This window comes from Trichosurus vulpecula, chromosome 1 (genome assembly GCF_011100635.1).
Source record: "Trichosurus vulpecula isolate mTriVul1 chromosome 1, mTriVul1.pri, whole genome shotgun sequence".
NCBI classification, from domain to species: Eukaryota; Metazoa; Chordata; class Mammalia; order Diprotodontia; family Phalangeridae; genus Trichosurus; species Trichosurus vulpecula.
The window spans coordinates 159,186,413-159,258,501 of NC_050573.1; the positions used below are offsets into that span (position 1 = coordinate 159,186,413).

At 38.6% G+C, this 72,089-nt stretch overlaps 1 protein-coding gene across 1 annotated transcript; it reads right to left on the minus strand.

The window, feature by feature from the left end:
- Positions 1-699: 699 nt before the first annotated feature.
- On the minus strand, positions 700-34,793 carry OSGIN2 (oxidative stress induced growth inhibitor family member 2). Its single transcript, XM_036743522.1, has 6 exons — positions 34,712-34,793; positions 19,660-19,814; positions 16,220-16,356; positions 15,671-15,862; positions 10,935-11,026; positions 700-2,469 (listed from the first exon to the last, which is right to left on the minus strand). The coding sequence occupies exons 1-6, from the start codon at positions 34,753-34,755 to the stop codon at positions 1,437-1,439; spliced, it is 1,653 nt and encodes a 550-aa protein (XP_036599417.1). The 5' UTR covers positions 34,756-34,793; the 3' UTR covers positions 700-1,436.
- Between the last annotated feature and the right edge of the window lie 37,296 nt (positions 34,794-72,089).

Consider the following 72,089-nt stretch of genomic DNA (forward strand, 5'->3'; position numbering starts at 1 on the left):
TTGGGTAGCTGTCAAGGAGGTATCTGTTCTAGCAAAACTAGATAGTCTGGGATAGTCCCAGCTCCAAAGTTATGACTCTGTTTTCCTGTAACTATGGCATTTCTAATTATTACACATCAATGAAAATATTAGACCAGGTAACAAATTTAAATGATTAAGACTTAACATATTTTTAAGATCTCTCGGGGGGACAATGGGAGGACTAGGAATGGGTGTTCTATAGTAACAGTTACCTTGGAAATGGAAAAGACTTACATTCTTCCATCTAGCAATTATAATTTCTTGAATACCTCTAGAAGGCCAAAAGCCAAAAATAATTTATAATGAGGCTATTAATAATTGCTCTATCACGCAGGCTTGTTTTGAGAAAGCATTTTTGTCATAAGCTCTTTCTCCCAGCATAACTCAATCACTGTTTTAATGAGACATCAGTGTAGTGGGGAGTACCCTGGACTTCAAGTCAGGAAAACCTAAGTTGAAAGCCTACTATTGACACTAGTTGAGCAACCAAGTTACAACTTCAAAGCTTCAATGTACTCCTTTATAAAAATTTATGTAATATTACCGATTTCACAATATTGTTGTACAGCTCAAATGAAATAATGTATATATAGGACTTTGCAAACCTTAAAGTGCTAAAAAAAAAGCATACTGTATAAATGTGAGCTATTAAAATTATTAACTCTATTCACACAGTAATAAGAGCACTTTTATAAGCAATTTATTATTGTACTTTCAAAGTATTACTGGAAAGCTTTATAGAAGTCTAGCAGAGAACAAACCTCCACAAAACACTTTATTAATTTGTCTTGAAATGGCCAAGTTTGTAGATATATCCCAACGTTAACGGACTGTCAGATTATTATTAGAATCTAAGATTAAGAAGTCTTCATACAGAATTAAACAAAGAATCCTCTTTTGTTTAAAGAACATCTCAATCTAAGTGACAAAATAAGATTTACAAAACTGATGATGCGGCAAAATAAATCAAACCTGTTTTAGGAATTGTTTCCCCACATAATACTCTCCTTGAGATCTGACATTATACAAAGTCAACTTCCTGGCTTAATCAGCTGGTTTTTGTAGTTTCAAGATAACATTTTGAAAATTAAATGTAAGCAACTGAAGAAAAATAATTGAAACCAAGTCTTTTGAAATAACGTCATAGTGCTTCAGTTAAAATAAAGGCCTAAAGCCGGCCAGACAAACTGACAATGTTTTCTATTCATTTGCAAATTATACCTCGTGGTATAAGATAGTTTTAAATGAAGAAAACAAAGTTCTCATAACATTTCAAAGTGATGAGTACAGCTGTGTACCTCCTTGTCAGGCAATATAGCCCTAACAAAATGAGATTGCAAATCACTATTAAAAATGTTGATGGCAAGCTGTCCACATGAATTAGTTATGAATTATTACTTGTAAACACAATAGCTTTATGCTATACCATCACCACCTCCTCTTTCAACAATTAAATGTTGTTTCCTCTTCTGTCTATTAAGAAGACAGCGAACAACACCCAGTGCCCCACCCTTTAAAAACCGTACAAAATTGTCTCCAACCAAAGGCCCCAAAGCAAAAAGGTTAGCTTCTTTAGTACACTCGTATGTGTATGGATCAATTTCCACTGGATTACCTTTACATGTAATTGGCTGGTTTGAATTATGGCCCAAGTCATAGCCTTGTTCCTTCAAAAAGGACAGATTAGGATGGGAGCCTATTAATACCACTGCTGCAGATAACTTGAAGATTTTCTTCAGTCCAGAGACACTCTGAAGAACACATTTCATGTCCATCTTAAATGAAAGCACATGGTGCTCAGGATAACTGGTATAAGCTGATGAAAGATTAGAGTCAACAGAATATGACTGAGTACACATCATATGATAGACTTTATGGTATTCAGGATAAAGCTTTTTGGGAAGTTGTTTGAAAATTAAACTTGGATCAGTGACCCGTTTCCGGAACACATGAATTACAGGAATATTACTGTTGTAAGCACACAGCACAGCATCAGCTGCTGTAAGTCCAGAACCTACAATTAAAACTGGGTCCACTTTGCCATGTAACTTTCCTTTGCTAATGGCAGCTCCAAATTCTGGCATTGAATGAAACACAAAGGGAAAATCTTCCCCTTCAACTTTCAAGTAAGTAGGAGAATCCAGAGTTCCAGTTGCTAGAGCTACATTCTCAGCGAAGAGACAAAAAGGAACATGAGAGCCATCAGCTATTCTTTGATAGCCTCTAATCTCCCAGTTTCTCTTGATAAATGTTGATTTCTCCATTTGTAACTGTTGTGTTGAAATATCATCACCGTCCTGGTCATCATCATCTTGATCTCTGTAAAGTCTTGATACAGAGGTTATATAAGTATTTTCTCGGAAATTCTTCTGAAGACCCATAACTTTCACATAGTGCTTGTAGTAGCAGGCTATCTCCTCTGGCGTAACTCGGTCACTCTTTATGTTCCTTTAAGGGGGAAAAAAAAATCAATCCTTTTGTTACTATAAACAACCTCTCTATATTCAATAGTGCCTAAGCATTCTGCTTCCATATGATGTAACTAATTTTCAATTATTCTTTAGTTAAGCAAATCTTGGGCTAAATTACAATACAGGTACCGGGATTAAGAACCATTTGAATGAGTGGATCCCAAAGTAAGTCTCTCAAAGCAGTCAATGTTTCAATGTTGATTTACAGGAAGGCTTATAGTGGAATACTCCAGGAATCTGCCCTTAGCTCTGTATAATTGAACATTTTTATCAATGATCTAGAGTCCAGAAGTTCCCACAGTGGGTAATACCATGCCCTCGGAGGCGGGGGCAGCGCTATAACAATCCAGGAAGCCTCGAGTACTACTGGGGGCTGTTGATATAAGGGGGCCGTGAAAGCATAAGGAAAGAGAAGAAAATTCTGAAAAACTGTTCATACATGTTTCATCTGTTGCGTTAACAGAGTTAAAGTTGTAGTGATTACATTATTTTCCAAATAAACACACAAAATGCAAGTTATAACTGATCAATGATCAAGTCCACCAACAGGTCTTAAGCAAGTGTTGGCAGACAAGCATGTCGTGCACTGTTGGGGAAGTCCAGCATGCATCAGAAGGAATATGTGTATGTAATGACTTGTTTACAATACTATACTAATACAGTTACATGAGACAATATTGCATCATCAAAATTTCAATGCAAGAAAAAACTCACAAATTTACAATAAATTCTGAAATGTAAGATGAATCATTTAAAAAGTATTTCACATAATTTTTTTTAAATGATGCAAATGTCAAAAAAACTGTTAAAGGGTTAAAGAAAGGAGATTTCCAGGGTGGCGCTGAGTACATTTTTTTTTAAAGGGGCAGCAGGCCAAATAAGTTTGGGAAGCTCTGATCTAGACCAACAAACACTTATTGAGCATTAGGTGACAGTGTAAAACACTGTGGATACAAAGGCAAAAGTAAAACAGTCTGGCCCTCAAGATTACGCCCTCCTGGAATTAACAACATAAACATATAATCTATACAAATGAATACAAGGTCGTTTTTAATAGAAGTACACTGAGAATTAGAGGAAATCAAGGAAGGTTTCATAGGGTACTTCAGCAGGAGACCAAGAATTCTAGAAGCAGAGGGACAGGGAAGAGGGACATTCCAGTGCAAAGGGAGCTTGACTGTTGTGACTGCATCACAGGGTTCAAAGAAGGGTGAAATGTAGAGGGAAAACCAGAAGGTAGGAAGGAACCAGTTGTGAAGAGATTTAAATGTCAAATAGAAAAATCTGTATTTCATCCTAGTGTCAATAAGAAACTACTGGATTTTACTGAGTTGGATGGAGGGGTGTGTGTGTGACATGAACAAATCTGCACTTTAGGAAAAATTGTTCTGGCTGATGTGTAGAAGATACAGTGAAGCTAGGGAGACCAAACAGTAGGCTACCACAGTAAACCAGCCAAGAGATGAGGAAAGCACAGTCTAGAGTGGTGACTGTGGGAGTGGAGAACACCTGATGAAACTGCTAAAAGAATATAAAAAGAGAAGGCCCAGACCCCAAATGTCAGTATACAACCACAGTTAGTGGATGATGAATAAATAAAAGGGACTGAGAAAATATGGTCGAGAGATAGGAGGTGGCCAGGAGAGAAAAGCATCCTAAAAACTTAGAAAAGAGAGAGTGTCCTGGAGGAGGGTAGAGTCAACAGTATCAAATGTTTCAGAGAGGTAAAAAATGACCAGAATCCAGAGGAAGTCATAAAATTTGGTGACTGGGGATCACTGGTAACTTTGAAGGGAGCAATTTCAGTTGAAACATAAAGCTGAAAGTCAAATTCAAGAAGTTATGAAGAGAGTAAGGAGAGGAAATTAAGGCCCGAGTGCAGACAGGAGTTTGGTTTGAGAGAGTGAAGAGAGATAGAGTGAAGAGAGAAGAGTATACAGCCAGCATACAGGGTCTTGATGGGAAACTGAGGTCAGGGAAGAGTTTGGAGGCCATTAAGAACAAGGTTAAAGGTTATAAGACATAGGTGGAAGGACACAAGATTATGATCAGATAAAGGAACTTTGGGGTTCATGAACATGGAAGTGAAACAGTCACAACAGTAATGTCAAGACTATGATCATCTCTGTGTTTAACTAAGTTGGAATAGAAAAGGTCATGCGAGTGGAGTGGACTGAAGACCTAGAAAACTGGAGGGCTTGAGGGAGTATCAATATATATGTTAAAGCCTTCTAGTATAAGGGCAGAAGTCAGATCTGAGAAACTGTGAGTCAGGTTGTGAATTCACTGAAGAAGGAAGAAAAGTATCCTGGGGGGATCAGGAGAATATTGATGCCAAAAATTTAAATAAAATATTAGCAAAGATATTATAGCAATTTATCGTTAGGATAATACACTGTGACCAGGTGAGATTTATACCAGGAATGCAGAGCTGGTTCAATATTAGGAAAACTATTAGCATAATTGACCATATCAACAACAAAAGATGATATGATGGCATGATGAGAGAATCCTTGCTGTCTTGGGGAGGGGGAAGGGAAGGAGAAAAATTGGGAAGTCAAAATCTTACAAAAATGAATGTTGAAAACTATCTTTATGTATAATTGGTAAAAATGCTATTTAGTGCAAAAAAATCGCACTGTGGGCCACATTTTGGACAGCCCTATCCTAATACAATTTTTGCTGCCATGTACCGTTGAGAAAAAGGTATATTCCTTTCTATCCCCATTCAATTTTCTCCAGAGGGCTATCATATCTAACTTTTCTAAAATTCTATTCACCTCCTTAGATTTATCCTTTCACTAATATAATTTTGCTCTCTATTTCTTCCTGTAACTCACTTAACTTCTCTACACCAGTTGGTGCATATATGTTTAGCATTGATATTACTTCACTGTCTATGGTACCTTTTATCAAGATGAAGTTTCCTTCCTTATCTCTTCTAATAAGATCTATTTTTGCTTTTGCTTTGTCTGAGATCAGGATTGCTACCCCTGCTTTTTTTTTTTTTTAACTTCAGAAGAAGCATAATATAGTTTGGTCCAGCCTTTTACCTTTACTCTGTGTGTAACTCTCTGCTCCAAATGTGTTTCTGGTAAACAACACATTGTAGGAGTCTGGATTTTAATCCACTCTTATTTGTTTCCATTTTATGAGAGTTCATCCCATTCAAATTCGCAGCTATGATTACTGTGTATTTCCCTCCATCCTATTTTTCCCCATTTATACTCTTCTCTTTCCCTTCACCCTGTCCCACTTCACCAGTGTCTTGCTTCTAACCACCACCTCCCTCAATCTTCCCTCTCTTCTATCAGCCCTTTTTCTTTCCCCTTTCCCCTCCTACTTCTCTCCTCCCCTCTATCACATACACCCCCTCCCTTTTCTTTCCCCTTTCCCCTCCTACTTCACTATTAGGCAAGATAAATTTCTATACCCAACTGAATACGTATGTTATTCCCTCTTTGAGCCAAATCCAATGAGTAAGTTTCAAACAATGCTCATCCTTCCCTTCTTTCCCTCTACTGTAATACATCTTTTGTGCCTCTTCATGTGATGAAATTTACCCTATTCTGGCTCCTTCTTTCCTCTTCCTACAGTACAATCCTTTTTTTCACCCCTTAATTTTTTTTTGTATCATCACATCAAAGTCAACTTATACCTAAACACTCTATCTATATATACTCCTTTTTACCGTCCTAATAGAGATGCAGCTCTCAAAACTACAAGTATCTTCTCATTTAGGAAGGTAAATAGTTTAATCTTGTTGAATAACATGTTGGGGTGTTTTTATGTTTACCATTTTATGCTTCTTTTGATTACTGCATTTGAAAATCAAATTTTGTGTTCAGGTCTGGTCTTTTCATAAGTAAAGTTTGAAAGTCCCCTGTTTCACTGAATGTCCATTTTTCCTCTGAAAGATTATGCCCAATTTTGCTGGGTAGTCGATTCCTGGTTGCAGTCCAAGCTCCTTTGCCTTCGGAAATATATTCTAAGCCCTCCAATCTTTTAATGTAGAAGCTGCTAAGTCCTGTGTAATCCTGACTGTGGCTCCTTGATATCTGAATTGTTTCTTTCTGGCTGCTTGTACTATTTTCTCTTTGACCTGATAATTCTGGGATTTGGCTACAATAGTCCTTGGAGTTTTCATTTTGGGATCTCTTTTATGAGATGATCAGTGGATTCTGTCAATGACTATTTTATCCTCTAGTTCTAGGACAGCAGGGCAGTTTTCCTTGATATTTCTTGAAAGATGCTGTCCAGGCTCTTTTTTTGATCATGGCTTTCAGTTAATCCAATAATTCTTAAAGTAGCTCTCCTGTATCTATTTTCCAGGTCAGTTGTTTTTCCAATTAGGTACATTTTCTTCTATTTTTTTTCATTTTCTCAATTTTGTTTGACTGGTTCTTGATGTCTCATAGAGTTATTAGCTTCTATTTGCCCAATTCTAATTTTTAAGGAATTATTTTCTTCAGGGAGCTTTTGTATCTCCTTTTCCATTTGGCCAATTCTACTTTTAAAGGACCTGTTTTCTTCAGTAAATTTTTTCCCATTTGGCCAATTGATTTTTTAAGGAGTTGTTTTCTTCAGTCAATTTTTGTGCTTCTTTTTCCAAGCTGCTGATCTTTTTTCATAATTCTCCCACATAACACTCATGTCTTTTCTTAGTTTTCCTCTACCTCTCTTACTTGATTTTTAAAATCCCTTTTGAACTCTTCTAAGAGGACTTTTTTGCCTTGAGACCAATTCATATTCCCCTTTGAGGAGTCACATTTAGGCATTTTGACACTGTTGTTCTCTGGGTTTGTGTTTTTATCTTCCCAGTCACCATATTAGCTTTCTACGGTCAGGGCTCTTTTTTGTTTTTTCCTCATTTTTAGAAGTTGAGCTCTGGTCCTGGGGCACCATCCAAAGCTTTTTAAGCTGGGGGCCAGGAGCCTGGTCACTGCCTCCTGCTCCAGGGCCTAAGGTAGTGGAGTCTTGCCCACTGGGCTGGTATGGCCCTGCTTAATCATGCCTGTTGTGGCAGGGTTCTGGGGCTGGCAATTTGTCTTCTGTGCTGGGGCTGGAGGTCTCACAGCTGGCCTGCTTTGCCACTAGCCTGCTAAGCCAAGACTGAGGGGCCTCAGTTGCTGATCTGTGCTGTGGCTTGTGCTCCTGCTGGCTTGCCTAGACACTTCTGCACTAGGCTATGCTCCCCTTTTACCCAAGTGAGATAGGCCTTTCCTGAAGTCCTTCTATGTTATCTTAAGCTGGAAAACTGTTTCACTCTGTTGGGTTTTGTCGCTCCAGAATCCATTTAAGGACTTGATTTAACACTGTTTCTGAGGGAAACTGGGGAGAGCTCAGGTAAGTTCCTGGTTTCTCTCCACCTCCAACTCACTGATGACCTGTTGCTATCCAAAATTTAACTTTATGTCCTGAAATGTCATTCGTAAATTTTAAGCAAAAGCACCTCAACCTACATACAACATGCTTCTCTCATGAAACAAGAAGTAGATCTTTTATTTACCACAAACATTTAAAGTAAAAGAAATTTTTGATTTTCTACTTTGGAAACATAAACATCTCTAATTTATAATAATAATCTGAAATTTTCATGGCATTTTAAACGTTTGTGTGAAGCACTTTTCATTTAATATTTAACCAGATGCTTGCAACCACCCTGTGAAATGGTTTCTCTCTGTGTGTCTTTTTCTCTCTCTCCTTATATGTATAATTTCCATCCTACAGGTGAAAAAACACTAAAACACAAAACCTTGTGTCTTGACTGCTAGTGTCCAATGTAGAATTCAAACACAGATATCAATAGTGTTTCTTTCTTACCATACCACATAAATTCTTTCATTTCTTAGACACATTATAATGCAACAAGAGTAAATAGCAATAAAAATACCTCAAAATGATTTTATGGCATTAGCCTAATACACTTTTTAAGTAAGAAAAAATTATTTCTAAAATGTTTTCTGATTAAATTTTAAAACCTAGTATTAGGATTTAAAACTAAAATAATTAAGTAAAAAACTTAAAAATCTACTTGCTACCCAGGAAATACTCATTTCCTTAAATTACCTCAGATTTATAAATATGAGGATGAAAACTTCTAAAATTCAATTATAAGCTCTTTGTTCTTACACCTCAGGCAAAGAAGAAAATCAATATACTGTACAATTTCACTGACTTAAAGCTACTTGCATAACAAATTTCTGGATTTTTCATAAGGACAATATTTTCAAAGTTTGTAATGTTATAAATTACCCAGCATTTTGATAAACCATTAAAACTACATCCTTAGATTGAAGGTAAAATAAACTCAATGAAGACAGGGACTAAATATTATTCATGTTTGAATCTAGTACAGTGCTTGTAAGTACTAAACACAAATCCGTTTTCAAACTGGACAAAAGGTATACCTTGAACTATTTTACTTAGATTCAATGTGCTAATATGATGGCAGCACTGGAAACAGCATTTTTGTAGACCCAAATATTAGCTGATTAATTTTCTGTTTTATGGTCTACTGTTTCTACATTTGCAATCTCAAATTACAGTGGTTTCTAGGCATTAGGAATTCACATATACCCAAACATTCGCTATCCCTAAACATTATCCCTAGTGTTTTTCCTCTTATTTCTTCTCTGGTCATAATTTGTTTTTTTCTCCCCCTTCCCAAGTATTGATTCTAACCCTTCACTATTTTAAACTGAAATTTCATCTTTTGAGCATCTCCTTTCGTATTTCCTGTCTAGGTATTTAACTCAGTTAAGGACTCACCGTCATCTGTCCTGAAAAGTCTGCCAGCATTCTCATTTAGCCAATTACATCTCCTCCTTTCCTCAGATCACATTCCTGTTCTACAATTCTCAGTCATAAACTATTTACACACTTCCTTCTTACCCAGAGATACACCCATACTCTCACAGCCAGATACCCACAAACAGTCCGAGTGGATAGAGAGATGAAAGTAGTTAAGGGAAGAGGTGGGATAAGAAGTTAGTGAGGAGCCAGGCAGGTGGAAAATGTAGTATTTTAGGAGAATAAATAACCAGATGAGAAAACTGGAAGGAATGCTACAAAGATATCTTTTCATATGCAAATAACGACAACTGCATCAAGACTCAAAAGAATTTATATAGCTTCCTAAGTGAGATCCAGAAATCGCTCAATAGTTTGGCTTGTCCACCCAGGAAAGACTCTGAATAGTGCCTATTATCTAATATGCAGACAGATGGACAACCCAGAGGTTTGTCCATTAGTTTATGTATCACGGCCAGACACTGTAGATAAACAAAAAATTACCCCATGTTAGTTAAGGAGGAAAAGAATAGGGGAGATAACAATTGAAAAACTATAAAATTCTATCTTTTAAATATTATTTTAAAATTATTTTTTCCAGTAATATATACCTACAAAGCACAGAGTACCAAATTCTCCACCGAATCAAAAATGTGAGTCCCCCAAAGGACAATGAAGAGATGATGGGCATCAGAAGACTAGAGCAATGGTCACTACCCCACATGGAGTTGTGACACATAGTTTAAGAAGTGCTGAAGGGGTCAAGTGGAAGAAGTGTGAGAAGCCCTGGACTAAAGTATATTACTAGTGACAAGCTATATGCGAGAAGCAGAATAAAAGATATCAGGAGGTAGCTGGTGGCACAGCAGATAAAGCCCTAGGCCTGGAGCAAGAAAAAACCTGAATTCAAATCCAGTCTCAGCCACTTACTAGCTGTGTGACCCTGGCATGTCACTTAATCTGTCTGCCTCAGTTTTCTTGACTATAAAATGCAAATAATAGCACCTACCTCCCAGAGTTATTGTAAAGCTCAAATGAGATTAATATTTATAGTGTTTTGCAAACTTCAAGGCACTATATAAACACTAGTTAATATTCTAGATAGAAAAGGCATAGGTCAGTGGGTCAGTGATGAAATGAAAATGAAGAAAACAAATGCTGCATTGCTATCTATGCAATGGATAGAGATCTGCCTTCCCCTCCCACATATGCCCCTCCTGAAGATTTATGGGAAGAAATGGGCAAGGAATAGCATAGAATGAAAAGTAGTTTATGTTCTGAATGACTAGAAGAAGTACCTATAAGAGAGATTATCTAAAGTACTTAAATATATGATGAAGTACTCCTCTAAGAGTATGTACAAAGTTTCATATTAGTTTAGAACTTGCAGGAAGTATTTCTAGGGGAATATAGAAGGATTCTTGAAAGAAATGGTATCCTTGAAGGATAGGCAGAAGTTGGATGGGTGAGAAAAAGCATTCCACATGGAAAAATCTCTGAATAAAGGTTTTGTGACCTCAGGCAAGTCACGTAACAGCTTTGAGTCTCAGCTTCTTCATGTACCAAATTATATGGCTAAACAATATGATTTCAACAGTTGCTTCTAGTTACAAGACACCATGCATTTAGCAACTTCAAATTAATCCTTACCTTCGCTTGGTAGCCACCCAATCTTTAAACTTAAGCCCAGGCAACTCCATCCAGTTTCCAAAGCTGATTGTCAACATGGAACCTTCCATATGCTATTTGAAAAACAAAAAAGAGTCAAAGGTATCATATATTTGAATAACTCCTTTGATTTTCTTTAAACTGATTAAACACTTTGAACTGGTTCTATAAATTTAAAATGTCTAGACTCAAAGTTATTGCAATATTCTATGGAGGTCTACATTTGCTTAATTTGTCAATTTGCCTAATAAATTTTTATTTGCATAGCACCAACATCACAGGACCCATATATGTCCCTAACTCATACTTTTTTTTAAATAACATAATTTTGAACACCCAAATACTCCAGGCAATTTTTTGGTTTTGATCTTAAGCTGTTCCTGATAAATACATAGTTCTTATACTCATTTTAAGAAAAGAAATAAGAAAAATTATTTTTTCCTTTTTAATAGAGGAAGTTTATTAATTGTCTAATACCTTGTGTCCTATATTCATCTATGTTATCTAAAAATTGCAGTAAACAATTATTTCCTGTAATACAATATTCATTCCAAAGGCTGGGCTAATTTGCAGGCAACATTTCCCCTAGGAGCAAGGAAATAGACCATGGCACCATAAATAATGATGGTCCACAGCTAGAAGCAGAAGGAAAGGAGTAAACTGAGCCCTTCATAGTCCCACTCCTACTTGTACCTATCCTGTTTTACTTACACAGAATCATTCTAAAAACAAGAGTACCACACCCACAATTTCTGGGCTGTCTTTGAGGCCATTAGCTCCCTTTGGCAAATCAAGAACTCTGGCTTCTTGCCTCTCAACTCACTCCATCATAGTCAAAACAACTCAGCAGTGGAAGCTCAAATGATGAAACATCGTTCATGGCTCTCTGAAAAATAGCGGAGGGATGGCATATGAAAGCAGTAGTCACAGATGCTGTTTTGGCATAATCTTCTAGACCTAGAAGAACTGAAGCCAGAACCAAGAGGCTGGAGCACTGGACTTGCCAGACAAGGAGCTGCTATAATTTTTAAAGCATTTCACAGAATGAATAGAGCCTTTGATAGCCTGGAGTCAGCCTTTATGCAATGTTTGACATCCCAGTTTGCTGTATAATGTACTTGCTTGAACGTCAGAGATTTTGGGCTACAAACTAAATCCCACCACTGATCCATGAGTTTGTTCAGGAAAATTAAAGCATATCCATACTTTACCGTTGATATGAAGTGGGGCATTTATCTGTATATAAAATAAAATATATGATCAATTATTGCCTCCAGAGTTTTTGGTTCTCAAGAGAAAAAAATGACTACATAAATGTAGTAAAACCTTAGAAATTTCAGGGGCAAGAGGATTCCAGTATGATGATGAAAAGTGCAAGTTCTAAAACAGTTTTAATAATATTTTACTTTGAAGTGCTATATATAAGGCATGCCACCCCTTTAGGAAAGCCTATTGTATAAAAGTCTGAATTTATAAAAATACAAGGCATAGTGATTATTTGAGAAATTTTTCTGTTTAAAAAAGGATTGCTTTAGAAACAAACCTATTGTGATGCATATGAAATACTATTTAAAAACAAACTATGCATACACATTATTCTTCAGGAATACATATTTTTTTTCTAAGTCTGGACATACGATTTCATCAGTACAGGGAAACTTGAGAGTGGTAACTCCCAACACAAATAAAGAGTGATAAATCATCTATAACTTACAATCTTAGAGCGTAATCTGGGTGGCATTAAGAGTTTACTAATGATCTCTTAATTGCCAGCTCTCATTTCTCAATTCTCATCCTTGACTTCTTTGCAGCCTTTGACATTGCTGATCACCCTCCTCCTGATATTTTCTTCTCTTTTGGTTTTTGTGACATCGCTCTCTCTTGATTCTCCTCCTACCTATCCAACATTACTTCTTAGTCTCATTTGTTAAAGCTTCATCCAGGTCATGCCCATTAACTATGGGGATCCTCCAAGGCTCTGCCCCGGCCCTCTTGTCCATTTTACTTGGTGATCTCATAAGCTTCCATGGATATGATTAACATCTCCATGCATATGATTTTCAGATTTATACAGTCCTAAACTCTCTTCTAACCTCTAGTCTCCTATCTCCAACAGGCTAATGAACAGCCTGAACTGGCTGTAGTATGGACATCTTAAACTTAACATGTCCAAAACTGAACTCATTATCCTCCCTGCCCCCAAACCTTTTCCTAACTTCTCTATTATTGTTGAGAATGCTACTATCTATCCAGTCACCCAGGCTTGTAACTTAGATGTCGTCATGAACATCTCATTCTTTCTCACCCCTCATAGCCAATTAATTGCCAAGTCTAGCCAATGCTTTTTTTACTTTTCTCATATTTGGCCCCTGCTCTCCTCTGACACTGCAATATGGTGCAAGCCTTCATCATCTCACTCCTGGACTACTAAAATAGTTGATTTATGCCTCAAGTCTCTCCCCACTCCAGTCCATCTTTCACTCAGCTGTCAAACTGATCTGACCAAGTCACCTTTCTATTAAATAAAATCTAGTAGCTCACTATTATCTCTAGGATCACATATGAAATCTTCTGTTTCTTTTTAAAAATTACTTCATTACCTGACTCCTTTTACCTTTCCAGTCTTCTCACGTCTTACTCCCTTCCACATACTCTCTGATCCAGTGACACGACTTCCTTGCCATTTGTACTCCTTGTATAAGACACTTCATCTCCCGACTCTGTTCATTTTCACTGGCTGTCCCCAATGCCAGCAATTCTCTCCCTCCTCATTTCCATCTCATGGATTCCTTCAGATCCCAGCTAAAATGACACCTTCTGCAAAAAGCATTTCCCTCTAAGATTATCTTCAAAATATCCTGTACATATCTTGTTTGTATACAGCTGTTTGCATGTTGTCTCCCCCTGTCAGATTGTGAGCTCCTTGAGTACAGGGAATGTTTGCCTTTCTTTGTATCTCCATAATTACCAAGTGCTAAATAAATGCTTACTAATTTGACTTAAGTGACTTTTCTATGGTTACAAAGATTGTATGTGTCAAAGATAGCACCTAAATGCAGGTCTTCCTTGGGCCAAAGCATCTGCTTCTCAGAAACACTGATATATACAAAAAGTTCTATTACTGACAGCAGATATAGCATAAATTAATATTAAAATGGCTAAGATAAGGAAAATTCAAATTTCAAAATATTTCTCAAAAAACTTAAGAATCAAAAATTTGTTAGAACATTTTAGACCTGGAAAAGCTCTGAGAGAAAGAAAAAGCATTCCTAAATGTACTGAGAGTAAACCTTCACTTAATATACTCTAAAATTTCTAATTTTCATTGTTATATTGGTTTCCCTCTACTCCTAATATTATAAACTTGTGACATTTAACATATTTGTATGCTGTCTTTTTTCTGAGAACTAAAGTACTTCCCAGGCAATAACTGACATAATGCTCTCCAAAAGATAATCTGAAAGACTTTAATTTATTGAGTCATAGTTTAAAAAGGTACAAATTTTAAACTAGATTCTTCTTACTTTTAAAACAGAGCAAGAAATTATCCCAATTTTGATATGTCCTGTATTATAGACTTATCTGAGTTGTGACAAAATCCAAAATAAAAGTCTAAATTTAATATTTTACTATGAAATGAACTTCTGAAATAGTGCCCATTTAATTCTCACATAATAGGCCAGACTAAATATATTTGATTGCATTAGTAATCAAATTAGAGTTCACCACTATTATATATAGGTCAATATCCATTATCACTTGAGATAATTAAAATGCTAATTGTTAAGTGTTATTCTAGTAGTACTGTGTCAGTGGTGGTAAGGGCGTATAATGGTAGCCATTTATAGGTATAGGTGTTTGTAAACTGGGACTTAACTGTATAGTATTTAACACAAAAAGTAGTCAAATTATCTAAGACTGTGTAAATGTCTTGTAAATACCTAAAATTAAAGGTTTTCTTCTCCTTTTAGGATGGCTGTATCTTGACTCTAGTACTTCAATGTTTGAGCAAGAGTTTTATCACATTCCAGATGCCAAAATGAATAAAAAGTGCATAATGTCTGAAAAAACAGAGATAAAAGAGGGGCAAGGTATCTTATCTATTTCTAAAAATAGACTTCTCTGTTATAATTAGAACTCAGTTTTAAAATTGTTGTTCACTGAAATCATGTGGGCATATTTTAGGAAGAACCCTGACAAGCCAGAAAGTGTCCTAGAGAGGGTCACCAGGATGGTGAAGGAATGGAGATGATGCCATTTGAGAATCAGCTGAAGGAAATAGGGATGTTTGTCTGAGGGAAGACTCAGAGGGACTTTATTGCTGCCTTTTGTAGCTGAAAGGTTTTCATGTGGAAAAGGGACTATATTTGTTCTGTTTGCCCTCAAAGGACAGAATTAGGAACAAAGAGATCGACTTAGTTTCACTGTGAGGAAAAACTGCTCAATAATGAGAGACGTCCAAAACTCAGGAGGGAGTCTACTTGTCCTTCAATGGAGGGCTTCAAGCAGAAATGGCTGGATGACCTCTTGTCAGTGACACTGTGGAGGAGATTCCTATTCAGATATGGGTTGGAATAGATGGCCACTGAGATCTCTTCCAATTTTGAGATTCTGTGTTCGAATTTTCAAAGTCAAGCAGGTCTATCCACAGGAAGATCACATGCAAAAATTAGATATTCAGATACATTAAGACATACATAAAGTAAAATATTACTTACATGCCAAGCCCCACCAGGTGGTCCTTTACCAAGAACCAAGTGAGGAATATAATGATGCTGTTCTAATTTCCAATGCAAAACTGATGGATAATCATACCCAAAGTCAGCATCTGGATGAAGAAGTGTGTCAAGTAGTATCGCAACTGGATTAGATGATCGGCCTTCAAGACCTTCAGACAAGTACTCTAAATCCTAAGTGAATTTTAAAAAAAAAAAAGACAGCAGAGTTGAACTGAGTCACTACTCACTCCTTCAAGACCTTCAGACAAGTACTCTAAATCCTAAGTGTGAATTTTTAAAAAAAGAAAGACAGCAGGGTTGAACTGAGTCACTACTCACTTCTTTTCGTGAATTCAGGACAATAACTAGGAAGAACTTAATACTCAATTACAAAGCTATATAAAAAATGATTAAATATGATACCATTCTGTACAATGGTTCTTCAACTTAGAAATACTATACTAATAAAAAATAATCCAAAACTAGAATGTAAATCATACTGCTTCTACATTTTAAAGAAAAATTACATTTATGCTTAGGAAACAATACCTGATCAACAATGGAGAGATGTCTTGCTTCTTCTAATTTACTATGCAAAATTGGATTTGGATGTACAGCTTCTGAAGATAAATATGGTCTGTATCCTGACAACATGTAAGAAAGGCAAATGCCAGAGGGTCCGTTTCCTATAAAAAGCAATAGTTTGTCATATTGTACAGAAACAATGGAAGTCTTATTGGAGTTCAAATCCTAGCCCTTCTTCAAGAGGCTGTTTAATAATATTTTGTTAAATTAGAGCATTTGTTGAGTACTGATTTTATGAAATGAAATACTAGCTGCAACTTGGAAATACTTTCAGAATATGAAGACATGTTTGTTTGCCCAGAAACAGGACAGATAGTTCAAATGGCCTTAAGATATCATGAAGATACAAACAAAAGTTAAAAAAAAATTTCTTCTCAAACCATTTCTTTCTAAAACCTTATCTAAAGATGGAACAAATCTTAAATAGCCTTCCTGAATATACAAATATTTCAATTGTACTTAAAAACACCACAGCATCATTGATGACCACTTGAGAGTACCTAGGTCAGCAGTGGTGCAGTGGATAGAGCGCAGGGCCTGAAGTCAGGAAGCCTTAACTTCAAATCCAGCCTCAGACTCCTGGTTGTTATCTGCCTAAGTTTCCTTGACTGTAAAATGGGGATAGAAATTTCACCTATTTCCCAGGTTGTTGCAAGGATCAAATAAGATATTTGTAAAGTGCTTAGCACAGTTGATGGCAAATAGGAGGCACTTAATAAATGCTTATTTCCTTCCATTCTACCATTTAAACATAGAAACCTCACAATAGTTCCATTAACTTGTTCTGTCCCTACCTTTATGAAGTTTTCAGCTTGGACAGATATGCATGTGTTGGAAATTCAATACATTAGTCGTATTTTACTACATTGAAGATACCTTTGTTATTGCTACTAAGGGGCAAAATGGTGAAATAGTAGTCTCTTAGCCCCAGTGCTTATCTTTCAAATATCCCTAAGCACAGGATATCAAACTATCTCTGAAAGAACAGGCTACACAAAATTCAGGAAATTCAGACTTGAAGAGTGTTCATCTTTCTTTAAAAAAAAAAAAAGTCATGTCATTCACAGTGAAATTAACTGATCTCTATTCAGATAGCTGAGAAGATACTTCAAACAGATTAGCTATATGATTCATAATGCATGGCCAAACATTAAATACACACGCTTCACGGGCTCCCAGGTAGTCAGAGACCTAAAAGGTCATTTAATTCTAACTTCCCACTGTCTACATTAGGAAGGGTTAGGGACTTGCCCAAAGTCATACAGGTTATAAGCAGCGGAGACAGGATTTTAAATCAATTTCTGTTTCTAAATCTAGTGTTCTTCCCACTATACCATACTGCCTCTCACATTCAAAGACCTAGAAAATATTAAAAGACTAGATAACTTAGTATCATCGGAAGGCATGAAACAATGTACTAAGCTATTCTAATGGTAAATGTTTAACTTAATTGTAAGCTCTTTCAGGATAGGAGCAAGGTCTTCGCCATATACTATACTGTATTGTGTTCTAATGTAGCTAAAAGAGTAAAAAGGAAGAAAGAAAGCAAGCATCTATTAAACATTTACTATGTAACAGGCACTGAGCTAAGTGCTGGGAGGAAAATAATATTATAACCCTTAAAATAGGAGGTGAAGGCAAGATGATGCATCAATCTAAGTCTATGTTAAGTGATATATACTGCCTGGAACAACTTAGTATATGCTTACTGACTGATATTAAGCCAGATTTTATCTATCTATAAGCACTGACAGTTCAGAAGAATCACAGAATCACCATCTCAGAGTTGAAAAGATCCTCAGAAACCATATGGTCTAATCTTTACCTGAAAAAATACTACCTCAGTAACAACCCCAAAAGTGGTCATCCAGTCTCATCTTGGGCTTGAGTGCCTCGAACCAAACTTTTGAGGGTACATATTCTCCCCAAGATAATCCATTCCATTCTGGGATAGCACTTACTGTTAGACTTTGGGTTTTTTGTTTGTTTTTACATCAAGTCTAAATGTCTCTCTCTGAAACTTTAACTGAGTTCAAAAAATGTAATATATTTTAACAATAAATCAAAGGACAGAACTGCAATGTATGATTACTGGAAAGGCTACCATAAATCCCAGAATCTAAAGCCACACTCAAATTATCATAGTGGCACTGAGATTATAGTTCTCAAATTGGCAAATGGCCTTCACAAGCAAAGAGTGTTTTTTTTTAAATCTCTAATTTCTATAATAGAATTGATAATATTAGAATAATCCACAGCCTTCAGCCTAGCGGAACTAAGCCACCCATATTTTGGCTGGCACAAAAGAGTTCTTGAGAGGTAAGTAGGGGTACTTCCATTCCCTCTGCCCTCTGACTAGAATGAGGTAATGGGTAGAAGTTTCCCATCTTATCCACCTCTGGAATTAAAAGTTATGACCTGCATATGTAGAAGGAGAAATCAGAAGTAAATTTCTTCTTGACTTAGGTTCCATCACTGCTAATTCCCTGACTACTACGGTTGGCAGAGATTGCCAGAGTAGAAGTATAAACTCATTTTCTTTTCTTCGTCTCTAACCATCACCCACATCCAGCTCTAAAGAGAAGGCAGACACTCCATTCTTCTTTACACTATTTTCTGCCAGCCCAGGAAATGCAAAGGTCCTTAAGCTGTTTGACCTCAAGACCGATGGATAGTTTATTCACCTCCCCAAACTTTCTTCCTGTCCCTCTCAAGCTCTACATCCAGTTTCACTAGGCTTGTGCCACAAAAAACGGTTAAATCTCAAACTGAGAGTCAAATAATTTTAAATCCATGCATTTAAGGAAAGACTATCATACAGAAAACGTACTTGGTGAAAATTTGAAAGTATTAGGGTTATATTTATAAATATAATGTAGATAAGAATGGTTTCATTCATTGTATTTGTATTCCCAGAACCTGGCACATAGTAAGTGTTTAATAAATACTTGTTAACTGCAATGTTTATTATCATTAAATATGGTTGGTGTATATGATGTTCATAGCTCTTTTAGTTAACTGCAGATGCAGGTACAGCTAGCTATTGTCTTACACTGTCTGTACTTCAACAGTTACACAGTCATCCCACAAATTTATTGGTTTATAACTAGCATGAAGTTTTTTTGAGAACAGTACAATAATACTAGTACTTCCTTTTAAATCATGATTTCTTAACTAATACATTACAAAAGCCAATCACAATCTCTCACCAACAACTTGATTGTGACTTCATGAACATGCTGAGAGAATTGTATTTTAGACTAATAAACTGTCCTGAAGATTTCAGTTTAGAATTTTATATAATACCAACTAGTCAAGAGGATCTTGTGTTACCTTTAAACAGATCAGATGTTTTACAAATGATTATGCCAGTGGCTTCAAAACATGAGAGAGAAATAACTTACCTACTATTACCATAGGCAAAGTCAGTGATGAGTCTTCAGGTAAAGAAGTTTCTTCAACTAATGGCATTGCTTTAACTTTTCTGCTGAAACTGTCACCAAAATATTGCACTAAGGAATTCAAAATCTGCCCTTCGGTTTCAGAACTGCTATAGTTTCTTTAAGAAGGAAAAAAAAAAAACAAAAGTCACAATTAATACAATCTTTATGCAATCATTTACACTCAGAACTCTCATGTTTTTCTGTCATTTATTCTATCACTGTTAAATTAACTAGAATAGAAGTGTGTGAGGTAGTGACAGAATAAAGTGTGAAGGCTTCACAGGGAATATATATATATATATATATGTAGATATAGATATATACACACATATATGTATATATATATACAAATACATGTATGTATTTATACCTAAAATATTTGATAATATTTAGAGAAAAGGGAAATGGGATGAATTTGAGTCTGTGAGAATCTAATTATTTAGCCTTTAGGAATGTCTTTCTCCCCCTCCTTCTTTAGATTTATAGATGTCACCTCAGCTGTGAGTGGAATACAAGATTGTGAAAGCTTCCCTATGAATAACTCAGGCAAGGACCTCACCAGGCCTAAGTTTCATTTTCCTGCAAATCATATGATTTCAGGGAAACCAGATGGTATTCCCCTCTCCCGCTCCCCTCGCCTATTTCCCCCTATAAGGTAATTCTCTAGTTTCTGTGCTTCTGCTGGGTAAAAACTTATTTCTTTATTCCTGGTTAGATTGCAAGGCCACTTGTCTCCCGCGAATGGGGATGGGGGTCCCAACATCTGGGATGGGATTTCTTGGAATTGTTTGTACAAGGGTATATATCTCCCTGTTTGCCTTCTCCCCTCCTCACCCCATGTCTCATCACTGCTAGTCCACCCTGGTAGTGAGAGAGATGCCCAACTCTTGCGAGACTTGATCAAATAAACCTTCGGTTTTTACTAACCTGAGAAACCTCTTTTTTTTACTTAAGTCAGTGGTCTTCTGACCCACAGTTTTAGGGGGCTTGTGTGGGATTCCCCTTAATTGGGGGGGTCGCCTCACTGGGGAGCAGGATCCAGCACACACCCAAAATTTATTGGGGGACTCCTGGTCCCAGTGTGGGGCTCCCCCTGGTTGAGGGACAATCCCGAAGAGAGGGACTTGGAGGAACAGAAGCTGTGCTAGGGTTCTGACATTCTAAAGTGGGGGAAAAAAAAAAAAGGGCAGGCCAACCTGTGTGGAAGAGTCGTAAATAAGTACGCATACTCTCCAGAGGTAAGCACTTGGAGGTCTGGGGGTTATCTGTTGAGTCTAAGACTCAGGGAGTGCAGTGACGGCTCCCAAACAAATTAGGGTGGGATAGAAACCCCAAGGGAAAGGAAGCTCACGAGGAGGCTTCACGGGGGACTCTGGGGGAGTGGGCGAACCTCCCCATTTGGCTACTTGGAGGGTGCAGTGACAGCCCTCGTAAATTATGGGGAAAGAAAAATCAAAGTCTGCGCAGTGAGAGCACAAGTGTGAGGTACTTGTAGATGGTCCCTTGGGAATTTCAAAATTGGAATGAACAAAAGTATAAAGGGAAAGGGCAATTAAAACCCATTGCTTCGGAGCAAAATAGGAAAGAAAATGACCATAGACAAGAGCTCTTAAAATACTTGATCTAGGTGGGGAGAATGGATTTTTCCTGGTGCTTTGAGGAAAGCTCTCCCAGGGAAGGGGAAAAAGCTTTTGGATTTCTGTATCTCTGTGTCTGTCTGTATCTGTGTTTCTGTGTGTGTGGGTAATCTGACACCCTGTAATGTCCACTATCTCTGTTTTTTCTCTCCCTCCCTGACTCCAATCTCTTTGGAGGAATAGGCGGGAGGGGTAGAGAGAAAGAGAGAGAAAAATGTTTTTGTTGTTTAATTTATGTGAATAGAGGTTTTGAGAGTAAAAAGGTTTGGAAACTTTTGGGAAGTTGTTGGAAAAATGCTCTTTCTTTCTCCCTCCATTCCAAATCTGGCCAATTTGGAATGTGAAGAGAGATAAGAAAGAAAGCGGGAAGCTTTTCCCTTAAATTTAAGTGAAATGTGTTACTCCTAAATCAGAATTTATTATACTATTTGGCACTAAGGCAAATTGGGAAAGTGCATAGATCTGAAAAAGAGATACTTTGAACTCCCCAGTACGAGGAGAAGGGACAAGGCGCCACTGGATCTTTTCCGGAGTCTCACTCACCTTTGACTGGCAAATTCAAAGTTCTCACTTTCAAAAAGTTTTTAAGGAGTAAACACAAAAGTTTACTTGAGTAAAAAGTTAGAACCATTAAAATCCCTGCCTCCCAGAATTGTCACCACTGGGATACCAGCTTCTGCTCTAGGTAACTTCACACTTCTCTGTTCCAATTGCAGAACTATGTTTTATCTCTTTTTGACCTATTTCCTGATTTGTAAAGGGAAAAATAATAAGGGTGGTTGTTATGGGGTCAAAATGATATAATGATTGTAAAATGTTTAACATAATGTGTTGTGTATGTTAGACACATCATCATTACTATCTCTCTAGTTTAAATGTAACTGTTAACTTTTGAAGTGGTTTTTAAATACCAAAAGTAATAACTTGAATAATTTCTGTATGTGGTAATCTGGAAATGGAATTGATGTCATCTGAAATTTATTGTTTCTGTATTTCTAAAATTTTCATAGACTGAAATCTAAGAAGCAATTCTAATCTGATTTTGATATATGTGAATTGGGTTTTTAAGGGATGTGATAAAATTTGACAATTTGGAACTGTTATATTTGGTTATAACAAGTAATAATTAATAATACTGATATTTACTATGAGAACAGATTTTCCATGTGAAATTTTGTCTATCATGAGAATATATGTGGTGGTTTAAGGTTATAGTTTCAAATGATGAGGTGAAAGATTCTCTCTGCAAGGAGATTTAGAAATGCATTTACCTAAATTGAAAATGGGTTGTTTCAAGTTTGATACATAATATTATTTTGGGCATTGTTATTTAATTTCTAGATTGTGTAATTTAGCAAACAGATGTATCGGCAACATTGAAGGAAAAAAAACAATTCCTCTTATAATCTAGATGTTGTTAGATTAAGAATTGTACTTAATTAAGAAAATTGAGGTTGTTAGTTGAAACAAGGACTCTTGGCACCATCTAGCCATGAATTCTTATCAGTCTTGTGTAGTTTTCTGTGTAGAGGAATTCCTATGAAGTAAGTTTTTTAAAGTCCTGGTAAACTTTGTTATTGTGAATTTAATTGGATATGTAATTTATAGAAACTAAGTGTCCTCCCCATGACAACACCTTTTTGACTAAGGAACTAACTTTAAAAAAAAAAGATCTAGGAATTCTGTATAATATTTGAGAATAAGGACATTTTCCACCAAGTTAGTTAATGAATTCCAGTGTTTAAGGGTTAATTTGCTTTAAGAAGAAAGAAAGAGATGTCTATCATTTTAAAACCTTGTAAATAATTTTCTTCAGAAAAGTCTAGTGAGTATTCCTTTTTAACATCTGGATAAATTTTAACTGTTTTTAAAGAAGGGAAATAATTCTAGAAATGTTTTAAAAAAAGTTTTTTTGGTTATTTTAAGCAAGAGTTAGAGCTTATCAATGTGTATTAAGATTTAATTCTTAAGGTGTCCCTTTCCTCCAGACTGAGTAAACAGGGAGACAAATCCATCAACCTGTGAGGTTGACCTCTTTGTTTTGTTTAAGCTGGAATGGGATTCCAGTACAGACAGTTATGTCAGTAAAATTACTAACTTATGAACTACTCTGTCTTATGGTTGAAACGTAAAGGAAGGCTGAATAATGGGTTTGGAAGATTTGGAAAGATAAATAAAGATTTGATTGGAAAATGAAAGGCAGATAAGAAGATTTAGGGACAAATGGAAAGTTAGCCCTCCTGTCTCTCTGGAAAGTTGTACTGGATCCACTTGCAGATGGGTTAAGTAAGTTGAGAGTGTGAGAAAGTATTTTAGAAGACAGAAAAATTATGAAGCTTGATTTGATAATTATTAGCTCAGTGAAATTTGGGAGAGTCCTATCTGAAGGATATTTATTTGCTATTTAAGATTTTGTGGGACTACAATTTAATGTTGTTTTAAGCTCTGATTACAGGAATAGGTCTCATGAAGCCAGTAGTAGAATGGCAGGCATTAACTATATGATTGGCTATCAGATATGACTCATGCCTGGAATCAAACAGAGCTAAGGAAGTTCTTTCCTTCTGTTAGGATATATGACATTGTCCCTCTTTTCTTTCATAGCAAATTTATATCATCAAGAAGTTTTGTAAGCACAATGCTAAAGCTATTAGGTAATAGATGAATACTGGAATATCTCTGAGTTATTACAATAGGATCCAGGAACGAAGAGCTTTCAATTTTAAACAATCTTAACCTATGTTCATGGCCAAATAAAAAATTAAAATAATATAGAGAAAATATCCTCCAAAAGGAGGAAATGATTAGACAAAGTAATAAGACAAAGATGTAATGTGACAGATGTTTTTCCTGAGAAAAAAAAAAGGGAGGCAGGGAATAGCAAATTTTGAGAAAAGCCATAGGATCAGATTGATTCGCCTAAGAATTATATTCAGATGTGTATGACTGGCTTCAAAATTTATCAATCATGGAAATTCAAGCTAATAAGTATGTTTTGGTAATAAGATCTTAAATTTGGATTTTTGCATAAAATTGTATAAAATGGGGTAATCGCCTTGCAGATGAGGAAGCAAGGAGAAAAGGGAATTTCTTTTATAATCTGAATGTTATTATAATTTAAGAAATCACACAAAAAAAATCACAAAATTACCAAATTGTGTCTTTGTTTAAAGGTACTTTTAATTAAAATTGTTTTGCTATCATTTAGGAAATCTGTGAGATTGTTAACTAAGCTATTGATGTTATTGCTTAAATCTAGTACTTACAAAAGTACTTTTTTTTTCTCTTCAATTATGTAGGAAAGCTTTGGTGATCAAATTTAAGAATTGTTTAGTACTTAGAAATTAATAATAATATCAGGATAAACTGCAAGCTGTTTCTGAGAAAGGGAAATATTTTATGAAGAAAAGTTTTGTAAAATCCTTTGCATGATTTTTAGAAAGCCTCCACCTCGAATAAGTGTGCTCAGAGAAACAGCAAAAGATAGCAAACAGGCCCAAGGTTTTTCTATTAACCCCTTCCTGGGGACCATGTTACTTCTCCTTACTTTGTAAAATTGCCAAGGCCCCTGGAAACTATCTGCGCAGGCAAGGTCATCAGACCCGGGAAAAGAACTTATTTGAGTTATGTAAATTCTAAACAATGAACTTGGCTTCTTGAGAAATTGCAAGTTTATGTACTATAGAAAGGATTCTAGTATTTGGCTTTTACACCAAAACAAGTTTAAAGTTGAGAATGAAAAATGTTTAATTAAATCCCTTATGTGTATGGATCCTGCTAAATCTTTACTGCTTATTGCAGCTCCGTGGAAGTAGAAGCAACTGTAACTGACTCCACACTCTGATTGGTGAAACTTGCTGTTTAAGGCTAAAAGCACTTGGGAGCATAACTAATTTTGAGTTTGAATTTGCGTATAGTTGTCTGCATTAAATCAGTGTCTAAGAGAAATGCCACAAGCTACTCAGAGGGAATGTGTTCACGTACTGTACTGTTAATAGGTGGAGGTCTGCATTCGGGAAAAAAGCTGAGGGGACAATCTTAGCCTCAATCTAGGATGGGATCCCCCTGGCTCAGTTTCCCCCTTGTGTTCCTTTGGAAAGGAATGTTCCCACCTGACTATTCCTGAGTTTAGCCATGAGGTGGAACAGATGTTGCACAATTGAAGAACTGTAACTATATCTCAATTTAAACAAAGCCAAAGATGTTTTATCCTGTCATATTTGGCATGTCACATGTCCCTTCTTCCTTCTATAGCAAATTTCTGTGATCAGAGCAAGCAGTTAGTATAAGATATAAGCTCTTTTGTGTTATCTTACTAGGCAATCTAATCGTATTTTTATCTAAAACTAGAACATGTGCAGAAATTTATGCAAACTGCTTAAGACTCACATTAAGATGTTCCCTTTGTTTAAAAGGATTCTAAGAGCAGTAGTATTTTTCCTGTGATCACTCTCTTACTGCTACCAATGTGAGATTCCATTACGACACCTTTCTAACTTAAAAACTTTGTGATATCTAAGAATTCTGCAATAACTAGAAACTTTGTTATAATACTCTGGAATTAGTGTTACTTAAGGACTTTTACACCAACTTAGTAAAGCTTTATGAACAAGGGTAGAAATACATGCGAGCCACTTAGGGTTCACTTTGTAAATGTTCCTTAAGCAAAGTGAGCACATTATTTTGTTATTTGATTAATATCATGCTTGTCTAAAGTTTTGTTACAATTAATAATGTTAAAAAGAATGGTTTGTGGTTAATTTTGTAAATACCATCAAAGAAACATGGCATGACTAAAAAGTTAAGCTTCTATATGCATTGTGTTAAAAATTGTCTATTTAATGTATTTATGTACGTACTGAAGCCTGTTATTAATTCTTTAAGTGACCTCTCATCCTCCTGATGAGGAAATTAATAATGGATGAATGTAAAGTGTAAGACACTGGGTTCTGATGTGAATTTCTTAAATATGACAATTAGCCATGGTTCAAATTTTGAGTTTGTAAAAATGATCAGGGTATAAGGATTAGAAAAGGTAATTCAAAATTGTGCTAAAGTAACCTTTGTAGGAGAATGGACAGAAAGCTGGTTCCTACAAGAAGCAGCTGTAGGGATGGCTGAAACAAATACCAAGGACCAGAAGACTTCATTGATGCTCCCTGCCAGACAGCTACATGGGAAGAGACTTGAATTTTAAAGGGACGACTGTATTATCATTTTCTTTTGGGTCTCTGTATTTATATTTATGGACTACTCCCTTTGATTTGTCAATACATTGATCAATCCTTCCCACATTTATTAGAAAGAAAAGGGGCAATGGGACACCAGCATGATGAGAAAGAAAATGTGGTATAAAAGTGTGATGAATGAAGAAGATAGGTGGGTGGATAATTCTTATCAGCAGTGGTGTGGTCTTCAAAAATAGTGTCAAGAAGAGGGAGCATTGTGAGGTAGTAAGAATAAAGCGTGAAGGCTTCACAGGGAATACATATGTATACACACATAATGTTTGAGAATCAATATTTAGAGAAAAGGGAAATGGGATGAATTTGAGTCTGTGAGAATCTAATTATTTAGCCTTTAGGAATGTCTTTCTCCCCCTCCTTCTTTAGATTTATAGATGTCACCTCAGCTGTGAGTGGAATACAAGACTGTGAAAGCTTCCCTATGAATAACTCAGGCAAGGACCTCACCAGGCCTAAGTTTCATTTTCCTGCAAATCATATGATTTCAGGGAAACCAGATGGTATTCCCCTCTCCCGCTCCCCTCGCCTATTTCCCCCATAAGGTAATTCTCTAGTTTCTGTGCTTCTATTGGGTAAAAACTTATTTCTTTATTCCTGGTTAGATTGTGAAGCCACTTGTCTCCCGCGAATGGGAATGGGGGCCACAACATCTGGGATGGGATTTCTTGGAATTGTTTGTACAAGGGTATATATCTCCCTGTTTGCCTTCTCCGCTCCCCACCCCATGTCTCTGCTAGTCCACCCTGGTAGTGAGAGAGATGCCCAACTCTCGCGAGACTTGATCAAATAAAGCTTCTGTTTTTCCTAACCTGAGAAACCTTTTTTTTACTTGAGTCGGTGGTCTTCTGACCCACACAGAAGCTTACCCTGTGATTTCACTGGTACAGGGAACTCTCTACTGAGCTAACTTCTACCAACATCAGTTTATAATCTTAGAGAGTTGCCCAGAACACTGAGCAGCAAAGTAACTTTCCCAGGGTCATACAAGTATGTGTCAAAGGCAAGACATTTTTGATTATTCTAAAATTCAGTATGTTTGTATAATGTTTTAAAATAATTTAGAAACATACAACTTAAGATTATGTAATAAAAGAACTTGTTAACTTTATACAGGCATACATAAAACCTGGTTGAGTTAAAAACTTTGTTGTACTCCCTGCTAATTTACCAATGCAAGCAACCAATCACTGCTGAAAACACAACTCAGAGCTAATAATTTCTAACATCTTGTATTTTGGTTTTTAGTAGATGTCACTGTGCTCAGGGAACACCTTCTACAAATGGGGGGGATGTCCTGAACTTTAAATCCTAGATTCACCGGTAAAACAAAAGTAAAAGGAATCCATAGATCAACCAACAAGAATTTATTAAGCATTCATTATGTGCTAAGCACTAAAGATACAAAGATAGAACCAAGTCTCTGACTTTTGACAAACTGCTTATAGAAGGAGCTTACACGGTATACTAGAAAGACAATATGTACACACAGAAGTATATACAAAGTAATATGTTTGAGGAGGAAGCCACTAGCAACTGAGGAGAGATAGGAATGGCTTCATGGAGAAGGTGGGGCTTGAGTTTTGAAGGAAATTTGGATTCTAAGAGATGGTGATGAGGAGTAACCTATGCAAAGACACAGATATGAGAAATGGGGTCTCATGTGTGAGAATAAGCAAGAAGGCTAGTTTGGCCTGACTGCAGAGTGTCCCTAGGAAAGAGAATGATGAGGCTGGAAATACATAGACTGGAGTTCCTGCTTGTGAAAGGTTATACAGTCAGCCCTTGGATTGAGGAGTATCACTTAAACAGCTGCGGAGGATGGGCTGGAGAAATGAGGCAGGAGCAGAGACCATCAGGCCAGAGGTTATGAGAAACTGAACTAAGGTGGTATCTGTGTGAGCAAAGAGATTAGGACAAAGATGAGAGATGTTGCAGAGGTAGAATCAACAACATCTGCCAAATGACTGGTTATGTGGGATGAAAGAGCCAGTGAGAAATCAACAACAGCACTGAGGTTCTAACGCTGAGTGATAGGAAGCATGGTGATGCCATCAACAAAAATAGGGAAGCTCAGAAGAGGGCGTTTTAAGAAGGAAAAAATAAGGAAGTTAAATTTCAAAACAGTTAGGTAATCCCCCAAGGCTATTGTAGTCTCTTTCCAGAATATATCATCAATTGCTATGGTTTCAATGTAACACCTGTATAGAGATGACTTCCAAATCTATATATTCAGACCTATCTCTCCTCCAGTTACCTGCTGGATATTTCCACTTAAAGATCCCTCTTTGTACCTAGCTTACATATCCAAAATTAAACCCACATAATCTATTCACCAAAATCTGACATTCTCTTTTTCTGTTGATTATACCATCATATTGCTTGTTACAATGGCTCAAAATCTCTGGAATCATTTTTGACTTTTCTTCTTCCTATTTCTCACCTCTATTCATTAGTCCTGCCAATCTCTCTACAAAACATCTTGTATTCCATCCCTGCTCTTTTCTACCCTCTCTCCTTGTAACATGAACTAAGCAGCCTGTAACCAGCATCCTTGTTTTCAGCCCTCACCTTCTCTGATCCATCCTTTACATAAGTGTAATGATTTTCCTAGAGTATAGGTGTGAACATGTCACTCTCCTACAAAAAAAAAAAAAGCCTTCCTACTGCTTATGTGCTTATGGGATAAAATACAAATGCTTTAATCTGACATTTTAGGCCCTCCATGCCCAGATTTCCTCTACACTGCTCCTTTGCTCGGATGTTCCCTAATTATCTACTCCTTCATCTCCTACATACAGAAATCCCTCTTCCTTCAAGCCGAGATCCAGTTTCTGGCTCCTCCATGAAGTTTCCTCTAATTTGCCCCAAGTGAAATGACTTACCCCCCCTCAAATTTTCTTGCAGCACTGGATCTCTCCATTTTCCTTTTTTAATTCTACCTTGTCTATCATCTATGTAGGCTATTCCCCCTACTGGATTATAAACTTCTTGAGAGGCAGCAACTATGTGCTGCTTTGCTATTCTCATATACCCAGCACTTGACAGAGTGCCTACACAATTAATAAATATTTGTTGAATTAAGTGACTTTCCCACAGCTAAGCTGCGGAGCCAAAACTAGAAATACCTTACTCTAAGTCTAGTGCTCCTTCCCCTGTAACATTTTTCCCACCTTGGGTCTGAACTTGAGATTTCATCACTGTAAAGAAACAAGTGTGGAAATTACTTCTACCAACTAAGAGTTGCAGCACATCTGTAACTTAAAGTCTTAGAGCAGTGGTGGTGTGGTCAGGGAAGCCCTGGTGGTTCTTAAAGAACCTTTCAAAATATCTTCAAGGTCAAAAGTATTTTCCTTAAAATACAAAGACATTTTAACTTCTTAATGTCAAATATCAATAGATATCACCCACATAAACAAAAAGCTCAAAAAATTTTAAGAGTATAAAGTAAGAACAAGAAGTTTGAGAACTGATATCTGAGAGAGTTGTCTAGAGCACTTTATTTTTTTTGCCCTTGGTCAAACAACCATTATGCTCCAAAGCCAGAACTTAAAGCCAGGTCATCCTGACTCCAAGGTCAGCTTTAGCCAAGCCATACAGCTTTAACAATTTCTTATTAACAATCAGTTGAATGTTCAACTATAGCAGGCAGCACGCTGTAGCCAGAATACTTTCATGTACAGCTAACATTTTTGGGAAATGGCTTTATACCGTAATGCTTTACTATTCCTTATAAAATCAATCACTACTTTTGTTATTTCTGCATTGTGTAGAGGAAATAAATGTTTTTTCCTTGTTAATATATAATTTTGTTTCAATAGTTATTTATTGCCTATACTATTTTGCATCTCTACTCCATGATTTATTTTAAAAATCATTTGCAAACAGAAATGTATTCAGGGAAAGAGAAGGGAACAAGCATTTATAACACGTTCACTATGTGTCAGGAACTCTGTGACAAGCACTTTATAAATATCTCATTTGATTTTTACAATGCTGGAAGGTGGGTGCTATTAAGACCCCCACTTACAGTTGAGAAAACTGAGGAAGAGGTTAAATGTCTTACATCCAGAGTCAAACAGCTAGTAAGTATCTAAGGCCACATTTGAACTTAGGTCTTCATGACTCCAGGTCCAATGCCCTATCCACTGTGCCATTTAGCTGCCTCTACATTTATATAAAAGCAATATTAAAGCATTTATACCTATATATCTTTACACAGGCTAATCAATTTACTTTTTAAAAAGGTCCTTCTATATATATATAACCTATATCAAATTGCTTTCCTGCTCATTAAGGGACAAGGGAGAAAAGAGAATTTAGAACTCAAAATTTTTTTTAAATAGATGTTAAAAGGGACAGCTGGGTGGTGCAGTGAGTAGAGCACTGGCCCTGGAGTCAGGAGGACCTGAGTTCAAATCTTCAAATCTCAGACACCTGACACACTAGCTGTGTGACCTTGGGCAAGTCACTTAACCCCAATTGCCCTGCCTTCCCCCCTCCAAAAAAAATAGATTTTAAAAACGATTTTAAATGTAGTTAGGGAAAAATAAAATACTACATAGGTAAATTGAAAAAAACGTAATGGTCCTGATTTTCTACTAAATGTGTAGGAAGTACACTGGGAAAATTATTTTTTTCCTGTTTACATATAACTATCACTAGTGAGAAAGAAGGTAAGTGACAAAATTTGAGGTATTTAATAAGTTGTTGGATGAATTCATGGATATTCTGCATCATATCAAAAAGCCAAAAATGTATTAATATAGTGAATATAAATGAATTATCTGACATCTTTTAAGGAATAATTAGTTCTGGTTAGAGAACAATACTCAAAAAGTCTTGGAATACTCTTAGCAACACCAGGAAAATCTAAAGGTGTAGGTCATGAAATATTTAAGATTTTCATCTTTCAAATGCATAGCAGAACCCCAACATCACCGAGATTCAAATATACCACATCTCTCAAAATGGTAAATTATAAGAGTTCATAAAGCTGTTTTCTAGTTGAAACTATTCTTATATTTGAAATTCTATCAGGATACAAGAGTGAAGTTCTAACATGAGACCTTTTTCATGAGAATTCTACATCTGTAAATATAAAGGCTGAGAACACAACTTACATTTTTAAGCCTAAAGTTATAATTTACTTGATCATGCCAGCAATCTAAAAAGTTCCAAGCATACCCTAGTTATCTGCAAAAATGTTTCTCCCCAATTCTGTCAGTGTAAATAAAAATTCTTCAAAATAATTTCCTTTCATTCAAAGTTGAATATATTGAAGTACTGAGAGAAGCTCAAAGTTTTTAAGCTTTCCATTTTTAATTCAAAATTTTGCTTTACCTCACCACAAATTACACCTGGTTATATTAGAACATCATGGAGGACATCTGTTCTGAATTTTAAGTAGAAGTTAGTATTTGTTATTGTTGACTGTTAATCAGTTTTGTGGTTATATATTATAAAACACTGGGATACTAGTCAATAAGTGGGATGCTTGCTAAAAATACAGACATCTAAAAATCAGGCTTTGGAGACAAAAATCAGAAATAAAACAGTGCTGCTTAAGTAATCTTGATTATTCTTTATAACTCAAGAAACAAGAGTCAGTTTTTCAACACACAGATGTTCCCAAATATCCTATTACTTTACCAGGTATAAACAGTGCACTAGATACAGAGCCCACACCCCCCTCCCCCCCAAAAAAAGGGAAGCAGGAAAACAATATACACAATGACAATGTAAATAAAAAGAAAGAACAGTTAAGATGAAACCTAAAGCTGGTTATAATGACCTATCATGAGCAAGCCTGTAACTGGAGAAGGTATCAAAAAATGTTTTCAATTCTTTCAGTGTAGAGGTTGGAAACTGGGTGTAGGATCCTGCATATTCCAGTTTGACCCAATGATATGTTGGCTGATATTGCTTCAGTGCCTTCCCCCCTCCCCTTTCCTCTTAATCTCTGTAACAAAGAATGGCTCCTTGAGTGGAAGAAGAGGGGCATATATTTGGAAATGAATGCGATGTAAAAAAGCACAGGGCACAAAAACCATTAATTTTTAAAAATAGAGGACTACTTTCCATTCTGTATCTGAGTTAACTATGCTTTCTCTATTTAGGATAAATGGCTACATTTGACTTAACAATATTAAATCAACTGTTCTCCTCCAGTCAATTTTGGGCATTTACAAAGTTTATAATCATGTATCACACCCTAAGAATATTAATAGAAAACAGAACATATCTTTGTTAAAGGTCAACTTTGGCAGTTAATACAGATGTACCAGCTTTTGAAAAAGTAATCACAGTTATATTTTGTTACCTGCATCATATTATAATCTTTAGTGAGGCAATCCTCGAGCTTCAGTAAAATATGTATATATACATATATATAAATATATATGTACATATGAAACTACATAAAAAAAAACAGCATTTCAATAAAACGAAAAATCTTAACTCCTCATTTTCAGGACAAGAGACTTTTCTTCTTTGAAAAATGAAGTATAAAGAAGTATCCCCCTCCAAAGTGCTACGCACATTCAAACAAAATTTTTTAAAAACTCTTTAATTCTTAAAAAAAAAATGACAATTTTTACCCAAGTTTCTGAAAACTGATCTGACAAAAAAGAAATGCTTTTTCCCAGACTACTGGGGCAAAAGTATTTAGTTTATGTTCACTCCCCTTTCCTCCCCCATTAGTCTAGTGGCAATAATAATTTTTCGGGGGGAGGGGAATCCATGCTGTTCTTTTTTTCTCCTTTTTCTAACAAAACTGCACTATGAGGTCAAGCTATTTTCTGACAGTCTAATTCTCAAATATTTCTAGTTGCTTAGAGAAGAATGTTTATCCTGGAAAACAGACTTGAATGGATGTACATTTCAAGTTGTGAGGTATGCAGAGATATTAAAATGACTGCAGAAAAAAAGTTTTGCTGAAAGCTGTCCCGATGTGTTCAGAAAGTTTCAAAGTTTTTGATATAATTTAGATTTAATCTAAGAAATTGCTTTCTAGGCCTCCCTCGCACAGACTAAGTCCTCAAATATACTACTATACCCTTAAATAAAAGCCTGAAGTTATCTGTAGATAAATTTGTTTAATTTCTGAAAATAAAGCACTTTTTATTTGTGACATAAATGATGTTTACGCCTCACTACGTGGAAGGCACAGCAGAAACCCACAGTCAAAGGACCTGGCTAGTGGCTTTAAACCGTGGCATAACAGAGAGCAGGCTCTGGGTGTGAATCTCTACTCTGCCTGAGATTACTTACTGCCTTATTACTTCATGCCTGTGTGGCTATGACCAAGTCATTTAACTTCTCTGGGCCTCAGTTTCCTCATGTGTAAAATATCTCCCTCACAGGTTGTGGGTATGGAAAAGTCACAAAGCATATATAAGCAAGGCCTATTAATTACTGTTGTTGTCGGAAAATACCTGAAGAGAGGTTCTCAGTTTAAAGAGAAACTTTGCCTTTACAAAGTTAAAATCATTGCACCTTCTTTCGTATTAACTAATAAATTCTCCCTTTCTTTTGAGTTCACTACCCAAGCTGACGCGTGTCCTTTTGTCCTCCTAAGGTAACTGTTCACTGGATTTGAATGGGTGTAAATTGCAAGTTGTGACATAAGCAGAGATGTCAGAAGAACCGAATTTATTAGAATGAAAATTGGCTCGATTGACAATAAAGACCTTTCAGAACAATAAATTCTACAAACTCTAAAATTTCCTTTAAAAAATCCCTAAGGCTGAAGAGGTTTCCGGGGAGCTTGATTGTTCAAGTTAACGAACCTATTTTTAATCAGGTAGCTGAGAAAGCGGTTCGATCCTAACCCTGAGCCCCTTTCACAGACGGCAAAGTAGTCTTTTAAATGAGTCAAAGGGAGAGCCTGTCCCCGCGCCCCTCCCCTCGCCTTTAAAACTTTATCCCCCAACTCCAAGGGCAGGACGACCCCCCTCCGCGGCCTGGCCGTTCCCCGGCCCAGCCCCGGCCCCGGCCCCGGCCCCACGCAGAGCCGGGAAAAAGAGCCGGCGCGGGACCAGGAAGAGCCGCATCCTGCGGCCCCGGGCCGGGGACCGTGGCTCTCCGCCTCCTCGGGCTCCTCCCGCCTCCCTGCCTTGCCCCCACGCTCACCTGAAATGACCGACCAGGGAGCACCGGCAGCACCACACCGGCATCGGGCGGCGCTGGAGCGGGGACACGCCGCCGCCGCCGCCGCTCCTCCGCCGGCCCGCTCTGCGCCGCTGCCCGCCGCCCCGCACCCGGTGCTGCTCCTCGGCGCGGCGGCGGTTGCCCGCCGCGTGCCGGCCGGCTGACTCTCGAGCCGCCGCGGCGTCGTCTCCACTGGGGCAGGAGGAGGCGCTTCCGCTCCCGCCGCCGCTCAGGGACAGTGCGGCCAAGACCGAGGCGGCGGTGGGTGAGGTGACGACGGGGGCGGGGATGATCTCGGGGGGCGTGGGGAGGACGCCGACAAGACGGCGGGGCTGCCGGGGCTCCTCCTCGCAGGTGCGGTGGTGGCGGCACAAGAAGGGGATTGGCGGAGAGGAGACCGGCTGGTGGGGGCGGGGAATGACGGAAGGAGGAGGCCGTGACGGGGTGGAGGGCCGAGGAGTCGCTTGCCGGCTGGAGGCCAAGCGTAGGGGCTCGGCGGGAGGCCACTTCCGCCCTCCTCACCTCCCGGGCCTGGTACCCAGGGTCGGGAGGAGGCGCGAGCCGCGACGTCTGGACTCGCGCCTCCGCTGCTGGGGGCCGCGAGGGCTGGCGCACGCAGCTACGGCTGGGATCCTGCCGCGCTGCTGGGGGCCGCGGGGTGGGGGTGTGGGGGGTGTAGGCTCGGCTAGTGCGGCTGCTGGGGGCCGGCGGAGAAGGGGAGGAGGAAAAGGAGGAGGAGCAATGTGTCTGGGAGGGCGGGGAGGGAGGACAGCATCTCTAAGGGAGGCGTGGGGAACAAGATGAGAAATGAAAGAAGCTGCTTTCCCCGGTCCTGAGCGGGAGGTGAGGAAAGCCCCCTTGCTCCGTGGACACATTGTGGCAGCTTCTCTGACTTTGTCCCATTGGAATCTCCCTTTGAGGATCTGGTTCTCTGGGGACTTGCCCAGGTGGTGATGGTCCGGGTTGACTTCAGAGGAGCTCGCTTCGTCTGTATGCGCTGTGAGCGGGGGTTCTTAAGTCATTCTACAAGCACCTACAGGGGCCGTCCTTCTGATGTTCCACCAGAATCAGGATGAATGAGAGCCCGTAGGCTGGCTTCAGTATAATATATCCCTGTTTCGTTTTCCGAGGCGAACGCTGACCCCACCCACATTCTAAATACATCTTTACACTGACATTTAAAACCCTTGCCTTTTCCTTCGCCACCAAAACAGATCCCCAAATCTTTTCGGCCTAAAAATAGGGGCAAATGTGGTCTGGTGGAAAGAGCGCAAGACCGGTTGAGGAAATGTGAGTTTTAGTCTGGCCTTTGCTACCAATCTTGTGTACCTGAGTATGTGGTTAATTAACTTCTTCCCACTTAAGCCTCCCTGTGAATCGATAGCCGCTAAGATGTCTCCCAGCTTTACAATTCTGTGACTTTTACGTTTCAGCTTTTAAATGTAATTCTACGAATCAAACAACCTTATTTATTAAGTGCCAGCTTTCGGTTTTATGGGCTAAAAGACAATCACCGGAAGTTTACAATATAAATTTACAATACAATGTTATCTTATCAAATTGTTTTCACTTTTACGCTTCTATTTTATGAAGTCTTGACACCTTGTAAGGTTTGTTTTCATTTGCTCCAGAAACATGTTTGATACTCAAGTTTGTAAGTAACCAAACTGAGGAACCTTAAGGCCAATTCAAAAGATTGTATATTTTAAAAATCTAAAGCTGTAGGAAAACTTTATTTGTGGGCACTTTGTATATCTTTTTGTTTTATGGTTCTCAAGTAGCATTGTGCAATGGAAAGAGCCCTGAACTTGGCGTTTCGGAACCAGAAATCCTCAGTTCTTGCCACTTGCTATATGACTCTTGGCCAGTAACAACAGCTCTGTGCTGAATTTTCATCTGTAAAATGAAGGAATTGAATTATTTCTAAGTTCTTTTCCAGCTCTATTTCTATAATCTTTAAGTTTCACTTTTTAAAAATTCAAATGATACCCTCTTCCCCCCACTCAGACCAATGAAGTATTTCTAGGATCATATCACAAACTTTTCAACTTACTCAGGTGCGAATTAAAATCTTCGCATTTGACCATCTGGTAGAAAGGAAAGCAAGTTCACAAAGCTGCTGAGGTTGGGAAGGGCCTCCTCTTTGCTAAATATTTCCCCCAGTAGAGCCTTAATTTCCCTGATTGGAAATTAATTCTTTTGGATTTTTCCTGCTTGATAACCCAGATACTGTTGTGAAGGGCAGAAGATTAAATTAAAAGAGTCAGCGTGGAGTAGACAAGGGACAGGCCTGGAGATGGGAAGACCTGGGTTCAAGTCCCATTTGGCAAATCATTTAACTTCTCAGACAAGTCTTTAAAACTGAATGATACAAATAAGTAGTAACAACCACTAGATTTCTGCAGGGAGTTTCTACCCAAGGAATTCTCTACACAGATAGAATCACAGGTTCAGGAGGGGAAAAAAAAATTTTCAGGTGTCCAACTCAACTAAGATGGGGCCCAGGGGAAACACAAGGAGGTTCTAAAATGACTTGGTGTAGTAGACAGTGTTGGACTTTGAGTCAGTGGACCTGTGTTCACTTTTGGATTTAGATACTAGCTCAGTAATCCTGTGAAAGTCTTTGAGTTTCTGTCAATTTCCTCATCTTTAAAACAGGGATAGTACTACTTGCATCATTTACCTCCCAGGATGGCTGTGGTAATCCACTGAGATAATGTAAATAAATTGCTTTGCAAACAAAACCGTCTATTAATGTCAGTTTTTATTTCTGCTCATAGTCATATGACCCTCTGAGGTAACAAGCTCACAATGAGAATTCTCTGAAGGAGCAAAGTGTTGCTTTTAGGGTCCCTGTCACATGTACAATTGGGAAGGTCTCCTTTTTTGTTTGGATACACTTAGTACTGCATGATTTACTCTTACTCTCTGTCCTTACTGGAATGCAATTATGAGTGCCATTAAAAACAGCACTTATCAAGAGATACAATAGTGAAAAGGACCTGTTTACTAGTTCACTTTCTTTGTGTGTACATACATGCAAGTACATGAAAGAGACTACAAAAAAAATGGTAGAGTTAATAGAGTTGGGAAGAACACTATAACTACTGCCTTCGAGGAGTTAGCTTGTGCCAACCATGACAGTAGACACACTCAGCCCAATTCAGAGGCAAAAGCCAAAAGTATGATATAATTACAGCATTAAATTTCTTACATAAAGTTTATGCACCCTAACAGAGCACATTTTTATTGAGTACAGTTTCTTTGTGTAAACATAGTAAATATAATTGAATTTAATTGTTCATCAAATACAGATTTTAATTAGAAAAACCAAAAAAACAATTACAAGTAGACTGTTTTCCAACTTCGGTTTCCTTAATTTAGGCATCCTAATCTATTTCCTTAGAGTTATAATTATAAAGTTGGATTTCAAAACAAAATTGCTATTTATTATACCAGATTCACTTTTTTCTTTCACTTAGAATTCTAACCATGTGCTCTTCTTATCCAGTTAAGTTAAGCAAAGTAAATGAATATCCATAAGCAATGTCCATGGAGAAACAGCATGATAAAATAAACAAGGTATTGAATGTCAAGTCAGGAATAGACCAGTTTTTGACCTTTATTTAGTTATTTAACTAAAGGTAAGTCATTTAACTTCTCTGACTTATTTTTTTCATCAGTAAAATGAAGATAATAATCTCTATGCTTCCTACCTTACAGAATCATTGTGTGGATATAAGGCCTATAAAGATTTTCAAGCTTTTAAGGACTATATATATATAAGCTTATTATTTTTCATTTTTACATAGACAACAGGGTATTATGTGTTATTTTTATAAATATAAATTTTATCTAATGGTATCTAAATATATAAAACACAGAAATTAAACTTGTAAGGTAGGTGTCCTTGATCTGGATTCCATGAACTTTTTAAAAATTGATATCTGTGAAATACAATATAATTGGTTTCTTTCATAATTCTTTTGTATTACAAACATATTTCACATTTTGTTTGAAAAACATTATTCTAAGAAGGAACAGACTTTACCAGTTGCCAGAACAGTCCATGACATGAAAGGTTAAGAATCTCTCAGGAAGAGGGAGATTATAAAAGATTGCATATGACTGTGAACTGATATTATTTGTGGTTAACCTCTTCTTAAAAGATATATACTTTTATTTTACTTCTCACCTGGCTACTTTGGGACTTCTGGGACTTCTCCACTGTGTTCCAGGAACCTCATCATCTTGCAAGATCTCATCAGCCTTGGTACTCTGCCTCATCTCTACCTTCTGCCTCTGATTGGAGGCTGGGGCCATGAACTCCAAACCTCCACTGAAGGAGAGAATTCAGCTCAAACATCTCTTCATTTCTCTCTTGGCTGTACTACTTTGGGGCTTCTCTGACTGACCATGGTGTAGGTTGGATGCCTTCCCCAACCACCCTTTCTCCCCTCCCCCACTGCCTCTCCTTTTCAGCTTTCTTCTGTGTCGTCTTCCTCCATTCTAGTCATCTTGGGGTTTACTGGTTAGATTTCTTTCTTAAAAACCATGCCCTAAACCCAATTCACTCTGTCTCTTGGTTGATTGGCCAACAATAGGTCCCGGTCTAGCCACCTCTTAATGGTTATTTTTTGGGCTGTCATAGCTCAGAGTGAATGCAGATAATAATTGTTTCTCTTTCTGCCAGCAATCCTGAAGGTCTTCCGCTCTCCATGTGATTTTTTTTTTTGTTATTATTAAAGAGGCCATCCCTTCATTCACTTCTTAAAAAGGCCTATGGCCTTTGCCTCAGTCAAAGTGAGAACTTGGAAAGACCTTAGCTTAAAAAGGCCAAGGCCTCCCACTGTATCCTGGGCCATCTCCTATCCTGTCCTATATCTAGCCACTGGACCCAGATGGTTCTGGAGGAGAGAGGGAGGCTGGTGACTTTGCATAACCTTCCCTCACTCCAATTCAATTGCAGATCATAGCATCATCTGCCTGATGTCATGGTCCTCTTTGAGAACAAAGGACAAACCATACAAGTCTTCCCCCATTAGACTGTAAGCTCCTGGAGGGCAAGAACTTTCTTTTTTCACATTTGTATTCCCAACACTTAGTACTGTGCTTGGCAAATCACCTCATCATTTCCCTGACGTCATGGTCCTCTTCCAGAAGGAAGGACAAACACAACCTGTGAGTATACTCCCCTCCCCTTCCCTTCCCTCACCATGCTTTGCCCAAGGAAAGTACATTTCCATGGCTGAAGGCTGCCTCCTTAACTTTGGCTTTACCGGCTAGATTTCTTTCTCAAAAAACAAGCATTAAACCCAACTCACTCTGGAGCTCATAGATTGGATAATAGGTCGCTGCCCTCCTAGCAGAGAGTGAATGTAAATACTAAATAGTAACTGTTTCTCTTTTGGGCAGGAACCCTAAGGGTCTTCCCCTCCCAGTTTGATTTTTTTTTTTTGAGTTTTTGATTAAAGGGGTCAACCTTTTAATCCCTTTTAATTAACTTCTTAAAGAGGCCTATTCATTGAATGGGCCTTACCTCACTCGAAGTGAGAACCTGAAAAGACCTTATCCAGGGTCTCCCATTGCATCTTGGGTCATCTCCAGTCCTATATCTGGCCACTGGACCCAGAGGGCTGTGGAGGAGAAAGTGAGGCTGGTGACCTTGCTGTGTTGGTAACCAAAAATGGGCTCCTTAGCACTTAGTCAACAAGTGCCCTTGACTAGTTTGGCTTTTTCCCCTGAACTGAATGTTGTTTGTATGTTGGACTGGAGTAAGCTTGTCGGCCCCTTCACCTTGCTTCCCTTGCTTAAGCAGATTGAAAGAATCTGTGCTTTCCCTGGCGTACCTTACACCCCCGCAGAAGCCGGATGGTTAAAAACCGCTTCCATTGGAGCCAGAGGCTGCTATAGCTACAGCCACAGCCGAAGCTGAAGCAGGAGCTGCTGGTAGCAGAGCTGACCTACGGGAGGAAGCTGAACAAGGACTTGAAGCCAGTGGGTAATTTTTTTACCATAGAGGGGGAAGCATGATTTTGTTTTACACCATCATGCTTCTCTGTAGCCTCCTGGTTACTCTTGTAAGGCGTACTTATTGGGCCTGGAAGCTTTTGATCAATATGTCAAAATGGAGATGCTGGTTCATGGGTTGGTTACTGTGGAGCCTAAATATATGTTTTGATTCTTCTGCCTCCTACTTTGAGAGTTTCTTATATCTGGCGGTTCTGAACCTTTCAAATATATATATGATCCTCTTTGAGATTATAAACTCTGCCCTCTTAATACATTGACAGCCCTCCCTCACTCAAATCAAAGTCAACCGCAAGTCATGTCATTTCCCTGATGTCCTGCTCCTCTTCGAGAACGAAGGATAAACACAACAACAACAAGCTAACACCCCAGTTCTCCATGGAGAACTGACATTCCACATGTGGTCTGACTAGTCAGAATACATGGGGCTATGATCTTTCTTGTATGAATATTATTCTTATATCGATATATCCTAAGCATGTGTTTGCTTTTTGGCTATCTCTGTCACGCTCTTGACTTATGTTAAGCTTGTAGTTCATTAAAACCCCTGTATCTTTTCAAAGACCTGATAACACATATTTATAAAAGACTTGGGATTTCAATGGGTATATGATTTAGCTGGGGTGGATAATCTTTACAGTGATCCGTACTGCAACCCCTCCAACTCTTCTCATTGTCTGCAATTCCTGTCCATGTTTTCAAGTACATCTCCATAGAAGATCTACCCAATATTCTAGAAGCCTTCTTTTTGCTATTTTAGAATGTAAGACAGCTAAGGAGTATAGTGGATAGAGGCCTGTGTGTGGGGATAGAAAGACTTGAGTTTAATCTGATGGGGTACAGGATCTGGAAGCCCCCTTGAATCTTCCCACTGGATGAGGCGTTTGCCTGAGGCCATAAGCTTTTCATTATCACTAGACTCAAATCTTTGTTACTCTTAACCTAGCCCAGCCCTCTATTGTCTGGCTAGTTTCCACCTTTCATCCTATCAAAGTGTCTGCCCAAATCTGTTATCCTTAAACTAGTCTAGCCCTACATTGTCTGTTATCTCCAGGTAGCCTTCAGCTACTTCCCATCCTAGATCCCACCCACAATCTTTCTGTATACAGGTTTCATCTTGCCTCCATGAAGGTACTCAGCTTCAATCTACCTCAGATTGAATTTGGTCCCTTGTGAAAACCAGTATCACAAATGGTAAGATTTCTTAAAACAACCCAATATGGTGAATCTGTAATAAACTTTGTCTTTCTTTGGCTGTGAGAAGGCTTGAGTTAAACTCATCCGAGCAGGACCTGGGTCTTGAGCACCCCTAGAAACATGTGGTTCCCTGACCTCATCAAATCCAACCTCAGACACTTACTGTGTAAATTTGGGCAATTCACTTTACCTCTATTTGCCATAGTTTCCCCAACTCTAAGATGGGGGTAACAGCAGCACCCATCTCACAGGGATGTTGTAAGGATTAAATGAGAATATTTGTAAAGTGCTTAGCACAGTGCCTGGAACATAGTAAGTACTACATAAAGCTAGCTATTATTACCTAAAGAGTACTGATGAGGGTTTGGGGTGAGGGGTGCTCGACACCCCAAAGTACCGACACACCAGGTCCTGCCGAAAGAATTCGACTCAAGCTTTCTCAGCCAAGGGAAGAGGTAAAGTTTATTAAGAGTTAGCCAAATAGGCCTGCCCCAAGAGATCCCACCCCTTGCGACGCCTGTAAGGACGGAGGGCCAGATCAATCTGAGCTAGATTGGATCTGACCCACCTCATGGAGGCAAGATGGAGATTATATACACAAAGATTGTGGGAGGGATTGAGGGGTGGTCTGGGGTGACCAGAGGAGGGGTCTAGGGTAACAGAGCTAGGGTATAGATATTTTGATCAGGATTAAGGATGGGAAACAGGATTGAGGGTGGGAAGCAGCTGGACAATAGAGGGCTGGGCAAGGTAGGCCTTTGGGCCTAATGGTTATAGCCTCAGGCCAAGGCCAGATCAAGTGGGAAGATTCAAGGAGAGTTCAAGGGTTCAAGGGGTTCCCAGAGACTGTGCCCTCATCATTCCCCCCTCAAACAAATGGGACCCAAATTCTTTTGGGGTCAGGGATGAAGGTCTCACCTTCTGAAATTGCTTCCTGCTGGCAAGGGGTGTAGAGTTTGTCCCTGCCTGGATGGGTCCTCGTCTGAGCAGTCATCTGGAAGTTGATGGCTTGGAGCCTGGAGGAGATAAATTTGGCAAAGAGGTTAAGCAAACAAGCAGCAAACAGGCAGTAAAGGAGTATTGAAAAAAGACAATTTCCCCAGAGGGAATTAAAGGTGACTATTTCATACCTAGCTCCCCTAACCACTTGTTCTGTGTACCACACTGCTTCGGGGTTCACGAGTGTGTAGCACATCCAAATTAGATCGGGGGTATCTAAGAGCAAGGTTTGATGTTTGGTGAGCCTGTGGTTAGCCAGGCACTGGTGGCCCTCTGCTTCCAGGGTGCTCTGGCAAGTCAGAGCTTCTAGGGGTTGGTCTGCTAGAGGCTTAGAAGCTTCCTCAATTGGAATGGCTGTAGCAGCCAGAGAATCTAATTGTTTTGGAAAACAGGGGTCAGATCCTAAGGACTGGGTTAGGATTCCCAAAGCCTGTCCTCTCCTTCCATCAACATACTGAGTGAAAGGTTTTTCTAATTTAGGTAAAGCTAAGGCTGGAGTGGTGGTCACTTTTTTCAAAACCTCAAAAATTTTAGCCTGGTAGGGGCCCCACTCTAGAGGGAGCAAGTCAGGGCCTTGAGTGGAGTCACAAAGAGGTTTAGCAATGAGACCAAAATTAGTGATCCAGAATCTACAAAATCTAGCCATGCCTAGAAAAGTTTGGAGTTGCTTAATGGGCCGTATTGTCCTCTTCTTTTCCGAGGTTAAGGATTGAAAGGTAGGCGTTAGTTTGTGGCCCAGATACTTTACAGATTGGCATGCTATCTGGACTTTGTTCAAGGAGGCCCTATAGCCTCAAGTAACTAAGAAGTTCAGGGTTTCTGGGGCCACAGCCAAAGAAGCCTTCCAGGTGGGGCTACAATTAAGATTATCATCCACATACTGAATTAAGCTACTGTCAGTTAATTTCAGGTCCCTTAAATCTTTTCCCAAAGCCTGGCCAAATAAATGAGGGCTATCTCGAAACCCTTGGGGCAAAACTGTACATATTAGCTGACATGAACTTGATTCCCCTAGAAGTATCCATTCAAGGACAAAAATAAATTGTGAGTCTGGGTGCCAAGGTATACAGAAAAAGGCATCTTTGAGGTCCAGGGTGGAAAACCATTGGGTACCCCAATATGGGTTGTGGCAATGCATAGCAATAACAGCTTCATTAACAGCCGTGAGATCTAGAACCATTCTGTATTCTCCATTAGGCTTCCTTATGGGAAGGATTGGAATGTTGCAAGGAGATTGACAAGGGACAAGGATTTTATGCTTAAGGGGTCTTTCAATTAATGGTTGCAGTCCCTCCCAGGCCTTGGGCTTAATTGGATATCGACAGCAATTGGGGAACACATTAGACTCTCTGAGGCGACTAAGGACAGGGGTGGCCTGAGCAGCTTTGCCAGGAATTCTCTGATCCCAAACAACTGGCTTGACTGTCTCCCACAGTTCTGGGGGAGGTCTGGTGAGCAGAGGGAAAAGAGACCTGCGAGGTTTAACTAGAGAAAATTGGCTCCCCAATTTCACCATCAGGTCCCTTCCCAACAACGGGGCAGGGCCAGAGAAAGAGTGTTCAAACAACAGATCCTTGATGCCCATGACCCGATGGGTCGAGGGGCATGTAGGGCCAGAGCAACTAGTTAAAACAAGAGAACATAGATGTGATAAAGTGGGTAACCTTACCTTCAGCCTCAATTTCGCCCAGGGCTCCACGAGAGAGGTGGAGAAAGTGGGAGCACTGCCAAGCGCCAGGCTTTCCCCTCCTTCCGAGTCTTGAGAAGACTGGAGGACAGGGTACTGGGAGGAGGCTCTACCACTTTTCCAACCTCGGGGATAATCCTTCCTCCAATGTCCCTCCTGGTTTACATGCTGGGCAGAGTCCTGGAGGTGTGGATCCTGGGGGCTTCCTCCAGGGGGGCGCCCTAGAAGGGCACTCCTTGGACCAGTGACCCTCCTTGTGGCATCGAAGGCAGGTTTCCCCACTGCCCAAGCCAATGGGCTTCCAAGGGGACTCCCTGGAGGGGCACCCCTTGGGTCTTTTCCTGGCCATGGCAGCAGCCAAGAATAGAGCATGTTCTCTGTCTCTAGCCCTTTTCCTGCTTTTTCTTTCCTCTGCTGCAACCAGGTCTCTATTGTTGAAAACTCCAAAGGCCATCTCTAGCAATTGGACCTGAGGTATTTGGGGTCCCATGGCCAATTTCTGCAGTTTCCTTCTAATATCTGGGGCAGACTGATTAATGAAATACATGCTAAGGATTGCTGCCCCTTCAAATTGTAGGAACAGATCCCTAAAACCCTCAGTAAACTTAGTGGGGTCTTCTGAGTGTCTCCTCAGCTTCTCCTTAACCTGAATGATCTCTGAAATGGAGAATGGAACGTGTACCCTGATCGTCCCCGTAGGGGAAGCAGGCACTTTCCTCAGGGAAAAAAGCCTTGAAGTTGCTGTGGAGACTGAGGCTTGGGGAGGGATATAGGAAGTCCCACTTCTTGTGAGGTAGGGACTGGGCAGTGCTGGCTGAACTAAATTGGACTGCAAGGCCAGGGGATCAGGCTGACAAGGGAGAAAATCAGTTGATGCCTGAGGAGGGGTAGAGGTCAGTGGGGAAGATACCCCAGAGACCCAAGTGGGTGCTACCTCAAAGAGAGGGACTAGGGGAGGAGATATTACCATGGGGGCAGGGCCCGAGGCTGGAACCTGAGTAGGGATTGCCTTGGGGGTAGGGCCCATGGTGATAGATGTTGCAGGGCCTGCAGTAGAGGCAGGCCATGAGGCCAAAACCTGAGTAGGGGTCTCTTCGGCTGGAAATTCCTTCCTCCTTAATAAAGGAGAAATTAGGAGTAATTGTCGGGAGACAAACAAAATAAAACAAGAAAACAAAATATACAAAAGGTACCTGAAATTTTCCCGAATTCCCAGCCCCGAAACAATTGAAAGGATCTGGCACAGGCTTCCGGATGGGGCATCCGTCCATGTCCTTCATGCCTCAGAAGCCATGCTTAGGTTCATGGCCTCCGACATGACCACTGGACCGAGAACCAACTGATAGCATCAGGATGAACAGGACAGGCTCCTAGCTGTCCGACCCACTGGGACCACTGGACCGAGAACCACCTGATAGCGTCAGGCTGAACGGGACAGGTTCCTAGCTGTCTGACCCACTGGGACCTGCTGAGGTCAGGCCCGAGAAACACATCCAAAATGCTTGGAGAGCGAGGAGAGGGATTGGGAGAGGCGGAGGCTCACATACTTTCAGTCTTGGCTAGAGAAGGACTTGAGATTAGCAGTGCTTCCCGGTTCAGGGAACCATAATGATGAGGGTTTGGGGTGAGGGGTGCTCGACACCCCAAAGTACCGACACACCAGGTCCTGCCGAAAGAATTCGACTCAAGCTTTCTCAGCCAGGGGAAGAGGTAAAGTTTATTAAGAGTTAGCCAAATAGGCCTGCCCCAAGAGATCCCACCCCTTTCGACACCTGTAAGGACTGAGAGCCAGATCAATCTGAGCTAGATTGGATCTGACCCACCTCATGGAGGCAAGATGGAGATTATATACACAAAGATAGTGGGAGGGATTGAGGGGTGGTCTGGGGTGACCAGAGGAGGGGTCTAGGGTAACAGAGCTAGGGTATAGATATTTTGATCAGGATTAAGGATGGGAAACAGGATTAAGAGTGGGAAGCAGCTGGACAATAGAGGGCTGGGCAAGGTAGGCCTTTGGGCCTAATGGTTATAGCCTCAGGCCAAGGCCAGATCAAGTGGGAAGATTCAAGGAGAGTTCAAGGGTTCAAGGGGTTCCCGGAGACTGTGCCCTCATCAATACTATTATATAGAATGACAGGTTCTCATGGTTGGAAGGAGTAGCAGGGTTTAATAGAAGGAGTGCTGTCTCTACAATCAGAGGGATTGGATTTGAATATGAGATTTTCAATTCTGTGATCTTGAGCACTTAACTTCCTTAGGCCTCCATTTCCTCATCTTCATGTATGTAGCATCTTCTCTGGGACTGCCTCACCAACTCAAGACTTGAAGGTTGCTAGCAGTGTTGCAACAGTGCCTAACTACTTCCCCAGCTTCCAAAGTACTCTGTGAGGTCTGTATTCCTAAACCTATAGCCTATGAACCCCCATTAGTGTACTTACCATTAGTAGCCAGTAGACACAAGTAATTCAAAACAAAGGCATTTTCTAAAATGTCATAGTAAGTAGAATAGCTATAAGATGTTTCCCCTCTCTTCTTTTTCCATAGCTGGTTCTTTTCTTTTCTGCCAGTTCTACCGATTCAACTGTCTTGATCTCTTTGGGTCCACTCCATGGTGATTACATTGTCTCCTAATGAGTACAAAACAACTCCAGTGCAAAGCATCATGGCCAGTGGAGAGGGAAGAGATCGAAAATCTTTTTCCTCCACCTCTACCTCCCCCCAAACTTCCATCCAGTAAAAGTAGAAAGTACTCAAGAACTGGGGCTTCTTGTGATTGCTAGGGATTAAACTCGAAGCTGCTTCTTGATCCAGCTATCTCCAGAGTTAGTGAGCTAACTTTTTAAAGACCATCAGGGAAAGTGTTAATAACAAGCTTCCTTCCCATCGCTTCAGGGAGAACTTCTTCACATTCCACAAAGGGACGAAAATATTTGTACTTCTTTTAACACATTAGCACTTTTGCATCTCTGTTACCTGCTCATTACTTTCTGTGGTTATATCAACTGGGCTGGAAGAGAATTAATTTGTCACAGGTGTCCTAATCTAACTACTCTCCCGTATGAAAATAAGAGGGCTTAACTTAATGTCCTTTCCAGTTCTAAATCTATGAATCTCATGGGCCATATAGTCCAACATAAATAGGGAATAAAAATTATCTATCCAACATACTCAGCCAGTTATCATCCAGTCTTTGTGTTAAGATAGCTTGTGAGACTACTTAGCCTGTATCCCAAAGAGATCATAAAAAAGGGAAAGGGACCTACATATACAAAAATATTTATAGCAACTCTTTTTGTGTTGTCAAAGCATTGGAAATTGAGGGGATGTTCACCAATCAGGGAATAGCTGAACAAGTTGTGGTATATGAATGTAATCGAATACTATAAGAAATGACAAGCAGGCAGATTTCAGAAAAACCTGGAAAGACTTATATGAAGTGAAACAAAGTGAAGTGAGCAGAACCAGGAGAACATTTAACATAGTAACAGGGACATTGTGTGCTAATTAACTATGAATAACTAAGCTCTCCTCAGCAATACGATGATATAAGACAATTCCAAAGAACTCATGATGGAAAATGCTCTCCACATTCAGGGAGATAACTTATGTAGTCTGAATATGGATGGAAGCATACTATTTTCACTTTATTTTTTCATGTTTGTTTTTTTTTGGATCTCTTTCTTCTCTTACAACATGACTGATATGGAAATATGTTTACATGATTGCATATATATATCAAATTACTTACTATTTTAGGGAGGGGGAGGGGAGGAAGAGAGGGAGAACATTTTAACTCAAAAAAATTTTTTAAATGAATGTTAAAAATTGTCCTTAAATGTAGTTGGAAATAATAAAAAACTATTAAAAAAGAGATATCTAGAGAGAGAAAACCCACTATCTCCTGAGGCAGCCCATTTCACTTTGTTGTCTAGTCATTCAGTCTTGTCCAACTCTTTGCGACCCAATGAACACCAGTGCTCTCCACTGGATTTTCTTGGCAAAGATACTAGAGTGGTTTTCCATTTCCTTCTCCAGCCGATTAAGGCAAATAGCAATCAAGTGACTTGTCCAGGGCCATACAGCTGTTTGAGTGTTTGAGGCTGGATTCAAGCTTAGATCTTCCTGGCTCCAGGCCCAGCCCTCTATCCACTGAGACACCTAGCTGCCCCCATTCTACTTCTAGTTAATTCTGATTATTTAGGAGGTTTTTCCTTACCTTGAGCCTAAATCTGCTTTTCTGTAGCTTTTATTTTTTAATACCAGCTCTGATCTTTGAGTCCAGGAAGAATAAATCTAATGTGTCTCCCACTTGGCAGCCCTTTGTATACTCGAAGAAAGCTATCATGTGTAACTCTTTGTGTACTCAAAGAAAACTATCATTTGCTTCCTAAATATTCCTTTCCTTAGATTAATCATCCTCATTTCCTTCAAGTGATTCTCACATGTCATGATCTTCAGGTCCTTCATCATCCTGGTTACTCTAGCTTATCAGCATTACTCAGGCTGATCATTTGTGTGTCTCATTCTGACTAAATAGTGAGGACACCTCTTCCAGCTACATATAGCCTCATTCAATATCTTCTATGCCAGTTGTTGTGTTTATAAGTAATCATTGGCATTATGGTGCAGCCTGCTTAAGTACCCACTCTGAATGCTTCCGTTGATTTGTTTCTAATTTTAATTCTTCCAGGATTGTTGTCTTCCATGTTTTATAGCCATTTAGCTTTGTTTCCAGAATCTAAATTTGTTGCTGGGGTCTAAAGAAATGGTCATTTGCAGCAGCAATCAACCTAAAATCATTGAAAATCTGGTATACAACAATTTCTTAAATGTGATCCAGTCCAACTACTCAATCCCAGCCTCAGTCCTTTTACCCACTCATAACATCTGCCAAAGACACAAATATTGATAGACTATTATGATGGACTACCATTTAGCAGTATGTCATAGTCTGAGCAATATGTGTTTTTCATTGACTTCATTGAGGTTTGTTAGTTTGCTTTTTTCCAGTTTGAATGGCATGGTCAAGCTGTTTCCCGTTGCTTTGGATTTCACTAAGGACATTTTGTAGCATTCTGGTGCTTAGTGTAATGAGCATATAATGTTCATATAATAACTTTAAAATTTGAAGTTTCATTTCATTCCCTAGATTTTTTGCACTGACCTCGAAAAGAACCTTTAGTTTATAATCCCTGAAGCTGTGGTTCCTGTCTGACCCAATCCTACATTGTACCCTTGAGGTTTTTGCAACTCTACATAAGATACTTTACACAGATGACAGGAAGAAATAAGTAAGGGATCTTTTTAAAAAAGATTCTATTCTTTTTCATACAGGCTGTCCTTTATTTTTATACCTGAGTAGTGATTCCCTCTACAACAGTTCTGGCAAGTGGCCAGCCAGCTTTTGCTTGAAGACCTGCAGGAACCAGAAGGAACCAGAGCATCTCCAGGTGCAGTACAGCTGGTCCTTTCCACACTGGGATCTGCCCACCCCACCAGTACAAAACAATTCCCTTTTTGTAATGTAGTGTAGCCTTTTCACACATACTGTATGACCTTTGGGCTGTCCTCGGTTTCAGTTCTTTGAAGTCTATAGTGTTTCGTGACTTGAAGCTAAATAATATTCCTGGAAGACTATTGATTTTAAAAAGATGGATCTTTGTTTTGGAAAGAAGCCTGGGGTCATGAAATAACTGCAATTTCCCAAAAGCAATATAAGAAAACTATTTTATTAAATGAATCTTCAAAAAATTATATTTTGATGCTTGGCATCTAAATCCCTTTGTGTACCCCCTATGTTAGCAGCAACTGTTGATCACAACAGTATTATTATGTTGCTATGGACATAGAGTTTCCAGGTATTGTTGCTAGGTCCATTAGAAAATTTAGTAGTAATGCTGTCAGCATCAAAATTGAGATTTAATATAGACTTGTTAAAGATAATTCAAATATGACTGACATTAATGAATAAACAGGATGCCCTCCAAGAACCTCAATATTCCAGTTTAATTTTAAATTTAATTTAACAAAAGAGAAGCATCCTCAGGATTCCACATAGCTTCTAACAACATCTGGCATCCAGTTTAAGAAGAAATCAAGCGGAATGAATTGAGATACAATATTTTGCAGAATTTCTTATAATATTAGGATAGCACAATTTGAAGGGGTCAAGGAACTTTCATTTCATAATGGTTATGACTTTAGTCTATTTATCTATCTACCTACTGTAACAATAATGTTGCTAGCAGCTACTGTGGCTGTGTAAGACCAACAACAGCACACAGGAAGGGCTGCCAACATAGGTTCTTTGGTCTCCTTTTCTAAGGAAAGCAACTTTAAGGGGTTAACACATACATACATCATTCACTTAGTTCAGGGGGGAAAGATCAGCCCCCTGAACTTCAGGGCAAATACAAACAGAAACTATAAACGGAGACAAAATAAACATTTCTGCTTAATGAAATCACAATATACATAGTTACCAGAGAAGCAATATCTGTCTGGGTTATCAAAGCAGAGGGAGGGATGATGGTGGCATCATTTCAACGGCTTGCCCAGAGTCTCCCAGAGTCTAGTCACCCATACTCTTTCAATGAATGTATCCCAAAACAAACCACCAAACTCAGATCTTATATACCTGTCTCAGGGCCCTAGGGGCTGGAGGCTCACCCTAAAGGTGTGGGAAAGCTCTCAGATTGCTAGTACCACATTATATACAATTCAATGACTCTCCATTGTCTTAGGGCTGAGAAACATTCCAAGACAAAAAAGATCCCACTTTACCTGCCCCATTCAAACAAAGGCCAGACTCATTAAAAACCCTTCCCTGATTATCATTACACCTACCTACCTATCTTTCAAAAATATCATATTGGTTCTTTTTTTTCCAGCATCACTATTGCTAATACCCTCCAACTGACCACTTCTCCAATTGGACTACCTTTATTTGTTATCCCTCTTTTCAGAAAAGAACATAAACTTTATTAAGTTTTCTATTTCTGTTACTAAACTTAACTTAGAAAGATTAACTAGATTTCCTATAACTATATCTCTGGAACTATCTTATGAGTTCTAAGTATCTTTAAAACTTAATTCTTTGTCTCAATTAATTCTGTAGCCTGAGCCAGCTGACTTTTGAGTTTCTCCTTGTTGGGGCTATGTGTCTTCTTTCTGTTAGCTATACTTCCTTTAAAAAGAATTCTGGTAAATTATCTTGTTTAATTCTCTGAAATATAAGAGCAGTGTGGCTTCAGAAAACCCTACCTGTGTGACTGAGCACGTCATTTGTCATTTAAGTTTTAGAGAAGTTGGTAATTTGGATTGGTAGAGGGAGTTTCCTTATTTGGGAGTTCCCTATGTTAACAAAATCACAAATCCACTTCCTCTCTCTGTCAGATTTTTTCGTGTGTGTGTGTGTGTGTGTGTGTGTGTGTGTGTGTGTGATCTTAGCTTTTGTTTATTTTTTCAATTATCAAGCATTTCCCCCCTCCTACTTCTATTTTCTGTGCTCCACTGAAAAATGAGGAAAAATAACACTTTTATAGAAAATATTCCTGGTCAAGCAAAACAGATTCTCATATTGGCCAAAAATGTGTGTACCATTTGTCATATTCAGTACATGACATCTCTGTCATGTACTGTGGGTAGCACTTTTTCATCACTGGTCCTCTGTAATCATCATTGATTCCTTCATCGATAGAGCTCTTAAGACTTTCAAAATTGTTCATTTTTATAATGTTATTATAAATATACAATATACAATGCTATCATAATATAAATTGTTCTCCTTGTTCTGTTTACTTCACTTGGCATTAGTTCACATAAATCTTCCCATAGAGAAAGAAAAAAATCTTCCCAAAGGAGAAACTGTCTCCTTTGTCATTTCTTATAGCACAATAGTATCCCGTTATATTCATACACCATATTTTGTTCAGCCATTCCCCAAATGATGAGAACCTCATTAATTTCTAGTTCTTGGCCACCACAAAAAGAGCTACTATAGCTGTTTCTGTACACATAAGACCTTTTCCTCTTTCTTTGATCTCTTAGGGTATAGGCTTAGTAGTGGTTCAAAAGGTATACAAAGTTTAATGACTCTTGGGAAATAGTTCTAAATTGCTTTACAAAATGGTTGGACCATTTCACATTTCCATAAACAATACATTAATATGCCTGTTTTCCCATAGCCCTACCAACATTTGTCTTCTTTTATAAACTTTGCCAATCTGATGGGTATAAGGTAGAATCTCAGATTTACTTTAATTTGCACTTCTTTAATTATTAGTTGTTAGTTCTCTAATTATTAATTATAGCCTTTTTATATGGCTATAGATAGTTTGGATTACTCCCACTGAGAACTACTTCTTCATATTCTTTGATTGTTTATCAGTGGAGGAATATTATTCTAATTAATTTGTATCATTTCCTTATGTAACTTGGAAAATGAGACTTTTATCAGAGAATCTTGCTGCAGAGATTTTTCCCATTTAACTATTTTGCTTTTAATCTTTGCTTAATTAAATTTGTTTGTGAAAACTTTTAAAAAATTTCATGTAATCAAAATTGACCATTTTATCTCTTGTGATACCATCTCTTGTTTGGTCATGAACTGTTCCCTACCTATAGATCTGAAAAATAATTTTTTTCTTGTTCTTCTAATTTGTTTATGATGTGACCTTTTTATCTAGGTGATATATTTACTTGGAGCTTTTCTTGGTATATGATGGTGTGAGATTTTGATCTAAGCCTTATTTCTGCCAGACTGCTATCCACTTTTCCCAGAAGTTTTTATCAAATAGTGGGTCCTTACCCTTGTAAGTGGGATCTTTGGGTTTGTTGAACACTAGGGTCCTAGGTTTGTTCACCTCTATATGCTGTATACCTAATCTGTTCCAATGATCAACCTCTCTAATTTTTGATAGGTACCAAATCTTTTTGATGATTACTGTTTTGTTGTATTGTTGGAAATTTGTATTGGAAAACCTCTTTTTTTCCATTATTTCCCTTGAAATTCTTGGTCTTTTTCCTTCCAGATCAATTTTCTCATTATTTCCCTTGAGATTCTTGACCCTTTCCTGTCCAGATAAATTTCATTTTCATTTTAAAATACTTGAAAGTATGTCTAATAAAGGCTAGTAAGAACGAGTATATTTGGAATCTTGCAAATTTAAACAAAAGGACTTTAAACTACAAAGCATTGTGGGAGAGAGAAGATTGCCTCTATAAATCCACTAAGATAGACACCATGGAGAATAACTACAATGAAAGAAGGAAAATAGCAGTTGAGACAACTAATTCACATTAGGCAAAATCCAATTAAGGGGTCAGTAGTGAAAAAAAAACAGCAACAACAAACAAACCCCTGGCCTCAATATCCCCCAACTGAAGCATCAAGCAAAGTCCTAATTCAAGGAGGAAAATTTGACCTCATATGTATCACTCAGATTTGTTAGGGTGAAACTCATGACTAGAATATGATTCTGGATGGGTACACCTTATTCCTAAGAAATGGTCAATAAAAGAAGCAATTGTATATTAAAGGATTATTACATATTAAGAATGTATACTTGAATGAGGAAATCCAGGAACAAGGGATAGAACACAGTGAAGAGCATTTGCACAAAAACCAGTGGAGGGAAAAGCAGAAGTGATTTTGTCACTCGGTATATACTATAGACCACTGGACAGGAAGAACTAGATGAATTTGGGAAATAAACCATAAGCATGGCATAAAGGCATGGTATAGCAGTAATGAGAGACTTCAATTATCTAAACATCTCCTGGAGCTCTAGCTGTTAAAAGCAGAGAAGCTAATAATTTCTTGACTTAGTGATTATTTTCTCCTTCAAAAGATAGGGGAATGAACAAAAGGGAATTCTTTTCTAGATCTGATTCTCCATAATAGTGAAGAACTCTTTGTTGAACTTTAGTCTCACATCACCAATTGCCTAATGGACATTTCAAACTGGATGTCTCAGAGATACCTTAAACTCAACATGTATAAAATTGAGCTCATTATCTTCTGCCCTAAACCTTCCCTTCTAAATTTCCCTATTTCTGTTGAAGGTATCATCATCTCTCCATTGCCTCAGGTTCATAATCTTGGCTACGTGAGTGGAGAGAAAGGGATAGAAACTTTCCCGGTCTTGTCTAACACTATTCCCCTCCACATCCCTAACTCCTATTCCTTAAAATGTCTTCTGTCCTGGGGTCAAAGGAGAAAATAGAATAAATGTGAGGGGTGGGATAGGATGGAGGGAAATATAGTTAGTCTTTCACAATATGACTATTATGGAAATGTTTTACATAACTCTACATGTATAACCTATATTTAATTGCTTGTCTTCTCAACAAGTATGGCTGGGGATGGAAGAAGGGAGAGATTCTGGAATGTTAAAAATTGTTTTTATGTGCAACTGAGAAATAAGACATAGAAGCGATAGAGTATAGAAATCTATCTTACTCTACAAGAAAGTAAGGGGGAAGGAAATAAGGCTGGGGGGTAGGGGTGAAAGAAGAGAGGGCAGACTGGGGGAAGGGGTAATCAAAATGCATGCCATCTTGGGGTGGGGTATAGGGGAGAAAATTTGGAACTCAAAATCTCATGGAAATGAATGTTGAAAACTAAAAATAAATTAAAAATAAAAAAAAATGTTTTCTATCCTAACTATGCCTTTTAAGACTCTGTTAAAATCAAATCGAATGCCACCTCTTGCATGAAGTTTTATCTTACTCCACCAGCCAGAAATTGTCTTTTCTTCCTCTTCTCTTTCATACTGCAACAAAGCACTTCTTATATGTTTTGTGCTCTTTTATGCTCGTAAATGTGTATATATACATATAAATTGCATCACTTTAGTAGTGTGTGTGTGAGAGAGAGAGAGAGAGAAAGAGAGAGAGAGAGAGATTGAGAGAGAGAGGGAGGGGGTGGGAGGGGTGGGGAGAGAGGCATTCTACCTTTTGGGTTATAAACTTTTTGAGGATAGAAATAATGTCTTTATTATCTTTGTATCACCTGAAATACCTAAATCCAGTGCTTTGTCTATAGTACATATCAAATAAATGGCTATTAAGTAAATGAATGAATGTATTGTTCCTTCCCATGTGTAAAAACAAGACTTGGAGGGTGATAAATGTAGGGTTTGGGAGGCAGAATGATAGAGTGAATATTGAGGAATCTCTGGAAGTCCGGATGATCTTGGTTCAAGTCCTGACTCTGATAATAATCAATAGTAATAATAATAGTCACAACATTTACAGAGCACTTACTATGTGCCAGGCCCTATGCTAAGCATTTTATCATTATCTTATTTGACCCTCACAACAAGCCCGGGAAATAGGTGCTGTAATGATCTCATTTTATAGATGGCAAAACTAAGGCAAAAAGAGGTTAAGTGACTTGCCCAGGGTCAGACAGCTAGGGAATGGGGGCAGCTAGGTGGCACTGGCCCTGGAGTCAGGAGGACCTGAGTTCAAATCCGTCCTCAGACACTTGACACACTTGCTAGCTGTGTGACCTTGGACAAGTCGCTCAACCCCAATTGCCCTCTGGGGGAAAAAATCCAGCTAGGGAAGTGTTTGAAGCTGGATTTGAACTCAGGTATTCCTGACTCTGGGTGTAGCCCTGTGCATATTGCTTAGCCCTTCAGTGCCAAGACAATTCTCTAAAACTATAAATTGCAAAGGAATTGCTGCTCTGTAGTGGTAGAAGGAATTTCCTCACTGGTTGCTGTTTATGCCTGTGTAATCAAGTCTGCTTAAAAAGAAAAAAAAAGATAGGATATATGAAGTTTGTAGAATGAAAAATTTTGAGAACATCTGTTCTCATACTGCTTAATATTGTTCCAAGCAAGTGCCAGATGCCTACGTTATAAAACTAAAAAATGCAAGCTTATAGACAACAGAAGTAGGTAAATTATAAATCCAGAAATGATCTTTTCTTTCTAAAACCCTCAAATGTTAATATTACATGTAAATGAGCAGAATCACCTCTGAAAGAAGCAGTAATTTTGGGGGGGGGCAGAAAAAAATGAAGGGGAAAAAAAGAGTACCTTCCTGGAATTACTTTCTACTCTGAGTTGAGTCAAGCTTAGTGACTCATTGGTAACTGCCTGCAACAAAATCTACAATTAGGTAGCCATAAATAAACAAATGAAGAATTGAAATAAAGAGAAGGTTATTGCTAAGGAAATTCTCAAAACTCAGATTTCATAAAATTTCCTTAATGAGTTTCTCTTTTGTAATAGGGGAAAACAGTTTCTACATATAAAGCTCAAACCAATGTTTAAATTTATACAGCAGTCATGGAATTAGAGGGCATAGTTATATACAAGGTAGCCTGTGTTACCTGGAAGACACATTCCTTTGTTTACACAGCCAGACTTCAATTTAGAAGGTTCGTTTAAATGTTCAGTTGTCAGTCAGCTGATTGAAAATTACAACACATTTTCCCGTAGAAAATAGAGTTACAAGTGGCATTTAGGTCCCCAGTATGAGAGTTGGGTACCAACTCTATATAGAACAAGACAAAATAATCTCTTTCTCAGTGATCTAACATTCTATGTTGAGGATGAGGGAGAAGGCATGGGATATGACATGTATGTATGTACATAGGTAATTATAACAAATAAACATTTATTCAATAAACATTAAAAACACATGCTATGAGGCAGACACAGTACTAGGTGCTGGATATACAAAGAAAAAGATGGAAAAGTGCTTTCCCTCAAGAAGCTTGCATTCTGTTGGGGAAGGAGGGAACAAGCATTTATTAAGCACCTACTAAGTGCTTTATAAATTTTTATAAATATTATACAATTTCATCTTCACAGCAACCCTATAAGGTAAGTGCTATTATCCTCATTTTATAGTTATGGAAACTGAGGTAGATTGAAGTTGAGCGACTTTGCCCAGTCAGGGTCACAGAGCTAATAAGTGTTTGAGGTCATATTTGAACTCAGATCTTCCTAACCTCAGACCCAGTGATCTATCCACTGAGCCACCTAGTTGCTTCTGTACATATACACAGAAAAGTAAGTACAAAGTATATTCAGAGTAAATACAAAGTAATTTCCAGGGGCATGGGGGTAGGTAGATTTGAGTAGTGCCGTAGCAACTGTGGGGATAAGGATAAGCCTTGTGTAGAGGCAAGCATTCAAGCTATGGTAGCCTTGAAGGAAGTTAAGGGCTTTATGAGGCTAAAGAGAGAATGCATTCCAGGTATGGGAAGGGGAGCAGTCTGTGCAGAGGCACCAAGCTGGGAGATATAATGTTATGCCTGAGAGACAGCAAAAGTAGGGGAGTTTGGCTAGAATTAAGAGTGGGTTTGTATTGAATCCTAGAGGTAATAGGGAGCCACTGAAGTTTACTGAACAGAGGATTGACAGGGACAGACCTAAGCTTTCAGAATATTAACTTGGCTGGTACGTGGAGGATGGATTGGAGAGATAAGAGACTTGAGACATTGGTCTCCAAGTACTCTACGATCTAGTGAAATTGGGACAATACTTTCTCTTCTGAGTCTAAGCCTTTTTATTGGTCCTGTGCCAAAAAATGCCCTGCTCCCTCACCTCTACTCCTTGGCTTTCTTGAAGACTCAGACCAAATCTCGCCTTCTGCAGAAAGCCTTTCCAGTTCTCACCTCTTCCCCCCCATTGCCAATGTCTTCCTTCTGAGATTACCTTCCTTTTAGTTTGTATATATCATGTATGTAAAGTTTTTTTCTTTCATTTTATCTTTCTCTTTATAATGGCAGCTCCTTGGAAGAAGGGATCTTGTTTTTTACCTTTCTTTGTATATCCAGCACTTAGCACCATGCCTAGTACATAGTAAGCAGTTGTTGTGGTATGGTGAAGAGAGGGGGATGGATGTAAGTGATACAGAATTTACAAGACTTGTTGCAAATTGTTGTGAACCGGCATGATAGGAAAAATGGTACTATATCCAACAGAAATAGGTAAAGGAAAGAAGAGGGACAGGCTGTTGGGGAAGGATTCTGTTTTGAGCATGTTGGGTTTGAGATGTCTACAGTTCGGGAGAGGGAGAGAGACAGAGACAGAGAGAGAGGCTGAATAAATCAATCTAGATCTAGGAATCCTCTTCACAGAGATAATAGTTAAAGATGGGGATATGGTGATGTCACCAAGAGAATGTAGAGAAGAGGGTGCGGGATAGAGCCCTGCAGTGCACTTATGCATAGAGAGTGGGACATGAATGATGTCCAGCAAAGGAGACTGAGGAATGGTTAGACAGGTAGAAAGAGAACCAGGAGAGACAGTATTCCAGAAACCCAGGGAGAAGAAAGTATTTAGTAGGATATGTTGTTCAGTAGGATATGTTGTTGTTTTCCCTTCTGATTTCAAACATGTTCAGTTCTCCCCAGTCTTTCAAAAACCTTCACTAGACCCTCTCATCCCTTCATACTATCAGCCTATAGATCTCTCTCCTCTTATTAGCCAAACTCCTAGTAAAAGCAGTCTACATTCATTGTCTCCATTTCCTCTCCTCTCACTCATCTTCCTTTTGCCATCTGCCTCGTCGCTCAAGCAAAACTGCTTACTCACAGTTTCTAATGATCTCTTAATTGTTAATTTTACCCCCTTCAGTCCTCATTCTATTTGACCTGTCTGGTTCATGTGACACTGCTGATCACCCTTTCATCTTGGATATTCTATACTGGTTCTCCACCTACCAGTCCAACGACTCCTTAGTCTCCTTTACTTTCTCCATATCTTGCCCCCTCACTATAGGTCCCTTGTTTCTGTTCAACAATTTTATATTCTTTACTTGTCGATATCAATCTTATCCCTCAAAGACACTTTTCCATTCCCTTCTTTCCTCTCACCTCTAACTACACCTAGCCTCCCCTTTCCCCAGCTCCCTAGCATATGACCCAGCTTCCCATTTCACTGAAAAAATTGATATTAAATATCAATTCTTTTAGCCGAACTACTGCCATTCTTCTATCACCACATTTTCCTTTTCCATTCCAATTCCCAAAGAAATATCCTCACTCTTCACTATGGTTAGTCCCACTGCCTTTAGTCTTGTTTTGATCCTTCCTGGCTCATTCAGGATGTTACTACCACAGGCTTTTTGTTGTGGTCAAGTGTTCATTTATTACAATAGTCTCTTTCATAACTCTTAATTAGCTGGGTATTCAACAACACCACTATTGATGTCAGCAATGACATCATGAGGATACCTGTTGTCAGAGTTGCCTCCCACAGACTGAACTATTCCAAAGATCTCTTTCATGACTCCAAAGAAGGTCTCTTGCCAGGGATTTTCACATGATCTTTCCAGGAATGTTCGTAAGCAAGCTCACTGAGGCTTCCATTTCCATTAATATTTTTCTGCTTTCTGTCCCAATGAGAGCCTTTCAAGCTTTGGTGATAAGTCTGAAGCAGAGAGTACAACCTCACTGTGTACCTGTTTGTTCTGAATGGTGAGTTTCACTGTGAACCTTAGCTCTTTCTAGTCACTAGTTGTCATGGTGAGATAATCACCAATCTAAATAGACCAGTATTTCTTAGGTTGGTGATTACCTAAAGGACTAGTTTTGTGGGCCAACACAGATGTGATGCTAACTTCACCACCACTGCACCTCAATCTCATTAGGATTGAATTTGGCATTGGATAGAACTGGTGGCATTGAAGTAGAGGTACAGTCTATACTCCTGTGTGGTAGCCAGTATCAAATGAATCCAGATTTGAGACAAGTTGAGGTGTTCTTTCACAACCCATGAGCTGGGAACCAAGAGTACCATGTGCATTTTCAATCTTATCCTTTCCACTGGGTCCTTCCCATCTTCCTACAAACATGATCAGGTCTCCCTAGTCCTAAAAAGAAAATAATAAGAAACTTTCCCTTTACCTTTCAGCCTATCCAGCTAAGTATTCCATCTCTTTCCTTCCTTTCCTTGATAAACTTCTTGAAAAGGTTATCTATATACTAGTATCTCAACTTTACTACCACTCTCTTTTGAACCTCTTGTAATCTCTCTTCTATTCCCACCACTCTACTGAAATTGTTCTCTTAAAGGTTAATAAGGACCTAATTGCTAAAGAGGCTTTTTTCAGTCCCTACCCTTTATGACTTCTCTGGCAACTTTTGACACCATTGATTCCCCCTCCTATCAAGTACTTATATAGTACAAGATAGTACACTTTCTTGGTTCTAATACTTTTTTGATTGCTCCTTCTGTCTTCTTCACTGGCTCTCCATCTTTATTTTTCCTTAATGCTAGTGTTTTTCTCAAGAGTCTGACCCTAGTCCTGTCCTTATTATACTCCTTCCTTTACTCCCACAACTTAAATGACCACATTCATGCACATGACTCCCAAATCTATAACTCTACTCCTGACCTCCTTCTTTAACTCCTGATTTCATTTTCAGCTACCTATTGCACATCACCATCTACAGGTGCCACCAGGAAATCATGCACAACATTTCCCAAACCAAGTTTATTTTCTTCTGACTTCATTATTTCTGTCAGTGACACCAGCATTTACCTAGTCCCTCATGTTTGGAACCTTGTAATTGTCTCTGATTCTTCACTGAAAGCTACCAAGTCCTATCCATTCAGTCTCTGAAAATATTTCTATAGCTATTACTACTACTTTAATACATGTCCTTATTACCACCTGTCTAGATAATTTCAAAGAGTGGATGAATGAAAAAGCATTTATTAAGTGCTTACTATGTGCAAAATATTGTACGAAATGCTGGAAATACAAATAGAAAAGCAGAGATAATCCAACTCTTAAGGAACTCATAGTCTAATGGGCAAGACAACATGTATAAGAGATTTTACCTGCTAGTCGGATGGAAAGGGCCTTAGGGTACAATGGCAAAGAATAATGCATCTTCTTTCCTGTCATTTCCACAGATATAGTCATATCTGCCTCTGGTATTGAATCATTTGATAGTGTCAAGGACTTTGGTGTCAAGAACTTTCTTTTCTGGGTCTTCATTAGCTGTGGTGGCTGAAGAGGCAGGGGCTTCAGAAGCAGTTTCCAGGTCACATCTTCAATTGCTACCTGGGATGATAACTTTGGGGCTATGCTGTAAGCAGGAGTGGTTGTCTGGGGTGGGGGTAGATCACCACTCCTGGGGTTGTCCAGCTTACTGGCCCATCAGTAGCAGTTGGTCAGTGGCTGTTGATGGTAGTGATGAAGAATGTGGGATCCTCCAGTGGCCTCCTAATATTTCTTATCCTCATGATTTTCTCCTTTCTCCAAATCAATTTTCTCAATGTTGCTGGATTAATCATCTTGGTGCATAGGTCTTATCATGTCACTCCTCTGCTCAAAATTCTTCAATGACTTTCTAATAGCAAATGATTAAAGTTTAAACATGCTGAGAACTCCTTCCACAGTCTGGTGCTCTCTTTCCTTTCCAGCCTTGTATTATTAACCCTTCCCCCCTCCCTGCCATCATATACTCCAATTAAAATGTACTCTGTCTCCTAAATATGTCCAGTATTCTCCCATGGCCATGCCTTTATTTATTTTGTTTCTTATGCTTAGAATGTTCCTCCTCTCTCTCTTTGTCAATGTTTCGTCTTTGTCTTTGTAATCCCAGAGCTTAGCATAGTGCCTGGCAAAAGCAGGTTTTTTCGTAAACACTTTTTGAATGGATGAACGAATACTAGGAAGTGTGGTATATTGAATAGAGTACCTGCCTTGGAGTCAGGAAGACCTGGGTTTAAATCTCACCTTAGGCGTTTACTAGGTATGTCATCCTGGGAAAATCACTTAATATCACTGCCTCTGTTTGTTGATGTGTATAATGAGAGGATTACACCTGATGACTTCTAAAGTCCCTTGCAACTCTAAATCTATGATCCTAAGAATTCCTACCAAGCCTTTAAAGCCTATCTTAGATTGAACTTCTCAGTCAATCAACAAACATTTAAGTGCTTTCTATGTGTTAGGTACTGTGCTAGGAACTGGGAGAATGAGTACAAAGAATAAAATATTCCCCACTTACAAGTAGGTTATATTATAATAGGAAAGAAAACAAGTGCCTATTGTAAGTTTCTACAGGATAGAAAATAAATACAAATACACACACATATATAGATATACTAGTTAAGTACAAGATAGTTTAAGAAAGGGGTGGGGAACTTGTGGTCCTCCAGGTCTTCAAGGGTGACCCTTCGACTGAATCCAAACTTCACAGAACAAATCCCCTTAATAAAAGGATTTGTTTTGTAAAACTTGGACTCAGTCAAAAGGCTGTACCCAAGGACCTAGAAGGCCATATGTGGCCTCGAGGGCACAGGTTACCCACCTCTGGTTTAGGATGAATGGCACCAACAGCTGGGGGAATCAGTCTAGGCTTCATGTAGAAGGTGATACTTGAGCTGTATCTTAGAGGAAGAGAGATTCTATGAGGCAGAGGTAAGAAATTTAATGCGTTCAAGACATAGCTGATAGACAGTTTAGAGAAAGAAGAGAAGGGAACCTAAAGCAGAGCCTTAGAGCACGCCCGTCATTAGAAGCTGTGGTATTGATGATGAGCCAACAAAGTAGACTGAAAAGGAGTGATCAGACAGGTAGGAAGAGAATCCAGAGAAGGAAGAGAATCCAGAGAAAATAGCATCATAATTGCCTAGTCAGGGAGAGAATACCCAGGAAGAGAAGATGGCCAACAGCACCAGATGCAGTGGACACATCAAGAAGGACGAGGACTAAGAAAAGACCTCTATGAAACCTTTCCTGATTCTTCCTCTTACTAAGAGCCTCTCTCCTTGGACCTCACAAAGAACTTTGATTTGCAACTTTCCAATGCTCTTATATAATAGTATAAATTTTCATTATTTGTGTATTTAACCCCTTAATAAAATGTGATCTCCATAAGTGCAAAGTCTTATTTGAACTTTGTATCTGCCCTACCTCCTAGCATAGGGCTCTGCATATAGTAAGTGCTTAATAATTTTAAAAATGAATTCATCATCTAATAGAATCTAGTAACTGTTTTATCAGCTTTAAGTTATTCTTCCACATCTTTTTGAATATGAATGTGAATAAAGGAATGATTATGAGTAAACAAATTTTTGCTATAAAAGCTAGTTGTTGCATCATTTCAGTCGTGTCCAACTCTTTGTGACCCCTTTTTGGGGTTTTCTTGGCAGAGATACCAGAGTGGTTTGCCATTTCCTTCTCTAGCTTGTTTTACAGATGATGAAACTGAGGCAAACAGGGTTAAGTGACTTGCCCAGGGTCACATAGCTACTAAGTGTCTGAGACCAGATTTGAACTCGGGTTCTCTTGATTGTAGACTTGGCACTCTATCCACCACACCACCTAGCTGCTCCATAAAAACTAGCATGGGGAGGTTAATATATTTTAATTCTCCATGGCTACTGAATTTACCAAAACTGGAGTTCAGGAAAATATTGCTTTCTTTCCCTTAAAAGTAGCATCTTTAGCTTCAGTTTACATACTGACTTATCAGTTAGTTGATAAGAGTGTATGTGCTTACTCTGAGTGTACAAATGTATGAACTTACTTTGTAAGAACCAGTAGAACTGCTTTGGCAATACAAAAAGAAGTTACTTCCTGGATATCCTAATGGAGATATTTAAGCAAATAAATAGAAAGTTCAGTGAATAAGAGCACACTGACCTTGACCATCTGAAAATGCTTCCTGACTCTTCTTAATCATTGTATTGACTTACCTAATATATATTGCTGCTCTGTATAATGCTTTAGATGATATTCATATCAATTATAGCATAATAGTAATATCACATATTTTTTCATTACATTATATTAAATAATATATGTTGCTGACAATGGTGCAGGCCCTCATCGCCTCATGCCAGGACTATTGCCACAGCCCTACCTCAAGTCTCCTCCTACTCCAGGTAGTCTTCCACTCAGATGTCAAACCAATTTTCCTAAAGTGCAAGTCTGACCATGTCACCCCCAACCCCACCATAAGCTCTACTAGCTCCCTATTAATCCCCAGGATCAAATATAAAATTTCCTGTTTGGCTTTTAAAGTCTTTCATAACCTGGCTCTTTCCAACCTTTCCAGTCTTCTTATTTTACTTTATTCCTGTCCATTTGCTCTGTGACCCAGTGACACTGGCTCAGGTTGTGGACATTTTCACTGGCTGTCCCCCATCTCTGGAATGCTCTCTTTCATTATCTCAACATTTTTTGACTTCCCTAGCTGCCTTCACATCCCAGTTAAAATCTCAACTTCAGCAAGAAATCTTTCCCAAACACCCTTAATCTTAGTTCCTTCCTTCTAAGCTTATCTCCAACTTATCTCATCTATATCTTGTTTGTACATAGCTGTTGGCCATGTTGTCTCCCCCATTAGACTGTCAGTTCTTAGAGAGCAGAGACTGGCCTTTTTTATCTTCTTTTGGGGAGGGAGAGGGGTATTCTCAGTGCTTAGAGCAGTGCCTGGTGCATAGAAGGCACTTGATAAATGCTTCTTGACTTGCAACAACTAGGTGCATTTTTCAGATTAACTTTTTCCCTTTAAAAATGACCAGAAAAAATAGTTTCTCTATTCATATGGATACATAGAAAATAAAACTAGAAGATCCTGCATTTAAGCCAATTAGTCTTATGTTCAGGTTTAGTGGATGAGGCATAGAAATTAGTGTAACAGGAAAAAGAAAGAGAAAAGACAAGACCTAAACAGTGAAGGACTGAGGACAGGAATATTTTGAATCAAACTTGGAATACAATAACATGTTCTCATCTTTCTTGTCTGTGAGCCAAACAAGATAGGAGTTTGGATGAAACAATTCCCATTACATCTCATTTAGTTTCCAAGGTCTATTTCCAAGGTCTTTTTTTCTAGGCTATAACTAGTCCACAAACAACAGTCCCAAAGTATGTTACCTGAAGTCAAAAGGACCCACTAGTGTTTTCAGTTATGAAATATAAATTAAAAGATAATTGGATTAGATACCAATAATTTTAATAAACTTTTAGGCTAACATTGTTGTCATACATGCTATATCTAGGAACTAGTATTTTAGTGAATATCATAGCAAAATAAAGGGATTTTTAAGAACTTTTGTGGATTATTAAGCACCTAATTCTTCCACTTAATTCTTCAACATGTAAATAAAGTCATCAGAGGTACAAAAAATGTCCTGGCATCCTGACACATTTCTTAATGAGTTGAGGTAGTGGTGGTGAGGAAAGGACATGAAAAAAAATTCCTAAAACTTTATACAGAAGATATACACCAAAACACTGTTGTTTTATACTTTGTGAATATACAGTCCAACTCAAATGGGAGAGAGGGAATATTCAGCCTCTTATTCTGAGGCGGCATTGTGTAGTGAAACCAGTGCTAAATTTTGGAGTCAAAGGAACTGTGTTCACAACTCAGTTTTGCCACTTAATACTTATTTGACTTTAGGCAAGTCACAACCTCTTTGGGCATCTGTTTCCCCTAGGTACGATAAGGAAGAGGGAGTAGGCTAGATAATCTTAAAGGTCCATCCTAATTCTAAATTTATAATCCTACTAAGGAATGAAGAACAGTGAGATATCTCATCATCTATAAAACAGTGTTAAAATCTTAAGATTTTAATCTTAAGATTTTGTCCAACTCTGTGTAAGATTTGTGCAAGTATACCTTTTTTCTTTTGGAGGGGGAAAGGCAGGGCAGTTGGGGTTAAGTGACTTGCCCGAGGTCACACAGCTAGTAAGTGTGTCAAGTCTCTGAGGTCTGATTTGAGCTCAGGTCCTCCTGACTCTAGGGCCAGTGCTCTACTCACTGCCACCTAGCTGCCCCATAGGTATACCTTAGATGTATTGCAGGTTCAGTTCCAGACCACTGCAATAAAGCGAATATTGCAATTAAGCAAGCCACATGAATTTTTTTGTTTCCCAATGCATATAAAAATTGTGTTTAAAATTGAAGCATACTTTTTAAACTTTATTTTTATTGAGGGCTTTTTGTCTATGTTTTCTTTCAGAAAATGACTAATATGGAAATGTTTTTGCATGGCTATACATGTATAACCTATATAGAATTGCTTGCCTTCTCAATGGGGGGTGTGTGGGGAGGGAGGAAGAGAGAGAATTTGGGACTCTAAATGAATGTTAAAATTGTCTTCACATGTAACTGAGAAAAAGAAAATGATAATTTTTTAAAAATTCTGTTTATACTATACCATAATCTATTAAATATACAATAGTATTTTGTCTAAAAGAACAATGTACATAACAATTAAACATTTGTTGTTGTTTTTCAGTTGTTCAGTTGTGTCTGACTCTTTGTGACCCCATGGCCCATAGTACAGCAGGCCCTTCGATCCTCCACTATCTCCTAAAGTCTGTACAAGTTCATATTTGTTGTTTTCTTGACACTATCTATCCATCTTATCCTCTGCCATCCCCTTTGCCTTGAATCGTTCCCAACATCGGTGTCTTTTCCAAGGAGTCCCATCTTCTCATCATGTGGCCAAAATATTTAAGCTTTAGCTTCAGTGTTTGATCTGCTAGTGGATAACCTGAATTAATTTATTTGAGTATTGACTGATTTGCCCTTCTTGTTGCTCGAGGAACTCTCAAAAGTCTTCTCCAGCACCACAATTCAAAAGGGTTGAGATTCTGAAGCACTCAGCTTTCCTTATAGTACAACTCTCACAGCTGTGCATTGCTACTGGAAAAATCGTAACTTTGACCATATGGACTTTTGTTGGCAAGGTGATGTCTCTGCCTTTTAGAATGCTGTCCAGATTTGCCATGGCTTTCCTTCCAAGGAGCAAGTGCTGCAGTGCTGTATGCAGTGATCTTTGATCCCAAGAATATAAAATCTGACGCTGCTTCCATTTCTTCTCCTATTTGTAGGAAGTGATGGGACCAGTTACTAAGATCTTAGTTTTTTGATGTTAAGTTTCAAACCAGCTTTTACAGTCTCCTCTTTCACCTTCATTAAGAGGCTTCTTAATTGTTCTTTGCTTTCTGCCATCAAAGTGGTATCATTTGCACATCTAAGATTGTTGATATCTCTCCTGACAATCTTAATTCCAACTTTTGATTCATCCAGCCTGGCATTTTACATGATATACTCTGCATATAAGTTAAATAAAGGTGATACTATACAGCCTTGTCATACTCCTTTTCCAATCTTAAACCAATCAGTTGTTCCATGACTGTTGCTTCTTGAACCACATACAGGTTCCTCAGGAGACAAGTAAGATGATCGGTGCTCCCATCTCTTTGAGGATTTACCACATTTTGTTGTGATCCACACAGTCAAAGAAAGGCTTTAGTGTAGTCAATGAAGCAGAAGTAGATTTTTTTTTCTGGCACACCCTTGCTTGCTCCATAATCCAGTGAATAGTGGAATTTTTTTTAACATTAGAAACACTTTATTGATTAAAAATGCTAACCATCATCTGAGCCTTTAGTGAGTCATAATCTTTTTGCTGGTGGGAGGGTCTTGCCTCTATGTTGATGGCTGCTGACTGATCAGGATGGTGGTTGCTGAAGGTTGGGGTGTTTGTGGCAATTTCTTACAATAAGACAACAATGAAGTTTGCAGGATCGATAGACTATTCCTTTCATTGAACACTTTAGAGGTCATTGTAGGGTTGATAATTGGCTTAATTTCAATGTTGGCTCTCAGGGAATAGAGAGGCCCACAGAGAGGGAGAGAGAGGGGGATGGCAGGTGGATGGATCAGTCAGAATACACACATTTATCAATTAAGTTTGCCATCTTATATGGGGGCAGTTTGTGGCACCCCAAAACAATTACAATAGTAACATCAAAGATCACTGATCACAGACCACCATAACAGACATAATAATGAAAAAGTTTGAAATGTTGCAAAAATTACCAAAATGTGACACAGAGATACAATGTGAGCATATGCTGTTGGAAAAATGGCACCAATAGACTTGCTCTATGTAGGGTTACCACAAACCTTCAAATAATGAAATATCTGTGAAAGCAATGGGTTATCTAAATGTATAGATATGCAATTCATGGGTGAAATGCAGAGCAATCTGGCCCAGCTCTTTTCAAGGGAGACTGTGATTCCATCCTGAGAGAGTGAGTACTGGGCATTTGCTACTTCCCTTATCTATCTTCACAAGGTGTATTGCGTTAGATTAAGATCTGGCTGCCTCCCTCAAATATTGCTGGTCTAGGGGTACAATAGATTTAGAACAAAGGCCTTTTCCCTGGTCATTTTTAAAGAGGTAGCCCTTTGGATTATACTCCACTGCTTAATTCCTTCCCACTAAACACTGGTAACACAAAAGACCATCACACATAGACAATAACAAGTAAATTCACTAATCTAAGCAAACAGCACATTTTTGTTGTTTAGTCATTTCAGTTGTGTGTCTTTGTGACCTTATTGAGGTTTTCTTGGCAAAGATACTATAGTGGTTTACCGTTCTATTTTCTCATTTTACAGATGAGGAAACTGAAGCAAACAGGATTAAGTAACTTGACCGGGGTCACAAAGCTAATGAGTGTCTGAGGACAGATTTGAACTCTAGAAGATAAGTCTTCTGTAATTCAGGCCTGGTACTTTATCCACTGAACCACCCAGCTGCCCAAACAGCAAATAGCAAGCTGAAGTCAGAGAAGTTCTATGGACCAGGATATACCAGAAAATAGATGAGTGAAGGGGCTCTGTATCTGAAAGCAAGAGAGATCTCAGCTCAGACCAAGAAAAAGAACCCTGTCTTTCCCAAAGAGTTCTCTCTCTTCCTCCCTCCTTCCCTCCCTCCCTCTCTCTCTCTCTCCATCCCCCCCCTCCCAACTCTGATGTTTCTAGAAAAGAAAGCTAAAAATCAGGGACATATTAAGGAGCCAAATTACCCTACATATCTGCAGCTTCCAAAGTCCTTCTCTCTCCACATGCCTGTCCCAAAAAATTTCTTGACCCATTCATGTTTCTCTCCCAAGCATCCCTGGAACCAACTTTACTTCTTCCATATGTACATAGCCACTTCAGCATTCTCTCCACTAACCTCTCCATAATTAGAGCTGAATATAAAATATCTCAGGCTTAGTTGGAAGCCTCATTATCAATAAAAAAGCAGTGAGGGAGTGGGGTCTAGTGTATATATAATATTAAATTAGGGATCAAGAAACCTAGTTTTAGTCTTCTATGATTTTAGTGATTTTCTCTATAACCTCAAGTTAATTACCAAATACTCTCTTCCTTGCTTATTAAAATGTAGTAGTGAAGAGTAAAGACTTCACAATGCTATTACTTGGATTAAATTGATAATGTGCCTAGCATTCGAGCTTCTCGAATGAAAGATTCCATTTAATTTCCTTTTTTTTATTCACCTCTGGAAGTTCTTATGGAGGAATCAGTGTGGTGTGGTCATTAAAATGCATTGTACTTTGGATCTGTAGACTTGGGCTCCAAACAACCTTCCTTCAGAACTTATCGACTGTGATTCTGTGTGACCACAGGCAAAACCCTTAAGATCCCTCCTTTATTTTATGCTATGCAATAGATATTACGGTAAGCTCTGATTATCCCAGGTACTTTCTGCAACTTGACCTTTAAAAACAGTAGACAAGAGATCCAAGAGAAAGCCAGGTTCCATAGCCCCAATTCTTCACATTCCAAGTCACCACAGCCTGACATTAATACTCTTGTATTATATCACATTACAAAATACATCTTTTCCTACTCTTTTTGTGCTGGCATTTGCCTGGCCTGAAAGTTGCTGTTATTAGCATATAAAAGATATAGAACAAATACACTTTATCTTCTAGTCCATGTAAAGTACATTTTCTGCATGTTATGGGAGTTAGAGCACGGTATTGAGGTTGGGAGAAGAAGTAGAAGTATTCAACTTAATTCAACAGATATTTTTAAGCACTAACAGGGAGACTGAGGCTGCTAGGTTGCACAGCACATAGAGAGCTAGACCTGGAGTCAGGAAGGCCTGAGTTCAAATCTATCTCATACACTAGCTTATTAGTGACCCTGGCTAAGTCTTTTAACTTCTCTTCCCTCAGTTTCCTCATCTATGAAGTGGGAATAATAACACCTACCTCCCAGGATTACTGCGATGAGAAAACAAGACAAAATTTGTAAAGCACTTTTACAAACCTTAAAGTACTACACAAATGTTAGCTATTATTATTAGAAAGAATATTTCATTTGGAATCAGAAGATCCATGTCTGAATCCAAGTTTTGCTGCGTATTGTGTGTGTAACGTTGGACTAGACATTTAGCCTTTGCGAGCTTCAGATTCTTCATCTGGAAAATGAGAGGGTTGGACTAGAAGACTTTTGAGGTCCCTTTCAGCTCTAAATCTATGATCCTGTCTCTCTGAGCCTCATTTTCTTCATCAGTAAAATGGAATTAGGAATACTTAAAGTGAAGTAGGTATCCAACACTGTGATACCAAGGAATTGGCTGTAGGTCAGGCTATCTATCACAAAAATGATAGTCTATAATAGTAGCTAGCGTTTATGTAATGCTCTAAAGTTTGCCCAGAGCTTTACAAATATTCTCTTATTATTATTGTTTATCATTATTATTATCTATTTTGTTATTATTTACAACTCTGGGAGGTAGATGCTATTATTATTTCCCTATTTTATTTTATTTTATTTTTAATTTTTAAAAAAATTTTTAGTTTACAACACTTGGTCCTACCTAATTTTGAGTCCCAGATTTTCTTCCCTCCCTCCCCCTCTCCCTCCCCAAGACGGCACGGAATCCCATATATCTTCCACATATAACTTTGCGTTGAATTAATTTACACACTAGTCAAGTTGTGGAGAAGAATTATGAACAATGGAATGAATCATGAGAAAGAAGAAATAGAACCAAAAAAACGCCCAAAAACAAAAACAAAAGAGAGAAAAAAAGAGGGAAAAAAAGGCAAGCATAAAGTGTGCCTCAGTCTGCATTCAAACTTCATAGTTCTTTCTCTGGATGTAGACAGTATTCTCCATTGTGAGTCTGTTGGAGTTGTCTTTGCACCATGTGTTGCTGAGAAGAGCAAAGTCTGTCAGGGTTAGTCCTCACAGAGTCCATATATCTGTGGCTGTGCACAACGTTCTCCTGGCTCGGCTCTGCTCACTCAGCATTATGTCATGTAGGTTTTTCCAGGTTGTTATGAAGTCTGTATCATCACCATTTCTTATAGCACAATAGTATTCCATTACCTTCATATACCACAGCTTGTTCAGCCATTACCCAATTGATGGGCATCCCTTTGATTTCCAATTCTTTGCAACCACAAAAAGAGCCGCTATAAATATATGGGTCCTTTTCCCACTTGTGTGATCTCTTTGGGATACAGCCCTAGAAGTGGTATTGCTGGGTCAAAGGGGATGCACATTTTTGTAGCCCTTTGGGCATAGTTCCAAATTGCTCTCCAGAATGTCTGGATCAGTTCACAACTCCACCAGTAATGTAATAAAGTTCCAATTTTCCCACATCCTCTCCAGCATTTATCATT

Bases quoted from the DNA above. Each gene is read 5' to 3' on its own strand.
- OSGIN2 (XM_036743522.1), bottom strand. From the start codon at position 34,755: ATGCCGGTGTGGTGCTGCCGGTGCTCCCTGGTCGGTCATTTCAG. The intron at 19,815-34,711 runs GTGAGCGTGGGG...TCCTTCTTAAAG, and splicing joins TCCCTGGTCGGTCATTTCAG to AAACTATAGCAGTTCTGAAA. The intron at 2,470-10,934 runs GTAAGGATTAAT...TCCCCCTTAAAG, and splicing joins TGGGTGGCTACCAAGCGAAG to GAACATAAAGAGTGACCGAG.